The following is a 72,089-nucleotide window of genomic DNA, read 5'->3' as shown; positions in this document are numbered from 1 at the left end:
TCAGAACCACCCCTGACTGAAAAGGGAATTCTAGGATTAGAGGGATGTGTCCGTTCTACTCTACCTCCCCTTCCCCCATCAGCCTACAGCTTCTGATGAAGGGTCAATGCCAGAGCTTAGGGAACAAGAAGGTATCGACGGGTCTCCTTGACCAGCTGTCACTGGGGCAGCACTAGAAGGCTGTGGTCCAACTACCCACCCATCTTTGTTTTTAAATTAGCACCAGGCCTATAAACTTCTATCACTGTTAAGTTGCACAGCGATTCCCCCTCACATTGTCTCATGGCCTTTGCACAAGGTTCCCACTCAGACATCGTTGTCCTGAGTTCATAGTTGAGGAAAGTGAAATCTGGAGAGATAATACTTCTTTCCCAAGGATGTAGGGGAGGGGCCAAGGGTGAAAGATGGAGTGTCTTAGTCCGTTCGGGCTGCTATAACAAAATCCCACAGACTGAGTGGCTTATAAACAACAGCAATTTATTTCTCACGGTTCTGGAGGCTGGAACTCTGAGATGAAGGTGCCAGCATGGTCCAAATGTGGTCGCATTCTGGTGCGGGTCCTCTTTCTGGTTCATAGATTGCACTTTCTTGCTGTGTCCTAACATGATATAAGGAGCTAAAGGAATTCTGTGGGGTCTCTTTTATAAGGGCACTAATCCCATTAATGAGGGTTCCACTCACATGACCTAATCACTTCTCAAAGGCCCTGCCTACTAATACCATCACCTTTGCAGGGTTAAGATTTCAACAGATGAATTTTGAGTAGACACAAACATTCAGACCACAGCAGAGAGCATGAGCTCTGGAATCAGATTGCTAGCGTTATTATCCTGGGTGCTATGTTCCCTAGTTCTGTGACCATGGGCTTTTAAGTCATTGGTACTTAAAACCTCCATGCCTTATTTTATTTTTTTGTCAGCAAAATGGGAATAGTAACAGTATCTAGCTCAAACAAAACAGCAAATATAAAGGCCTCAGTACAGAACCTGGAACACAGAAAGCAGTCAGTAAACATTGGCTTTTGCTGCTGTTATTGTCAGTACTGAGAGTACAGTATTCTCCCTGGGTCACTGGCCCTGAGTAAATGTGGTTGTAGACTTAAAGATCTACATGAATCTAGTCATGAGACAGTCACTTGTCTGAGGGTGTATTGGCTGTGATCCAGTTAAGAGTATTTTTATTCTTACCCTATTTATAATAAAAAGTGGCCAGAGTTTTGCTTGGTGGTGGCTTCTCCATTATTTCTGTGGGACCACCTTATAGGTGATCTCCCCTTCTCATGTGATAGTTGAGAAACTAAACTCTCTGAATCTTAAAACACAGTTTCGTTTCACAGAGTTCCTTTCACAGAAAAGCAGAAGAATCCAGTTCTGAGAGACAGGAGCAGAATCAAGCATGTATTTAACATCTAAACCCCAACTACATGTGCTCTCTCTTTATATTCAGTCATTCAAAAGCTTGCTCTGTTATATTCTATAGGTTATGGTAGTGTGTATACATTTTACATTGACACATCCATATTACTACAGGGTTGTATCACAACACCTTGATTTCTGTGCTTCCTTATTGGGAAAGTTACAGCAGTTCCGGGGGTAATTTTGACCATTCACAATTCTCACCCATCTTTGGCACCCAGCTAACCTCTACCTAAAGGTATATACTATATTCCACTGTTTTTGAAGTGCCATTGTGCTAAGGAAAAGCCATTGCCTCTGAATTCCTGACAAGAGCAAGACAGTGTAGGACAGTTGATGGTTAGTCGTCTTATTCCACAGACGGAAAAAGAGGCCCAGAGAAAAGTTCCCCTCTCCTCCAGCCAGGATGACATAATGAGTGAGTAAAACCAAGAGAGTGCCTAGGTGAGCCGACACGAGAAGAGGGCCAGTGACTCCAACGCTCACAAATGGGATACACTGGCTGTTCATTTTCTAATGCAAATTCTAGAAGGAAACCGGGCAAGGAGGCGGGGTGAGAGAACAAATTGGATGTAATCAGAATCAGATTTAAGATAAACTGTTAATGGTTAATAGGGTCAGCTACCCAAGCAGAAGCCAGACCTGGAATTTTCCACCCTTGCTCCTTACCCAGCATTCACTAGAGACCACATGTGCATTTGTCCAAGGGACAGTAGTTCAAGGAACCAGTTCCTGGCGCTGCTGAAAGGCAAGGGAAGTAACAGGAACCACTTTCCACTCTAAAACGGGCATGCCTTTAAATGAAACACGCCAGAGTAAGGAAGGGACTCAGCTTTAAGAGAGAGATGATAATAATTACAGCAATAAACAATAATAGCCACCTGGCCCCTCATCAGCATTGCTAACAAGTATGGAGGGTTAATGGCCAGCACTAAGTAAAGGTCTTTGAATATTACACCTCATTAAATATTCACAACAATCTTTGAGATAAGCATGGTAGTAAGTCTTATTTCAGAGATGAGGAAACTGAGAATCCAAGGGGTCAAGATACTGATCTAAGATCACCCAGCTAAGAGGAGAAAGAGTTGCGCACGCGGTGCATTAGCGCTGAAGCACTGTCATGCACTTATACCAATACTCCCTTAGAATGTTTACAAATATTTTAAATTTTAATTTGATTTTATTTATTTTGTATGTGCCTCATAGGTTATAAATCACTTTCAGAGGTGAGCATTCCCATGTCAAAGAGAGGAAAAAAATAAAGAAGATTCAGATCAGTATGTAGAAGAACAGTTCCAAAGGAGTGGGGTGAAAGGGCCGAGAAGCGCATGACTTCAGCTCCAAGCCCCACATCCTTCTCCTCCCCAAACACACCCACCTCAAGAGGCAGGAAAGGAAGGGTTAGTGTGCAAAGCAGCCTCAGCTGAGGTTTCTTCAGTTAATGTCTGTCTGATATGGAGTGACTACTCCCCTGAGCTGGAGGAAAGACAGACAGAAAAGGAGGGAGCAGACAAGATCAGTTGGGCGGGGCTCCCAGACCCAGGTTCTCTGCCCAGGCTCAGCCCCTGACAAGCACCCAGCAGCCAGCCAGCTCCCTGCATGAACTGCCACAAGACAGTGAGCGCACTCTCACATTCTGAATCCACCTCCTGCCCCAAAGTTAATATAAAACCGCCTCACTTGGACATAATTGTACTTCTCCATGGAAATGAGGGATTCCATGTGAACACAGTCACGGCTGCAAAAGCTCTCTTTTTTTAAGCATCATTGACTATCAGGATATTCAAGCCCTGGAGTGGCAATGGAATCCTTGTGGGGAAAACTCAATTAAATCCGCTGCAGAATGCACACAGAACAAGGAGGAGGGAAAAGAAGAAGAGAAGGGGGGGGGAAGACATTTCTTTTGAATAATAAAGCTCCAGATTTAAAATTAGACTGTACAGTAACAGCCATAATTCCTGGAAACCCAGATGGGGAACTAAATACATAATATATCGAGAGGAATTTATTTTCACAGACTTTGAGGATGTAATACAGTTTTTGGCACTTTCACACAGCCTTGGCCAGTGTTTCTGACAAGTGGAAGAGGCTGTTAACCACCTTTTCATGGAAAACATACCTCCATCTCGAGTCAGAGGTTAAGTTATTCTCTGGCCAAAAGAAGCAATCCATCATGCTTCATTACGGGGCAGATCTCACAATGAATAGCATTTGGCAGAGATGGATAACTTAATATGACTCCATCTGGCAGCTCTGTAAACGGATCTGTCATCTCCAAGACTGGTCGAGGTGGTCAGGCGCCACTTGAGGTCCTGAACAAAATTCTGGCCCCTGCAGGGGAGAGAGGAGTGTGGCTACTGATTCACACCTGAATAACAACCGCAACACGAAAAACCACCGAGTGTCTATTTAAGCACCTACTAAGTGTCAGACTGCTGAGTACAAAGTGTGCACGTCTTTCAAGTCCTTGGTTAAATTTATTGATTTATTCTTGGCTCTACCACTTACAAATTCCTGATTGTGGGTGGGTAACAAACTCTGGCGCAGTTTCCCTGTCTATCAAAATGAGGATAACGATAACACCTACCGTAGGGCTGTGATGCACACAGAGCCCTTGAGACAGTGACAGGTGTATAGTAAATGCTTAATAAGTGCTAGCAGAGCTCCAACCAAGGTGAGGCAGTCTTCTGGGGTGCAGTGTTTAAGGGGCACTCACTTTCAGGGTCACAAATCAGTGCCTCTGTAAATGTTTTACCCTGGATGTCTCTCTTGCTTCAACCTAGTCCCTGCCCAGATCTCAGGTTCACAGATGTAGAAACGAAGCTCAGGGAAGTGAAGTAACTTGCTGGACCCCACCCCAGCCTGGTACATACAGAACCTGGACTCACAATCTGTCTGTCCCACTATATATTGTTGTTGTACCACATCACACTGCCTGAAAAGCAGTGTGCAAATGAACTGTCAAGTTCCACAGTTTGGCCCAGTGTCGAGCAAAGAAACAATCAGATCAGATGGAATTGCTGGTCTGAATAGGTGGGCTATTCCTAGGGACCCAGACAACAGTAAGAGAGGCCTCTGCTGAGTCTCTTTCAAGACCCAATTTAGGTGCTAAATAATGTAAAACTGCTTCCCCTTGAAAAGTGGCCAGAGTAATGAGAACTGCATCTCACTGGTCAGAGGAAAGAAAAAGAAGAGATACATGATTTTCTAGCAAAACCTTCCTTATCGGCTCTGTTGGGGGAAGGAAAAAAACAAGGCAAATAAATGACAAAAGCAGAGGAACCATTAATCACGCCGTTTGTTGTTGGTCTGCTGGCCCGGCTGCGGGCATGCAACTCACAGGCCACTCTTTGGCTCAAAGGAGCTACGCTCAGCCCAGCTCCAGGCAGGAGAGACAGGTGTGAGTGTGCCTGCACACCTCGGACCCTCCTTGCAGCTCTGCCACTCTTTCTCTGTGACTTTGGTTAACTGGCTAAACTCCGCTGAGTTTCCTCATCTCTAGCACAGGGCATTTCATGCACAGTCTCTGAATTCCTTTCCAGCTCCAAACTCTCCAACCCCCATGAGCACTGAATTACATGAGCCAACAGAATGCTCTGAAGTAGAATCTCCTCTTAAAGTGTCCCTCTATTGTCTGGAAAACTTTCTAGATTCTTTGTATCTGATATCTTGTCACCATTATTTTTGGTGGTTGACCAGTAAAATAAATAGACACATTTTAAATTGCTGCAGTGAGAAATTTTATACTTTCAACGTAATTTTCTGAGTGTCTGGAGTAGTGTTGGCAAGCCTTACCTGTGTAGGATGTTCCCATACTCTACAGCTTTGTCACACACATCACTTCTCTTGCCCTTACAACCTCCATTTGGCAATTGAAGAATTGAGATTAGAGTCATGTAATGGCTTCATTTGTTCATTCATCCATGCATTCCTTCATTCATCCAGCCACTCAGTAAACATTGTTGTGGGTCTTCTAGGCATCAGACTCTGTACAAGGGGCCAGAAACTCAAAAATAGATAAAATAGAGTCTATACTCTGATGGAGACAGTGTAGTGAGGACACTGAGCACAAAAATTTTGGATCTTAGTCCAGATCCCGCAATAGCTGGTCACGAGCTCTTTGACCCTGGGCAGCTTATTTTAACCTCTCTTAACCTCAAGTTACTTTTCTATAAAATGGGGATATTATCTACCAGTTGAGAGCAAGTGTGGATTAGGTGAGCTAATAATGTAAAGCACCTACCACAAGATCTGGGATACAAGCAACATAAATGGCCGCTTTTATTATGTGCTTCAAGAACATTTTGAGTTGATGGCTGGGCCCAGCATGGAGAATTGCTATTTTTGTCTGATTATTTGTTTCTTTTTGCAGAGGACAGATCTCCCATGTGCTGATGGTCTTGTGGCAGCCAAGAGATGGGAAGCAGACCGCCTGCACAGTTCCTCAACTTCACACTCCACAGTTCTCCGTAGAACTGTGCAGACCGGCTTCCAGTTCCAGGCTTGGCAATGAACCTCGGGAATACTCACCAACTCATACTTTTAAAAGGTCCCCTTCCTCCCCGAATCAGAGGAAATGCTATATCCCTTGGTCACACAACCCAAATAATCTCAGCAACTCCCAGTGTGATTCAGATACCCTGCCCAACAAACGGATGTTCCTTCTTCCCCTCCTTGTACCAAGCTCCAGGGTTAGCCCAACCTGGCCAGGAATCCCCAGCCCAACCCATGACAAGCTGCTTAGCCCCGAGAGCCAGGCCTTGAGGCAGCTCAGGGCACCAGCCTAGGGCAGTCTGGAAAAGTCATTGTGGAGGAAATCCCAGACACAAGGCACCCTGTCACCATAGCGAGGGGGACACTCACCAGAAGGGATGGCGGGCAATCCCCTCCTGCAATCTGAGCACTGTCGGCATGCAACTCGGCACAGAAGGTTTTGTCATCTAGACTGTAATAAACCCCACTTCCTGAGCTCCAAGCCCCTCTGGGCTCTACATCAACCACGCCACCAGGCCCTCCATGTCCCCTGGCTCCATCAGAGCCCAGTGCACCTGCAGCCGCCATTTGGAGGGCTCGGGTACCACCCACATGTACTAATGAAAAGTGGCCCCTGGCCACCTTGGAGGACATGGGGGGATGGGTTACAGCTAAGGCAGTGGGTCTCAACCTTGGCTGCCCTCCAGAATCCCCTGGGAGCGTTCACAGTCCTGATGACCAGGCTGCAGACCAGACCAATTAAACTAGAATCCCTGTGGGTGGGACCCAGGCATCAGTATTTTTTTTTTTTTTTAAGTTGGCCAAATGATTCCAGTGTGCAGTGAAGTTTAAGAAATAGTACTTACGCTGGGCTGGGACTCCAGAGAGCATCCCTTCCTTCCTCTTTTCTCTCTCTCTCCCTCCCTCCCTTGCTTTGTATTTTCTTCCTACCTCCCTCCCTCCCCACCTCCTTCCTTCACTATTTCCTAAAGCAGCATACTCTGCGGTTAAAGCCCAAGGTTTACAGTCAAACCATTCTCACTTTGAATTCTGGTTTTGCTGCCACTGACTGTGTGAGTCAAAGGCAAAGTACTTCACCCCTCTGAAGTTCAGCGTTCTCATTCTATAAAACGGGAAAAATAAAAGGACTCACCCCAGAGAATCCTCGTGAGGATTACATATCACAGATACATTGTTTAATATAGCACCTAGCGATTAGTATGTGCTCAATAAATGTGTGCTATTTTTCTTCTGGTTATTATTGTAATTTTCCAAGAGCTATGCTAGATGCTGAGAATACAGAAGAAACAATGCAGGTGTGATGTTCATTCTCACACAACTAACTCTCTTCCCATTCAATCCCTAGGTGGACAGTGGCTCCACATCATTGACCAGGGCAGGGAGGATAGATAGTTTTCTTTTTCTTCATTATTTAATACATTTTTTATTCTGGCAAAGTTTTTTTAAAGATATAATGTCTAAATATCCATAGATTGCAAAGAAGTGGATATTCTAAGACCTGTGACAATACAAAATATTAATGGCTATAGCCATTACATACTGAGCATCCTCAATGTGCCAGGCACAGTTCCATCACGTCACAAGCATACAGGGGCACCTGCTAGAGAAGTACGGTACTGAACAAGATTCCATCACAGGCTCACCAGCCAAGATGAGATGACGTTACTGATACTTACATTTTGCAGATGAGGACTCCGAGGCCCAGAGTGGTTAACTATTTCACCCAGGGTCACAGAGGTGGATGCAAACCCAAGTTTGTAAGCTCCACATTGCTCCGCCTTCTGAATGGACGTGGGGTGTGCTGATGAGGGGATTCTGAGTTTTGACCCGAACAAGGAGGACAAAGCAGCTCCTCTAACCTGGAGGTCTTTAGGGGAAGGACAGTGCCAAACTGGGGTGAGGGCAGGGTGTTAAGGGACCAGGAGCAGAGGAGGATAAGCATGGCCTGAAGAGGGAGGGGTTTGGGTGAACTCCCCTTCCCCAAGGAGCTGGGGAATCAGTGGAAGCCACCCAGTAGTGAATGGGCAGTGAGTCCCTTTAAAGTGTCCAGGGCAGATGGAATGTTTCCAATCCATAGAAATAGTGGCCAAGTCCAGTGATCTTGGTGTGTCTCGGTTTCTATATCTGCACCCTAAAGTTGTATCACCAAGTGTAACTTGCTGAAACTGAATAGCAAGATACAAGTGGTGAGCAAACACTTTCAAGCATTCTTTAAATGGTTTATGGCTATCAAAGAGGACTTAACTTTACAAAAGGTTCTACTACCCAAAGTCTGAACAGCAATTGGTTTGGGGGGGGAAAAGTCCTTAGGAAGCATCACTGAGGCTCCAGCCCAGGCAAGCTGGATACCCTAGGTGTTGGCACACAGACTGTAAGTTTAACTTAAATTCTGCTTTAACTCAAGGCTCTGCCACCTATGATGGTGTAATCTCTCTGGGCCTCAGCTTCCTCATTTGTAAAATGGAGCTAATAATGTACGTCCCTTGGTGGGTTGCTCTGAGGATGAAATGCTACCATACCTGTTAAACTCTGAGAATGCTACTTCCCACATACCAGACATGAGAATCAGCTGCTATTGGTAAAGGATGGCATCCTGTACTCAGGAACTGCTCTCTCTCAGCCCAGGCCTGACTGTTGGTAGATTTCCCGCTGTAGCCAAGTTCACTTTTGCTCTTCTGCCAGAGCTAGTTACATGTTATTTGTTTTGCAGGGTATTTGTTTTCCAATATTTTTACTAAGTAGGACAGCTATATCAATGAGGTCTGTTGCTTTATTGGTTGCTAATTGCTGGGGCATAATTGTTGCAATGTTATTTGGTGTTCCCATAATTCTCTGCAGCCAATCAAGGTGGCCAGTTCTCTAATTACAGCCCAGTGGATTCTCAGTCACCAGCATCCAAACACTTAGAGTGCTCAGTTTACAAGAACTCTTTTCAGCACTTTTACAAGAAAGGGCTTAACTGACCAAGGCAAGAAAGTCATGTCAGGAAATAATTTTAAAGATAATTTTGTAAGTATATATGAATATATAAAATAATAAATATTTTATAATTTTAGCAGTGTGTATATTTTTTTAAAGCAGTTTTTAAGGTCTGTCTCAACACCTTTGCACATCCAGCTCAGTCTCTAGCTGGACAAGAGTTGGGGTTTGTAATGATCATAATTCTGAAGCCCAGACAGATCTCAATAGGCCTTTGCAAACATCAGACGTTAATTGTACTCAGCCTGGTTTTGGCACTGCAAGCATTTGACTCTATTTGAAAGTTTTCTGGAACTTGCAACCCATTATGTCCTTTCTACAAGACAGGGAATCAAAATATTCAATCCACTAAAATCACTGAAGATAATGATAGCCTTAGAAGCACTTTGTATGCTGCAACATAAAAAGTGAAGCTATTATCAGTAGTAAATCCATGATCTTAATCAGATGACATCACTTCTTTCCTTCCATTTTCCTTAAAGTAAATCCACACCTTTTCTTTGACCTCTAAGGCCCTACATGTTCCAGCCCTGCCCACCAACCTCCAGCTTGCTCTCTCCCACCGGCCCCCGCTCCTTCACCCCGCCATAGCCGCCTGGCCTCCTTCCGGTTCCTCAAACACACATCATGGTTCCCAGCTCAGGGCCCTGGCCCTTGCTGTTCTTTCTGCCTACTGCTCTTCCCTCAGCCCTTCCCGTGCTGGTTCCTTCTCAACTGTAGGTCTCACCTCTGGCAATGTCTCCATAGAGAACACTTCCTGAACAGCTAGATGCCTTTCTCAAACTAAGTATCACATGAATTTTACCTTAAACCTTAAGCCTTTTACCTTTTACCTTAAACAGCCATTATCACCGCCTCATTTCATCTTGTTAGTTAATTCAATTGTCACTCTGTCCGGCATGTAAGGTTCTGTGAGGACAACCACGGTATCCCCAATATTGGTGACAAAGATGGTCCATAATAGGTACACAATGAACAGTTGTTTGACAAAGGACATGAAAGAATGAACGAATACCATTTTCTGCTCCTTTATTTCAATCGTTTTCAACCTACTTTTGCTTTATCAAATCTACATAATTATACGTAACTATAACTGCCCTATTTTGTATCATCGTAATGTTTTCTGTTATCACCACCACCACTGGCGCTCAATCAACTGCACTTATCGAACAACCACACAAGTATGTGCAGCAGTGCACCAACTGCTGTAGAGGAAAATGAAGACCCAAAGTCATCACCTCTGCTGTCAGGGAGCCTCCGATCTACCTGGTAACAGGAACAAGCAGACTCGACGTACATGTGCGCAGAGATGTAGCAGCTTACGGCAGGGATTCTTGCTTCCTCTCTGTTGTGGACTGAATTGTGAACCCCCAGATTCATATGTTGGAGTCCTAATCCCTAGGATCTCAGAATGTGACTTTTAAAGTGACCATGAAGGTTAAATGAGGTCACATGGGTGGGCCCTAATCCAATATGACTGGCATCCTCAGAAGAAGAGGTGTTTAGGACACAGAGGAAAGACCATGTGAAGGACAGGGAGAACACAGACATCTATAAGCAGAGGAGAGAGGTCTCAGAAAAAATCGACTTTACTTAACACCTTGATCTTGGACTTCCAGCCTCTAGAACTGTGAGAAAATAAATGTCTGTTGTTTAAGTCACCAGGACTGCGGTACTTTGTTGTGGCAGCCTGAGCAAACTGACACACTCTCCAATATTCATTTTCCCTTCCTTATGTAAGTAAGTGGCTGAGTGCCTGGCCACCCAGGGGACTGCATTTCCTAGCCTCACCTGCAAATACATGTCACCATGTGACTAATGAGCTACGAGCAGAAGTGCCATGTGACCTTGGCTCTACCCAACTCCCTCACCCTTTAGAGCCCACTGATCACTCAAGTTCAAGGAGGCAGCTGGTTGAGAAGTAAGGAAGGAAAAGAAGACACAAAGAGGTAGGGGTGAGGGCAGACTCCTCTGGATGGCAGTCTACACAAAGGCCTCTCCAACCAAAGCTCGTGTCTTCACAATTCCCACCTGAATTGTGTTGCGTTGCTATGCTGGCCCACGTGGAAATCCACCAAATAGTAGCTTCAAAAAAATCCTGTAAACATCTGTGGCAGGACCACAAGACATCAGCCATTTATGCTTTAGCGTTTTTAAGTTCTAGATGAGGAAGATGACTGAGGAAAGGGAGGCTTTATTGTGGAGCACGCAAGTGGGGTTGAGGTCCTCTACTGAGTTTCTGACAGTGAGTAGGTCCTCAAAAGTGGGAGAAGAGCTCAGTAAGAAAGGCAGAAGAAGAGTCAAAAGCAAACTCACCTTATTTAAAAGTTCCATTCGGGGCTAGACTTGTACTAGGATGGAGAGCAAAGACGCCCTCCAGCCTCATTCCCAGAAGGGAAATGTCGTAATTGTACACTTGATGCTACCTTTGGCTACATCACACGATAAACTGGTTTTGAGGAGCCTCCATGAAAACCTACCCACTATTTTTCACATGATACTTATGGATTCCCCCCCCCGCAAAATGCATTCTGAATTCCCAAGAATCAAACCAGATATTAGATTTTGGAACAACTTACTTGAAAGTACAGGATACTAAGCAATTTTGCCAACCAAACGGCAGAGAATGAGCCCAAGCTCAAAGAGCATATAGAGTACCAATAGTGAAGTTCACTGAGAAAACAGATTATTTCATGGATGTGGGTTTCAACAAATCCTTTGTTGTGGCACCAAACACACCCCAAGGTATGTCCTGTTTTCACGCTGTAAAGGCTGGCATTTTCTAAACGCAGACCCCTTCACTTACTCCTGTGAGCCTGCCCCAGTCATGTGTCTGGGACTCATGGGATGGTCTGGAGTTTGGGGAAAGCTTCAGGTAGAGATTCTGTCAAAGATAAATGGCCAGGCCCGGTGAGCAGCACTGAGCTGGAAGGAAACCTGGGATGCAGCGCCATGAATCAGCGAGTTCCCTCAGGAGGAGAGCCAGTCTCCTTATTACACTCACCTTGTCATCGATCGAAACCATACAGACATCAGGCCTCGCCCCACAGGCGGTCAAAGCAGCAGTTTCCAATTTATCTGCAGCAAGTTAAATCCTGGAAAATCCAAAGTACAGGGGCTCAGAGTACAGGGGTCATGAGCCACCCTTGCGTACAGCACATTGGGTGGGAAAGGGGAGGCACCTGAGTGTCTGTGTGATTCCCAACCAGGACAAGAGAGAAGTGGGTGCCCTGAGGAGCATCTCTCCTGACCACTGTGTGTAAATAGCTTACTCTGTACTGTTTAGGCAAAAATATAACACCATAATGTATATTTAGTATGATTACAATTTTATTATATCTTATATATAACTTTGATAGTACACATACCAACATGTTAATAAAAGTTACCTTTTGTTTTGCCATTATGGGCAATTTTTAGTTGCTTTTTACATAGGTTTTTATCTTTTAATTTTTCTGTGTTGTGTGCTTACTATTTTTATAACAAGTAAAAAATAAAACCTAAAAGTGAAACATGACCTTTCCTTCTACTGTGCCCCCATGTTGCTTGGCTGCCTTACTGTAAAGTGTCCTCAAGATCTGTCAATATAATGCCCTTGAAATGCAATACTCCCAAGTGTAAGGGCCACTCAAAGAGGAGAAGCCAGCCCACTGTCACAACTGCTCATGTGGAATCCTTCCTTTCTAACAGGAGCAAAACGTGACACTACCAGGTCTGCAGTTCAGTTCATGACATTTTGCCTTCCACCTCCTACAATAAACTAAAAATCTCAGTCACTCTAGGTACCATCATGCTCCATTTCACAAAACCTCCCTTCTTCTCCACCTTTGCACAGGGCATCCCTGCCAGCCCTCCTATCTGGAACCCAGAAGCTAGCTTCCCAGCTAGATTTTCCCCTGAAAGGTTTTGGTCTACACATTGGGCCAGATAATAAGATTCTTGCTTTGGCTGGGGCAATGCCTGGTGTGGCCAGTTCAGCTCAGAGAGGTTTTCTTTGCTGACTGTGGATAAATACATGACAGCACTGTGGAGCATCCCGCTTCTGTACCTAAGGTAGGCTTAATGTGCAGTTCAGGTATCCAAGTGTGGTGACACATGCACAGGAATGCAGTGTCACGAATGAAGTGTAACACCATAGCCAAAGCTGGCCACGCACACACCAAAAGGGTCTTCACCCAGGAGACACGAGAGCTTATGTAAAAAAATAATCTCTCCCTGATGCTTGTACCATTAGAACTTCTTCCCATTGAGATAAGCATCACTTTCCCCTTTTAAAGTACAATTATAATTACATGTCAACAAGTGTGGAAGAATTAAGCTGGAAAGTCTCAGCAAGGCAGTTAACCATGAACCTTAACCATTGCATCTGAGCTGAAGCATGTGATGGTGAAAAAGAGAAAACAACCAGAGAATAACTTCTGAGTAATGGGAGAGAAGCCTTCAGGCCCCATTCAGGTTGGAAGAGATCTTTTCCTTCACCTAAAATCAGTCAGGGTTATAAAAATCCCACCCCTTAAACCAGGGCAGAGCAGAACATGCCTTGTCTATTCTTTTAAAAACATTCCTAGATTCCATGCAGACTGATGGAGAGCCAGAGCCCCAGTACTTCCAGGCTTTCAAGGATTCATAAAACAGCAAATAAGCCACAGAAAGGGAAGTGAAGGAGCATCTAGGCCAGTGGATCTGAAACTTGAATTTGCATTAGAATCACCGGGAGGCTTGTTAACACAGATTCCTGGACCCAACTCCCAGAGTTTCTGATTCAGGGGGAGGAGTGGGCCTCACCTTGGTTTTGCTTGGCTTTCTAAGGAAGGACAAAGGGAGATGGAGGAAGATACTTCCTAGGCAGGTAAGAACACCAGGACCATTTCTGCCCATCAGCCATGGGAGAGCAGTTTCTCCCAGAGCAGAAGTAATCTTAGTAAGGCCATGCCACGAGGAAGAGTAGCCAGCAACCTCTTTTCTTCTCCCAAGATGGCACCATGCCGTAGCACTGCACCAGTCAGGAAAGGCTAGGTTAGGTGGCCATGACACCAAAATATCAGTGGCTTAACACAACAAAGTTTATTTTTCAATCTAGGCAGGTCTATTGCTTGGATTGGCTTATCTTTCACGCACTTGTTCAGCATTCCAGGTGGCTCTGGTCTCATGGCACCTTCACGGAGACCTCCACGATCTCTGTGACACAGGAGGAGGAAACTGGGGAAGGCTTCCACTCTCATGACACTGGACAAAGCACGTCACATGGCCATGGCTAACCTCAAGAGGGAGGGAGGTGTAACCTTCGATGTGCCCAAACATGGAGGAGAACAAGATTCACTGGTTACCACTTACAATATCTACCTTAGTGGCTCAATTATATATTTCTTCTTGATCACATTTCATCTACTCCTGGGGAGTGAAGAGTGGGAGAGAAGCCTCAAGCACTTATGATATCAGAGTGCAGGCACACCCTAATGACAGAGTGGTTAAAAGAAGGGATAAAAGATGCAAAATGTTTTGTATTTTATTATTACAATTATCCAAAAGCTAGAAACAATATTGTGATAGTTGCTATTATTTAATGATGGAAAACATAGCAGGTAATTTGTTTATGTGATAACATTTTACAGAATCATACACACACACACACACACACATACACAACACAGAATAAGTGCATATAAAAACTGGTGATTCCCAGTAAATCCAGTATTCTAGTTACCAGTATTGTACCAATAACAGTGTCCAGGTTTTAACAAGGTATTATAGTTATGTAAGATGTTAACACTGGGGGGAGCTGGATGAATGGTACACGGGGATTTTCTGCACTGTTTTTGCAACTTCTAGTAGGTCTATAATCATTTCAGAAAAAAAGTTAAAAGAAAATAGCAGAAGATTTTTCTACCCAGGTCCTTTGCCTCACATCCTCTCTACAAATATCCCACACATGAGCTGCAAGAGAAGTTGTCTAAGTAAAGTGATCTTTTGCTGGGAAAGCAGGAAATCTGATTAATGTGCTGGTGAGGCAGCTGCAGACATTCAACTGCCTGTCTGCACCTTCGGTCTCTGCAGAAACATAGATGAAATCTCGTCTTTGAAAGTTAAAATAAAAGCCAGTCAATCCCCACGTGCGCCATGCCTCACCCCCCCGCCCCCACCTTTACTGCAGGTAATAAGTGGGAGCCCAGGTGAATTGCTATGTATTTCCCTTTAAATTCTTGGGATTTCAGTGACAGACCAAGGCTCTCATCTGTCAGCAAACTGTTCCAGGCAGACCCATTACTTTACACTACAATAAAACGAAGGACATCAGGATAATCCGTCAAACAAAAGCAGCTGGGAGCATCATCTTGTACCAGAGGCTGTATTCATTTGCCCAGAACATTTAAAAATCTATGCCCCAGCTCTTCTCCCCAAAGTCCTTATTTCACCCAATAAAATAAATTTAAAGTGCATAAATGTATATTAAAAATATCTAAGCAAACACTTGCAGCTAAATAATGTTCACCCAGATGCACCTACAATTTTTTTATCGTTAGACATGTTTCCCATTCTCCCAAGTAAATATTTCACTGAAAATGCTCCCCAAGTAGTTGTTATCTCAATATTTTCACAATAGAATATTCTGTGCTCTACACATATAAATACCGTGAATAACCAGACATTTTCCCAAAGAGACCTCCGAATTCCCTTCATTTTGTAAAATGATTCTCTCATAATGCTAGCTCTGAGAGCAGACGCCAGGCTGAGCAGGGTGTGAGCTCCAAAAATCCAAGTCACTAGCTCCCAGTAATTTCTTGGAGCCTGAAACAAGATGAGTCCTTATAGAATGTGTCAGGATGTTTCGTTCAAGGGTATCACGGGATAGCGGAAGGAACTCAAATGTTGAGGCCACATAGACCCATACTTGAAGGCTGTTTCTTCCACTGTGTGGCTTTGGGCACTTCCCAACAATATTTGGTCCTCTCGCATTACTTAAGCAGAGTCCTTAAGGGGCAGGCCAGCCACGTGGCAACCCAGGGTACCCACTGTGGCTGTAAATGTCCCTGCAGAGGACTCCTCACATTCATAAAGACCCTATGGCAACTCTTGAGAGGACTGAATATCCAGTGTCCCGTTAGGCTCTAGCTGTGGAGTTACTCCACAGAACTGGTTCTCAAACTTGAGGGTGCATCAGAATTACCTTTGGAGGGGGAGGCTTATTAAAACATAGATTTCTGGGTCCCTCCCCTAGAGTTTCTGATTCAATAGACCTGAGTATTACCTGACACTGCATTTCTGGCAGGTTCCCGGGTGATACTAAGGCTGCCGCCCTGGGGACCCCACTTTGAGAACCACTGCTCTAGAATAGAGGTGTCCAAACTTTTTCTGAAATATGTTAGGCTTTGCAAGCCATACAGTTTCTGCTGCAACTACTCAACTTTATCACTGTTACATAAAGAAACCATAGATCATACATTCTACATTCCAATGAAACTTTATTTATAGACCCTGAAGTTTGAATCTCCTATAATTTCACATGTCACAAAATAGTATTCTTTTTTGTTTGTTTTTTCAACTGCTTGAAAATGCAAACACTGTTTTTAGCTCTTGGGCTATAGGAAAACAGGTGGTTGGTTGGATTTTGGCACTCGGGCTTATAGTTTGCCAAGCCCTATAACTAGAGTGCCAGGAAAATGCGATGCTTCCAGCCCCTGTTGGATAAAAATGTCTGCAGTTTTCTTTCTCCATCTGTTTCTGTGTCGAATGAGCCGCTGCGCTGGACAGCGTTCTCCCCACCAGCGCTCCCGGGGCAGCGGCAGCCTCCGCTGAATCAACACTGCCTCGGCCACTGAGGTCTTGAGAGTTTTCCCTGTTGCCCCTCACCGCCCACCACGGCCTTCTTTCAGCCTCACTTTTGCTCTTTTTATAGCTTTGCACACATTTGTCTCTGTGGCAAATTTACAGCACACATTGCTTGTCTGAACTATTTAAAGGCAAAATATTCTCGACTGTGCCATAAAGCTTTCCCATTCTGTGTGTTTTATTTCTCTGTTTGAGGACCTTTTATGAAATCAGCAGCTAGGCGGAAGGAAATCATTTGCATACTTGGCTCCATACACCTGGAATTCCTTAATTTTAGGGATTAGCAAAATGAGTCTAATAAAAAGTGGAGGCCCTCGTTAATCATCTCTGTAAAGTCCCTTCATTACCTGTTACTTGCGCCCAATCTGAGTGCCCATTTCAGGAAATGCACATTGTGCAGGTCAGTTATTACACTTTTATGAACTGATTTGGAATTTTATGTGATGCAGTTTGAGTTTTTAGTGCTCTTCAAAGTTAAAATGACTTTTCTCCCCCATCCCACTCTTAAGAGGACACCTCTCAGGGTTATCACAGAGATGGTCCAGAGGTGACAACTGTGAGAACCGTTATCATTGCACTGAGAGTGGAATCAGCGTCAATTGTTCTGTTATTTGAGATGAGGTGGGTGCAGGCCCTGCTAAACTCGCTTCCCAAGTGGAGAACAAGTATATCCTCCTCTTCTATTCTGTTCTACGCTCACTCCCCAGAGAAATCGGGATGCTTCCAAGAAGTCCTCAATCCTACTCACCCCCTCCTTATAGAATTGAGGAAAACTGCTTCAGTTGCCCCTGCTCTTAAGGAGACTCTGATTAAGGTCGGGCCTGCAATGCAGTTGCCATCGCTAGCTTTCTGCAAGGGGCAGGAAAGCACCATATATACTGATTGCCAACATGTTTCCAGTTAATTCAGGGTTCCACATGCAATTCCTTACAGAATTGGCAAAACATAAATTGGTCCCACAAAAGTAGACAGTTCCCATAATTGGAGCTTAAAACAAAATAAAACAGAACGAAAATCCTCTCTCTGAAAATTTCCCTGATTTTTTTTCAAAATATAACTACTATGTCACCCACCCCAAGAACAGAGAGACCATAGCTGCCTGAAGTCAGTAGTTGTAATCAGGATAATTCTGAAACTGAATAATGCATACTGGAATGCTGTTTACAGGAAATGAGCAATTTATTTTATTATCCAAATTTTAAACGCTTTTAATATGCCTCCCAAGAAGATGTCTGATTTGGAAAATTGCAAAAGAGAATTTAGGAGAGGACAAGGGTTACTAAAAAATGTCAGCACTGTAAAGGCCAGATAAAGAAACTTCAGAGATGGCCTGAACAAAACAGTGTATCTGCCTAAACTACCTCTATGCTGGTGACTATAAGGGACCAACATTACACTGCTTTGAGTAATAGAAAAATTGTGAGATGAAAAGTTGAAATGGAAGATTATATTCAATGGAAGTAATACATTTATTAAATTCCTTTTCTGCAATTAATGTGTGTGTGCACGTGCTCACTCAGGCACATATGTACTGACAAATATGTAAAATGTTTTTGTAAGAACCACAGAAAACACAGTAGTGAAAAGGGACTGGAGAAGGAATTTCTCTGCATCATCTTCCTTTCCAACCTGTTTACATATTCTAATTGTAGGCACATACTTTTATTTTGGGGGATCATCAGAATTTATGTGGGTGGCAAGTTTAGAATACTTTTTGTGTTTTTCTTTATATTTATCCGTATTTCTAATGAACAAATATTTTAAAGAAACATCTTTTTTTCAGGGCCTTAATAAGCCTCTTATTTGAACGTAAAGGCAGAGGTATATGGATTTTGTGCTTGTAATTAATTTTCATTCTTAGATATATTAAGTTCTCCCATATGCCCTGCATATACAAGCCTGTCAGGAACATGTTTAAAGAGGCACCAAATTAGCAGCTTGCCCAAGGCATCCATGGTTCTTAGTCCCACACTGCCCTTCAGGACTGACTTTGTGATTCAGAGGATTTCTGTTCTCATCCAATCGACCAAACCAGCTCCCCATGAAGTCGGAGAAAATAGTCAAATACCTAAGTAGGTGGATAACCAAAACCCACTCCCACCTCTAGGAGAGATGCATGGTCTCCTGGCCTCTCTTGCTGCCCATAGTAGCCACCTTTGCACTCATAAAGAGCATAGACAAAGGGCAGGAGGGACCAGTGGAGATGATTTCGTGCACTCTTTATGGGGTAGATGAGGAGCTGCCACTGAGGGATGAGTCATGGCTTGTCCCAGATAATTCAGCTGGTCAGAAAGGACTTACACTCAGGTTATCCTTCCACCACCACTAACTGCCTTAGGGAACCAGCTGGCTAGCCTCCCCCTCACTGTGTTTAGTTCATCCAACTAACTCATCACAAGTAGAAGAGAAGACAGGGTCTTGAGAAAAAAGGAGCAGGGAAGGTTGGTTTTGATGGAAGGCAAGTGTCCTAAGGATGCCACCCCTCCCCCATGGTCAGGGCATTAGGGAAGAGCCATGGTGAAAAGTGCAATGCAGGGGTGAACTGGGGGCTAAATAGATTATTTTTTTAATAAGGGGAAGGGAAATAGCATGGATAGGATGCCTACATGCGTTGGGCAATTTGCATTCATTCCCTCAAATAACTGATGGATCATCATCCCTATTTTACAAATGGTAGTAAATAACATGTTCTCAATCACACAGCTCTTGGCTGGGCTGGGTTTTAAGCCCAAGCCTGTCTGAGTCCAGAGCCCAGACTGGAAGTCTCTACATCCAACAGCCTTTCATATAAATATAAAGACTGCTGCCCAGTGACCATGCTGATGAGGAAAGAAATAGAGGGAAATACTCACTGCCTGTTTGAGAAAAAAGGGAAATTGCATTAACTGAGCATTTAATGTGCATTAAGCAATACTGTGTGTACTTAACATACGCCGTCTCATTAGATGTAAATTAGATTGGAGGTTGATATTGTGTTAGGGAGCAATCAAAGAATGGCCAACAGCTCCCATTCCAAAGGGACACGGACTCACAGGGGTAAAGGGGAGGGGAGCTTTCCAGATTACTTCATCCAACACAACTACAGTTTTGACTTGTGATGTTCTTGGCTTGGGATAAATGATAGGTAACTATGTATGAGCTTCTCAGATTGGATGCCAAGCTGATTCTCTGCTTCAGCACCATCTAGAGGATTTCTCTGGATACTCCAAGCTGATGAATCATAATTCTTGAATAATAATCATTCTTTTGGATAAATACCCAGAAGTGGGTTGCTGGATCATGTGGTAGTTCAATTTTTAATTTTTTGAAGAACCTCCATTCTGTTTCCCATGGTGACTGCACCACTTTCCATTCCCACCAACAATACTCAAGGGTGCCAATTTCTCCACATTCACCAATACTTACTGTGTTACGTTTTGTTTTGTTTTGTTTCGATAATAGCCATCCTGACAAGTGTGAGGTAATATACTTCCCCGTGGTTTTAATTTGCATTCCCCTGATGACTAGTGACTTTGAAGATTTTTCATATGTTTGTTGGCCCTTTGTATGTCTTCTTTAGAGAAATGTCTATTCTAATCCTTAGCTCATTTTTTAACCTAGGTCTTAGTTTTGGGTTTTTTTTTTTTTTTTTGATTTTGAGTTGAGGAGTTCTTTATATTTTTTGGAGATTAATTATCAGACATATGGTTTGCAAATATTTTCTCTCATTCTGTAGGTTGTTTTTTCACTCTGTTGATGGTTTCCTCTGCTCTGCAGAAGCTTTTAAATTGCAACCCCAATTCTGGGTATTTATTCAAAGGAGTTGAAATCAAGATCTCAAAGAGATATTAGCACTCTCATGTTCATTGCAGCACTGTTCACAGTAGTCATTATGAGGACACAGTCTAATGTTCAGCAACAGATGAATGAATAAAGGAAATACAGTATATCCATATAATGGAATACTATGCAACCTTAAAAAAGAAGGAAATTCTGCAATATGTAACAACATATTGCTCATATCATGCTGAGTGAAACAAGCAATCACAGAAAAACAAATACTGCATGATTTGTCTTACATGAGGTATCTAAAATAGTCAAGTTCATAGAATCAAAGAGTGGAATGATGGTCACCAAGGGCTCGGGGGAGGGATAAATGGGGAGTTACTAATCGATGGGCATAAAGTTTCAGTCAAGCAGGATGAATCAGCTCTAGAGATTTGCTGTACACATTGTACCTATAATTAACAATAATATACACATAGAAAATAGTTAAGAGGGTAGATCACATGGTAAGTGTTCTTACCACAATAAAATAAAATTTTAAAAAAGAAAGTGCTAAGTTGACTTTTGGCACTTAAGTTCTTCTTGAACTAAATAGTCGTATTCAAAATCTTCATCATCATCACCATCATTATCATCATAATCATCTAACATTTATTCAATGCCCACTATAGGCCAGACCCTACACTGAGGGCTTCATATTTTTCATCTCATTCAACGCTCTCAACATTCCTGTTAGGCAATCCTTTTTATTATCTCCTTTTTAGAGATAAAGAAACCAAGACTTAGAGCGACTAAGGAATTTGCCCCAAATCACAGGACCACTAAGTGGTAGAGCCAGGATTCAAAGCCCAGGTGTGAGTTTCTAACCACTACACCCCATTCCTTTCCAGCAACAAGGTTAGTAAAGAACCTTGGCCAAACAAATCCTTGCTATTTATATCCTATTTGTAATTTTATGAGATACAGTTTGTGGTTTTGAAGGTTCAGAAATTTAATTTTTTATTCCTCTCTTCCCCCATATCCTGCTCACCTCAAGTCAAACAAGGAAATTAATATCTACGTCCAGACCCTGCCACCCTCCCCTACTTTTTCATCTTCTTCAGCAGTCGATGAGGAAGCAACCACAGACCTGGTTGCTTATCTACACTCATATCCCATCATCCAAATTACAGAAAAAGAATGGCATGACAGTAAAATGAGGTGCCAACTCATCCCTCAGGACTCTAAGGCAACAGCCCAAGGATGAAGCAATGACACTCTACGGATGGTTTTGGTGGTTGCCACAGATGCCTGCTAGCTTTTCACAAAAGTCATCTTCTCTTCCTCCTCAGCACACAGCTAGACTGCATTATCAGCCTCACATGCAGTTGGTTCTGACTGAAGGCTGATTCTGGTCAATGGAAAGAGGGGAGAAGTGACATGTACCACTTCTGGAACTGGTACATACCCTCCCAGGGTCCCCGCCTCACCCCACAATACACTCTCTCTTCCCACTCCGCCAGCTGGAAGTCCACACACAGGGTGACTTTGAAAACCATGTGTTGAAGATGGCAGAGACACCAAATAGAAAAAAACAGCACTCCTGAATCACTTGTAGAGAAGAGTTCTCAGCTGATCAAGAATATCACTTTGGTACTTTATGTGAGTAAGAAATAAAATTTTACTATAAACTGTGCTGATTTTGGCGGTCATTGTTTAAAGCAGCTATTCTTACCCAAACCAGTGAAGTTATTGCTTGATGTTATCAATTATCTCAGTTACAACTATTAATATGTTTAGTTCAAATAACAAAACAATGCTCCTCATAGTTAGGAGTATGAGGGCCGTAGGCTAGGACTGGGATGTGGCTTAGGATGGTGACCCAGGGGCCTTCTTTTGAGATACTCTGCCCCCTCTTAGTAGTCATTTGCCCATATGCATATCACCTCATGGTCACAAGATGGCTGCTGGATCTCCACACCTCTACCTCCATACTATCCTAGGCAGGAAGAAGAAGAAGAAAGGGGAAACTAGAATGATGGTATTGATATCAGGAAAGAAAAAGCTTTCCCCAAACTTCTTGGTTTACATTTCATTGGTCATGACTGAGTCATGTGCCCACCTCAAGTGGCCAGGGGTCTGATATAGTAAATAATTGTAATGGGGCAAACTGAGGGCCTGGAAAAAGTGCCACAGTATTTTTTTATAAGGAAGATGGGGGCTAGGAAACAAACAATGTCTGTTTCAGTAATATGCGGAACTAGTATACAGGATCTTAGCCAAGAAGAATTACTAAGAGCCCTCTGCCTAGCCATTGCCTTGTCTAAAAGCCCTCATTCCTCCTCTGACCCAACATACACATTTTGATCAACTACTCCACCTCTCTCCTGCTTGAATGCTATGCCCCTCCAACATGATGCCCCCTAATACATACATACATTTTTAAGATTTCATTTCCAACTCATAATAAATTAGGATCCTACTTTGGCTTTTGATTGAAATGTGCCATGTCTTAGAGTTGGAAAAGCATGTCTGTGGGGATAAAAAGTCATCTCCCAAAGTCAAACTTGATTTTTTCCTCTCATCATCCCACTCCCCTACTGCCTTCCACCAGTTCAGCTCCTCTCTCTCTCCTCACTGGCCTCAGCTCCTGAGTGCGCTACGCCATAAACAAAAGGACAGATTCACATCTCCTGGATAGAGAGTGGCTTTGAAGGTTTGGAAGAGGACTTACTACCAAGAGTCAACAGGAAAGCATCTCTGTGTCGAAGACCCACATGCAATAAGAGGACAGAACATACCAAACTGTGTAGTGCATTTGGGAATGGAACCAGTTGTCTGTTTTTGCAGATTGTTCTGATTTTGCAAAAGAAAAGTACCTGAGTTTGAATTAGGGACAAATATTCCTAAGAATAGTCACCAATCTAACCCAACAACAAACCATCATTTTCACCAAGGATCTGAAATTTTAATCACCATACTCTCATGGACAGATTTACCACATAAGCCATTCTAGCTGAGAGGAACCTGCACGAGGCTACAAACACGAAGTGGGTAAAAATATTGCATCTGGTCTGTTGAGGGCTGCACATCAGGGTGATTGTTCAAAATGAACCAAAGCAGACGAAGGTGATCTTGTGGGACAGTGGAGGCCAGTGTCCTGAAACTGGTTTTGAATCTTACAGCCAGTATCAATAGTCGTGGGACAGGGATGCTTTATTAAATTCAGATGCTCGGTGTCTTTCTTATTTCTATTACAAATCTAAAAAAATATTGTGTTGTGTTCGAGCCCAAAGAAGTCTTGATCATTTAAGCCTCATTAGCCCCATCAACCATGGGAGGTTCATGGCTAGCGCTGTTGTGCAGGGTCAGGCCCTCTCTGGCTTTCTGGAACTGGAAGCTTGAACCTAGCAGATGTCTTTCCCTCTCTGTTCTTATTGTCCCTAAAGTGGGAATAAAAATATCTAAACTAATTTTATAAAAGATACAGTATAAAAAAATAATGTACTAATAGGGATTATTATTCAAGCCTACTGTGTGCCTGGTTTGGTGTCACCTGCCTTATATGCAATTGCAATTAATCTACACCATAACAGCCAGTTAAAATAGAAGGTTAGTGTCTTATTCCTACAGATGAGTACACCTGAGGCTCAGAGAGTGACTTGCCTGTCACATTTCTGGTATGTGACTGAGTCTGGACTGGACTTAACATCTCTTTGACTACAATGCCTAGACTAGTTCAAAGCCTTATACCAATTAAAGATGCCAGTTGATATTTAAAGATGAACTTATTAAAGGGTTTAGGAGGAAGTGTGGTATACTCTGACTGTGGTTTGTTTTAAACTTTGCCTACCAGTAAGGAAACAATGTATTCAATTCTACGAGAAACACATAAAAGATGTTGAGCTCAAAATATAGCTTAGAATATATGCCTTGGGAAGCAATCATCCAGAAACCAAAGAAACATATCCCTGTCTCCCAAACTTTACTATCATACCTGCCAGCGCGGTGAAAAGATTGTTCAGGATAGTTTTCGGAACTTGTATCAAAAGATTTGGATTTCAGAATCCTTTTTAGAGGTTTGATTTTTTTTATTCCTCTTCTGACTGATAAATGATATCAAATGTAACTACTTAATATTTAGCCTATGTCTTTCTGTCTCTCTTGAAATATAATGTTGGGAGAAGTTGGCCATCTGGTGAGGATACCTGGAGTCGCCGTGTAACTCTGTTGACTTTCTGTTTGTCCTTCCACTTTAAGTGTGTGTACTACAAGCATATAGGCATGGTTATTTATGAAGCACTTGGATGTTAAAAAAAATGTCTCTGAAGCTTGCTACTCTGGCACCATACTTACTTTGACCCAATCTGGCACATGAATGGAAAATACCTATATAGATGTTAAGGTTGAATAATATTCTGGTAGAGCTCTTAAAACAAAATGGCAGCCAAGTTTTTAAATAAGCATGCCTCTACTGGATTTTAAATAAATAAGGGTTCCAGTTATATTTGAGACATATATAGAAGCTACAGAAGTGTGTGGTTTTCCTCAACAAAGGAAACTGTAGACAAGTTGTTTGGTTTAATAGTACAATAATTTAATTAAAGTAAAAATGCTTGTCCCTTTCCCTTCTCCAGCTAGAAAAATTAGGATATGGTTAATAATAGGGAATGAAACCCACTTAACAAATCTGTAGTACACTTTCTCCTCAGGGATATATGTACTGAATTACATTTCCGCTTGCACTACTTAATTTAGGAATTAATTGAATGCAGTCAGGTAGAGAGTGTGGCTTTCTTTCCCCTGCACATGAATGTGAGTTATAGAAAACACTGGCAACAGGAAAATTACTATACAGATAAGACTCAGTCATAATATCTGTTAAAAGAACATGCATTTTTGGTAAGACCCAGGTAAAGCCTTGAAACTATACATGCCCTTTGACCTACCAATTTCACTTCTGGGAAACCATCTTAAGGAAATCATTAAGAATGTGGATACAGCTCTTGGGACCCTACAGTTGGATACAAAGAAGCCCAGGCTAAGTAACCTCCTTCAGGATGGAAAGTCATATGGTCATCCAGCTGTCACAGCCAGCCTAGCTGTTCCAGCCAATACCAACCACCAGACTTATGAGTGAAGTCATCTTAGATGTGCCAGCTAAAGTTGAGTTACTGTGACTAAAGTTATATGAGTTACCCTAGACAAGACTGACAGAAAAACACTCAACTGAGCCCAACTCAAATTGTTCATCCACAGAATCACCATTACAAACCATACTATGTAGTCTATTTCATTTGTCTTTGGAGGTGACCCTGATATCACCACATAGCTAAAGACAGTATTAACTAATTAATGGATATATATTGGAAGGAGTCAATGGAACAACCCAAGATGTAACAAATTCCATAGGTAACGACATTAGTTTGCTAGGGCTGCCATTACAAATTACCACAAACTGGGTGGCTTAAACAACAGAAATGTATTGTCTCATAATTCTGGAGGCTAGAAGTCCAAAATCAAGGTGTTGGCAGGATTGGTTCCTTGTGAGGGCCGAGAGGGCCTAATCTGTTCTAGGTCTCTCTCCTTGTCTTGTAGATGGTCATCTTCTCTCTGTGTCTCTTTACGTTGCCTTCCCTTTGTGTTTGTCTGTTTCTGTGTTTAAATTTCCTCTTTTTATAAGGATGCCAGTCATATTGGATTAGGGCCACCTTAATGTCCTCATTTTAACTTGATTACCTTTGTAAAGACCCTATCTCCAAAAAGCTCACATTCTGAGGTACTGGGGCTTAAGACTTCAATATATCATTTTGAAGGGATATAATTCAATCCATAACAGTAACTGCAACTGTAAAGGTAACTGTAAAGACATTTGTGAGCTGAATACCTTTTAGGTATAAAGGTGTAAAAGGCTGCAGCTCCAGAAAAAACAGACTTTCCGTCTCATCTGCTTGATCTTCTGTCTCCACTCCAGAAAAAATTGGGCATCTGATGCTCTTGCATCACAATTTTAGAGGGAGATTTCTCCATCAGCAAAGGAGACTGGCTTTTTTGGATCTCCCTCCCTCTCCCTCTCAGCCAATTTACCAGGCTCAAACGGCAAGGACCCTGTGGACCAGACAGTCTCCAGCATCTCAGGAAAGCTGCCTCCTGAGCCTCCCAATTCCCTCAGCAAGTGAAGGCCCTGGTGATGCTTTGGCTCATGAAGCTGGTTAGGACTCTCTTCCTCATTCACAAACACCATTTGGACCAAATGTTGGGTATAAAGGGCTCCTGGCAGTTGGTGATGAGGAGCTAACCCTGACCAACAAAGAAGTGAAACACAAGGAGAGTGTGTGTGTTTGTTTCCTCCACTATGCCCCTAAAAGTGAGAGAAGCACACCAGGGCCAATGATACATCTATTTTTAAAAAATAATTGAACAATAAGGTCATGACTTAAAAAGGAACTCGAATCTTTCTTCTTTCTCAGTAGGTACCACCGGTTCTGATCACTATATCCATTCAGCTGCCACATCTCCTTTGCAATGTAAGTACACAGAGGAGGTGACACAGATTTTCTTTGGTTTGTAAAATATTCAAGTATCTCCCAAAGCACCAAACTTCTAACCATCCCATCTGCCACCCAACAGTCACTGAATATGGGTGCCCGAAGTGCTAAAAACAAACAAACAAAAAGGGCTGATTGCACTTAATTGCAGCTTATTCCTTCTTTTCTTTAAGGTTTCAGCACTCTGAGGCCAAAGGTTTTACTAGAAAAACTATGCCAGGACTGTTCCATCTCTTACACCCTTAGACTAGACAAAGAAGGCAACAAAGATGCCATAGCATTCCACGCAGCATCTTCTAAGTGTGAGAACAAGAGAGACCTGCTGTTCTGCAGGCAAAAGGGCACAAAGGAGAACTTTAAGATCTGAAGGTCCCACCCTGTAAAAGTAAGATAAATGCTTTCTCCCACGCTGGTCCACCCTCCTAGTTAGATTTGTCCAGTTAGCGTAAGAGGATGAGTCGGATTTGGGCTATCATGGCTGCCCCAGCCAGACAGGAAGTGTTACCTGAGTGACTACTGTGTGTCAAAGAATCAGACAGGATCCCGCTACCAAAGAACTTATGGTTGCATGAATGCAGGCATAACACATGCACAAAAATAATTAGACAATAATTACATACAGATGTCCTCCCAGGTCAAGCAGAATCCAGCCCAGTGTGCAGCCGAGTATTTGTCAAAGGCTTTGAATCTGTTCTTATATTTGTTTTCTCTTAGCCTTTCTCTCTCCTGCATCTTTTCTTGAATTATTTGCTCTCTGCCAGTCAACTTCACTCCATCCCCAACAGCACTTGTTTCCTCTTTCAACTGGTACAGAGTTTACACTTCACATTTTTTTTAATAAATATTTTCCCCACATCAAAACATGACAACGCCATCCTTCCATTTGCTCAGGCCGAAGCCTTAGCATCATCCTTCTCTCCTCTTTGTGTTTTTGTCACACCCACATCAGTTCCCATGCTTTAAAAATATATCAGAATCTGAGGACTTCTCTCCTCCCCCTGTTCCTTGGCATCAAATTCTTCCCCCAACCCTGCTCATCTCGGGGTAACTGGTCTACCTACTTCCCCTGTGGCCCCACTATGACTTTCAGTTCTCTACACCAGGGAGTAGCCAGAGAGATTCAAAGTCCTTCCAGAGCTCCCACTGTTCTGTGACTGGACTCCCAGTACCTCTCTGACTTTTTGTCCTAACTCTTATGGTACAAAAGGATTTCATTCATTCAAGCAAGCAACTGAGCAGCAAGTGCAGAGATCCGGGACAGACTGCATTATTTCAGGAGGCTGGCCAGTGGAAAAGCTAACAGACAAGAGCAGGACTCCATTTGTAGAAGAGAGCAGAGATCAAAGTGGCATCTAAGCCCCAGTCTCCTTCCCCTCTCTCCTCCACTCCTCCGTATGAAAATTAAATCCTGCAGTAATCATATTCATTGTATCAATTTACATATACAGCATGTTGTCTAAGATCCCCCGAGTAAGGTAATTAACACACTCTGTTCTTCAGTTGTGTCTCCCTTTTTCCTTCCTGCTGGCGCTGAAGCAGGCAGCATCTTTCCTGTGGCTGGGAGCATGTCTCCACTCTTTTTGAGGTGTGTAATGGATGGTTCTTGGGCCCTTGGCTGATGTCACCAATATCTTGCCTGATACACTCACAGGTCCCTCCTTCAGCCCCCATCCCCTATGTTTTAATGGAGAAACCTCTACTATTAAAACTCTCCTGTTTTTTTTCTCAGTATTCTCAGCAGGAGAGGATGTATGTCTTTTCAAGAACAGGCGAATAAATTGTTGGTTCTTGTCCACACACTTCTGTATGGCAAATCATCCAAGCTGAAGGGATGGGTGAGAGTGCAAGGGGGTGATGCGAACAGGTGAGAGTGAGACTCTTGTGTGAAAATTAAACTGAGTCAAAAAAACCCCTAAATAAAATGTAACACGTATCCAGTGAAATACAATAACAAAACACAACAAAGCAGCTTACAGAGCACTTCCACAGACACACACCAGTTTTATTCCTACATCCCCATGTAGTAGAACAAGAATTGCTCCCCCACGTAGGAGTTAAGACATGTAAACTTGACAATGGCTACACAGGTACTCCGATGCTGAGCTGTATTCTGGGACATATTTTGAAAGCTGATTTTGCCTTAAATATATCTATCAAAATTATACATACTAAATTTCCAAGATTTTAAAATCAGCCTTTGTTTTCCCACTTTTAGCATTTCTGAAATTGGAATGTACCCACAATTGATGTGTATATTTAATCTGGCAGTGTTTCTTTCTTCCTTTTTTTTTCTTGAAAGGCTAGTGTTGAATCAATGGTGTGTCTTACAGTCAGGGACATTTTAGCACCAAGAAAATAGGGAGCACACACTCACGTAAATGTGAGGATGGGGAGTATACTCGCCTCTCTGGGTTTATCCATTCTTTAGCTCCTCTTTGCTATTAAATGCACACCACTGCAGCCCTGAAGTGCTGGGACAGCCTCGCCCAGACTGTACTAGGCAGCTTGCAGTCTTCAAGGAGAGCTACATGCCTCCACGATCAATTGCTTATTCTTTTTTTTTTGCGATACACGGGCCTCTCACTGTTGTGGCCTCTCCCGTTGTGGAGCACAGGCTCTGGACGTGCAGGCTCAGTGGCCATGGCTCACAGGCCCAGCCGCTCCGCGGCATGTGGGATCTTCCTGGACCGGGGCATGAACCTGTGTCCCCTGCATCGGCAGGCGGGCTCTCAACCACTGCGCCACCAGGGAAGCCCCCTCAATTACTTATTCTTAAGGAAAAAGTCCCTACAAGCTCTAAGCATTGCCAAGAAGTCCGTACTATTGCTGCTGTTGCTAGATCCCCAGAGGCACAGCAGAGACCCTGTGGGGAGTTCAAACCCTCGGTGGCCCCTACCCATCTCGGAGGACCTGAGTGAACACTTGCCCCACCTTCTTTTGTGCTGCAGTTCCTGTTAGTGACAACAAGGCCAGGAACTAAATGTACGCAAGACAGGGCCACACTCTGCAAGTGAAGAAAATGCCTCATGGTTCAAGCAGTATTTCTTTACAAATTCCTTCATTTCACCTCCCTGAATTTTACGCTGAATTTTGTCAGTTTATAAATTTGCACTACAGCTTGGCACTGGGAAGAGGGGGGTGGATAATCAAACCTACAGGCGTTTTACACACAGACACTGAAAAATAAAGACCATTAGCAAAAAGTATAATTAAATTAAAATGCCAACTTGCCATAGAAGCTCAGTAAATGGGAAATATATCAAACTGTGATAATACAAATGGGCTATTTCTCAAGGTGTGAGGATGTCAATGGAATAAACTCTGATAATTTGCTGACTTTTTATGCTGAAAGTAGAGTGATAGCTTAAAAATATATTACCACAATAACATACCTAACTGTGTAGTATGTGTATAACTGTTTAACCATGTTAGCGCCACAAATCTGGGAGCACCAAGGGCTGGGAGACACACAAAAGTCACTTAAAACAAAATTTCTCCTTTTGGGTGAGTTGACCAGCTCCCAAATCCCAGCAGAAGTCTTTATTAGTCACCGGGTGTACTTTTTTAGATCCATTCAGCCTGATTTATTTTGAATGTGTGTTTGCCAGTTAAGCTTAACACATCCAGTTAACGATAGCTGAATATTCTCTAAAAGCTATCTCATAATGAGGCCACAGTTCTTTGTAGAATATTGAAAATTACTTTTGGCATGCAAGTTCGTTTTGTTAATTCCTCTTTTAGTGCACAAATAACCTCTGAAAACCTGCTTCTAGGTGTTTATGTGTCAGGACAGTATCAAAAATTATTCAATTGCCAAGTCACATGTCAACACTTCAGTGTACAAAGCCTCTGAGAACCCCGATTCTCACTACTCTGCTGCCCTCTAGTGGGCAGCTGCTAAATCCTCGCACTCATTTTGATGTATTTATTTCAACCGAAGCATGCAATGTCAGGCACTCCTATTTGCATCTCACCATGAAGGTAAGTGGCACTTTAGAAGTGGTAAAATATAAACAGGAAAACAGGAACCCGACTGAAACCCCTTGGAGGAACACTTAACAAAGGTGAGGCTGTCAAATATTTTCTAAGAACCTATCCATTTAAAAACAGTCACCTGTGGCTACAGCCATGCCTTAGGAACAAAAGATGGCAGCTTCCCCCATGCTCAAGTGATGGGATGAATAGACTATCTGCCCTCAGGAAGTTTAGAAGTGGCTCAGTCTCTCTCTCTCCTAGAGTCACAGGGCACAGACCAGAATGTCAGAGAGAGAAAAGACATTTAAAGTTCACCAACGCTTAGAGTCAGACAGAGAAAGACAAGTACCGTATGATATCACTTTTATGTGGAATCTAAAAAACACAACAAACTAGTGAATATAACAAAAAAAGAAGCAGACTCACAGATATACAGAATGAACTAATGTTTACCAGTGCAGAGGGGAGGGGCAATATCAGGATGGGGGAGTGGGAGGTACAAACTATTGGGTGTAGGACAGGCTCAAGGATGTACTGTACAACACAGGGAACACAGTCAATATTTTGTAATAACTGTAAATGGAAAGTAATGCTTAAAATTGTGTAAAAAAATTTTTTTAAATACAATAAAAACTAAAAAACAAAAAGTTCACCCACCCTAATGCTTCTCACACTGGATGACCTCAAGCAACATAAAAGCAATATTCAAATTCTTAGCTGAATTAGAGAAAAATCACTACATAAATAAAAGCGCACTTGGTAGGCAGTTATGACAATCACATATAGTTGACAAGCCATTTTATTCCCATAATCACCTGATGAGAAGGCAGAAGCCCAGAGAGGACAGAGAACTTGCCAGGAGTCCACAGCTAATAGCTGGCAAAGCTGTAAGCAGAACCCAGGTCTCTGTGATCCACAGCCCAGGGCTCTCCCTGGCACTTATTTTCCCACTAGAATAGCAGCAGGTCTTGAACACATTTTCATAATCAGTTGCAATGGACATAATGAGTAACCTGACAACTGAGAGCCAAATTATGGAAATGTGTGAATTCATTGCTTTTTAGAAATAAATTAGAGCGGATCTACATTTATTCCTATAACAAAATCACTCTTACGTGCAATCCATGTGGTAGAAAAAGTGGTGGAGATACAGCTGTGAAGAATTGTCTGTGTTAGGAATACAAATCTCAGTCCATAAACCCAAATGAGCGAGAAATATTAGTTTATTTTTTTAACTGTTTCTGTATAGACCCTATCTCACCAAGTGGTATAAACTTCATTTCAGTTGAGACTGGGCTGCTGTGCCCTCTCAACTTACCTGGACAGAAGGTAGCAGCAGGAAGGCTTAGGGAGGGGTGGGACACAGCCCTGGTCCTCAGTGTTGTCCTTTATTCAAGCCAGTACCCAGTGAGACTTCCTCACCCCAGTCTGGGGCTCCGTTCACAGTCCCAAGGCCTGCCAGTTCCGTCAGCTCCCTGAGCTTAAACCCAGAGGACTCTGAGTGCCTGGGAAGCATTCTCCTGCTTCCTACCACAGACTGATGTGTCTGCCCAGACATTTCATGCAGTTATGCCCACTCTATACACTTCGGCCTCCCCAGTCTACCTGCAAAGGAGCACAACTCTCTTTTGCTCTCAGATCTCCTAATCCATGTGGCGTTTCCATCGTCACCACCCCTACCCTACACCCCACTTATCCCAGGACCTGCTTTATGTGACAAAGAACAGGGTTGTTGATCAAAGACCCACGAACAGCCAATTTACCTCATTCATTAATTCAATCAGTCTCTGTTGAACTGAGGATACCCCAGTGAACAAGGCTGACCAGGTGTCTGCCCATGGGGCTCCCAACCAACAGACAATGATGCCATTAAACAAGTAAAATGCATGCAAAATGATCTCGGGGGCGAGTGGGGAGAGGGATGAGGGGCAATGAGGAGGGACGTGATTGCAGGTTGGGGGCGTGAGCAGAGGTTTGCATAAATGTCCAGGCAGGGACATGTTTCCTAATCCTGGAGTCTACAATCTCTGCTAGAGCTGACCACCTATTCTTCCAAATAGCAAAAACAAAACACCATCCATTTGTGTGTTGGCCATTTTAGGAGCCATGAAAACAAAATTCTTAAATGATAGGTTACAGGGGCTCCTATGAGGTACAGCAGAAAAACAGCTAATATTCCAAAATATTATGATGGTACACATACATCCTGGGTGGGCTTTGGGAGGCATGTTCCTTGTGAGCAAGTCATCTGTCATGTGTGCTGAGGAGGGGAAAGTAAGGCTGAGACCGTGGTCCTAGAGCCCTCCTTGATGTTTATTCCCAGCCTCTGGAGAGCAGAGACCCCCATCCCAGTCACTGGAGACCCCTCGCCCTCTCACCAGCCCAGGCCTCTGGCTTGGCACCTTTTGCCCCCAGCAAGCACCCACCATGAGGCTGAAGGAAGTGACTGCACCACACCAATGTAGGTGATCATCTGTATAGCACTCCTGGCTCAGAAAAGAACTCTCGTCTTGACTCATCAATGGCTTTGGGGAAAGAGACATCATTTCCCCACATTAATCCCTAGCCCAAGTATATAATGTAAATATAATGACAGGGGCTCAGATAACATAAACAGGTGAAGTGAGCTGGGTGGGGTAGGCACGGTTCTTCACTTTCCCAAAGAAATATCTTCTCTCCAATATTTTTTTACTTCTTCTCTCTTGTTGCCTCATTATTATTCTGCTTTTTATAGGAACAAGGGAAAAATAAAAATGTACTTTCCTCTTTACTACTAGCCTGAATAAGCATCACAATAAATGGCAACTTGTTCTATGCCTCAGAGGCAGGAAAACAATAGGGTGCGGAGGGGACCTGATGAATTGGAGAGCACATGCCCCATCTAAAGAGAGAGAAGCTAAAGCCAGTTTTCCCTTCATGGGAATATAGACATAGTGATGCCAAACCTTATGATTTTTCAAGAGAAGTTGGAACCTAACTCTTCTTGTGAAATATCCTGATATTTAAATATTTGCAATTAATTCATACTATTTTAAAACTTTATGCAGGAAATATGGGACACATCTTTGGACCAGATTCAGGGCATAAACCAGCAATTTGGAACCAGAATTTTAATCATACGTTCCCTCACTTCTGGGTAGAGCCCAGAAACCCTGGCCTATAAGTCCAGAGATCTGCACTAAAGGCTTCATCCAAAAATAACTCTGTGTAAATGTGGGCAAGTTGCCATCCCTCCCTGATCTTTTGCTTTCTTCTCGGAACAAGGAGAGAATTAGATGAGACCAAATTTGTTCTTATATACACAATCTTTAGAATTTAAACGGCTATAACAAATAGACCCTAAAATGTACACGGCTAAAAAAAAGATAGAAGCTTCTTTCTCACTCACCCTACAATCCAGGGTGGGACAGCTGGCAGCTTTCTTCCATACTGTGATTCAGAGACTGTCCCTCTTATGTGTGGGCCATTTCCTAGCTTTGCTATTGTCTGCATCTTGCTGTGCTAAGGGAAGAGGTATTATGGAGAAAGTGTATAGCTGCTTCTTAAAAGTTATGCCTGAAATCAGTACATATTATTTGTACATATATTCTGTTGGTGAGAACTAGTCACAGAGCCACACGTGGATGCAAAGTGAGTGGTGACTACATTGTGAAAGTGGATAACTGTTTTAGTGGACATCTAGTATTACTCTTTGCTAGCTTCAAGCAAAATGTTGCATATGAGTCCAATATATAAAACAGTTAGACATGGAGTTGCACTAGTTGAAGCCAGAATATAGAATTCCTAAACTCCATGATGATGATTGTATCACTACTCAAAACATTTCCCCCTGTTCCTGGAGAAAGAATATCCTTCCTTGTTGCACTGATGTCAGGCTTGGCCATATTACTTGCTTTTGGCCAGTGAGTGTAGGCAGAAGTGACAGGTACTATTGCCAAGCAAAAGCTATAAAAGCCATTGTCTACCTCTCTTTTCCCTCTGAAATGGGCCAAGCATGTCTTAAATAAGAGCTTCTCCTTCAGCAGGTTCTAGAATGAAGAAAATATGAAGTAAAACCAGAGTTGATCCTTGATGATCATGTCACATGAGTGAAAAATATGCCTTTACTGTTGTAAGCCATTAAGATTTGGGGGTCATTTGTTACTGCAGCACAACTTGGCCTAAGCTGACAAATACACTCACATCTTCTTGCCTCACTAGGAGCCTAGAAGCATAACTCCTAGAATTCAGCAACACAGAATCTGAAGAAGCACTGGAATAAATCACTGCTGAGATCCCTCAAAGTCCTAGCATTCTGTGATTCTAAGTCTCCAGATGGCTGGGCTTCTATATGAGTGATATTTGTACCCCCAGTGCCTGACAGTGTGCCAGGTACACTTGTAGATGCTCAGTACATTTGCTGAGTGTGTAACAAGTTATTTTGACAACCTTTTGTAACATGAATTAGTATAATTGATGGCTCTTCCCACAAGTTATTTCCTCTGCCTTGAATACCTTTCCCTTCCTCCTCCACCTGGTGGAATCCATGCTTCAAATCTCACTCAGATGTTCCCTTCCCTATGACAGCTTCACACTTGATCTAGAATAAGTGTGTCCCATCTTGGATTCCACTAACTCAGAAATTTCCCTAGGCCCTTTCATGTCATATTCCTTTGGAAGCAATGCTTGGTTTAGTGATCTTCATACTTTCAGTTCCTAGAACGTTCCCTGATTAAGTGCTCAAAATGTGCTTATTAAGCAAATGAATGAATGCGATAGTTCCAATTAATCATAACATAAAAACAAAGAACAATTTGCTGTCCGATGTGCATCTTAAAATGTAACCTTCATAGGCTTCCCTGGTGGCGCAGTGGTTGAGAATCTGCCTGCTAATGCAGGGGACACGGGTTCGAGCCCTGGTCTGGGAAGATCCCACATGCCGCGGAGCAACTAGGCCCGTGAGCCACAACTACTGAGCCTGCTCGTCTGGAGCCTGTGCTCCGCAACAAGAGATGCCGCGATAGTGAGAGGCCCGCACACCGCAATGAAGAGTGGCCCCCGCTTGCCACAACTAGAGAAAGCCCTTGCACAGAAACGAAGACCCAACACAGCCAAAGGAAAATTAAATAAATAAAAGAAATGCATTTCCATTAAAAAAAATGTAACCTTCAAAAACAAAACAAAACAAACAAAAAATGTAACCTTCATGTGATTTGAAGACTGTAATTTAGGAAAGGTAACATCTTTTGCCTGAGACAAATGATCTTTCTCAATAACCTGACACTGCATCATACTACCGAGAATATATATATGTATGTATATACATATACTGTATATTATTATTTTATATTAATAATATAATTATATTAATTATGAAATTATAGCATTTGCTATGTCTTCCCTCAGGCTAAACACTGCCCTTCTAGTCATCTTTAAACAGGTGTGCTTGAAGAAACTTCTCTGGGAGGAAAAGTATTCCCAGTCATTTATACTTTAGTATAAATTAGTTACTTAGTTCAGGATTATGCTTCCCTTACTATATACATCTATATGAATATACACACACATATACATGCACACACACACATGGGGATATATATATACACTATATATCACATATATGCTATGTATTTATTTAAATCTTCAGTTCCAAAAACTTTTGCCTTTTCAAAAATGATGTATTCCTGAGACTTTTCTCCTAAAATTATGTTTCAGTTTGGACTTGTATGCCATGTTGAACACCGTGCTGTGGGATCTGGGTCTGTCTTTATCATCTACTGACAGAGAATGCTGGCCAAGTCAGTCAAACTCCCTTAGCCCCCATTTCCTCAAAATGAAATAATGGATGTTTCACAAATGGTACTTCAGTCCACACATATTAGTTATTATTAAGAAGGAGGAGAATGGATAATGACAGATGGATATAAAGTATAGCATGAAACAGAGTGTCTGGAGCCTTCTCCTTAAATTACACCCACCTGCGTGAACTAAAAGAATATACCCTGCAAGGCAGGTCAGAAACTAAGGTAATGAAAGGCTCCAGACTCCCATTTATAAGCCAAAGCACCGTTTCTCCTATAACTAGATCACCAGGAATCTTCTTGTCTTCTTCTTAGTCAACTTTACCAGCTTTAATTTGGAGGCTCAGTGAAACACTTTCAGGGCCTCAGGTTGATACCTGAAACTCCAGCTCCCTCCATAATTTAACGTGTTAAATGGCAAGGACTGTAATGCCAGGACAACAAAAACAGAGGGGAACAAAGCAAAGCTGGCATTCCAAAATAAACCAACCCTGCATATCAGGAACAAGAACATTCTCTTCTAACTAAAGAGATTGACGGATCCTTTCTCCCCATCCAGCAGGAACGGAAATGATGACTCTTCCCCCAAACATAGCGACTATATGCTCGACTTGAAAGGATAAAACAAAGAATCTTGTTGCCTCCCCAAAATTACCAGCATTACGAATGGGACTGACACCTTTCATCTTCTCAGTCACAAAAGCTGGCTTCTGAGGAATGGCCTCTGGGGATGACAGGATGGCTGGGGTGTGCTGGGGGCCATTCACTGTGAAACAGCTGTTTCTCAGGTTTGCTGGAAGGAAATTTTAATCAGGGTCAGAATGAAATTAGTTTGTATAGGCTTAGGCCTAGGCTTGTCCTGTTGGACAACAGAAAGGCAGAGGAGGTAAAATAGAATACAGAATATGGTACTGTAAAACCGTCTTTTGGCACAATTTATGTGAAAATTTTAAACTCAGCTGGTGCCAGATTTTTCAATGTATTTGCCATTTCCGCTATTTAAAAAATAATAGAAAAACCAAAGCCTTATCCAAATCTCTAATATCATCATCCTAGGGGAAGATTTTTGGTGACACTCAGAAGGAGAAAGCAACAAGAATGATTATTAAGTCAGGCATCACAGCCTGGGCTGTGGCAGGCTCTGGAACTCACGTGGAGGCTCTAGAAGGATGCCTGGCCCAGGGCATTATTTGGAGAGATGCCCCACATTGAGCAAATGAGAAGGACCACTAACGAGGCCATCAGATCTAGTATCTGGGACGCATGATCCCAGCCCACCTGCACACCAAGAACATCAGCTCATTACCGAGCTTCTCTGAGCGCCACAGGAACACGTGGTCCAGGCCATGGGAAATCCTCAATGACAGATGCAACTGTACTTGGCACAAAGCCATGGCATTATTCACATGCCATTTCTCTGGGCCTCCACCAAGCCTCCATGTAGAACAGGGGTCACTGAACAGAAATTGTTGGCCCTGCCCAAGAAAAATCACAGAAGGCCCCATGGAGCAGGTAGGAAAAGGAATGGAAGCATAGGATGGGAAGGAAAATGGAAAGGGAGAGGGAAAAATTACTTCTATACCCAGACTTCTCCCCCACAATTGGCATTACTATCAATTTCCAATAGGAATTCCAAATAACTCCCCATTCTCAGTAAGAATTTTCAGTCTTCACTCACTGGTTCATCTTAGCTTCTCCTCACACCCAAAGACAAACTTCGAAGCATTAAACTTTCAGCACCAGAAGAAATCACAGGACAAAGGTTATAAACTGACAGACAACCCATAAGACAAATTCAGCCCTTCAGAGGTAGTTTCCTTGGTCTGCGCTTTCATTCCTTGTTTCTTTTTTTATTTCTAATTTGAAATTCTTTAAGCACTTCTTACCACCCCAGTTTGCCCCCATTCCTACCTGGCCCACTCTGCTCCTTGATATTACTCACCCAAAGGCATCTGAGAGGGCCACCCTGCCTTAGGGAGGGCACCCACAGACCTTCTTCCCCCGCAATCTTCCTTTCACCAGATAAATAAACCAAACTACTCAGGAAAAAATGAATCACAGAGTATAACCCTGGCAATCTCTGCTCGCTGAGGAGAGCTGGTGCTTGCTTTGACATCTTGAAAAGGAGATCATAAGTCCCCGTGGCCTTCAGAGGAAATGCTCTGAGTTTATGAACTTATGATTTTATAGATATATGAAGAATCCTTTTGTTGGAATGATTTCAATAAAAGTGAGGCTGATGTTAGCTAAAGAGAGTGGGGTGATGCAGAATGTCTCAGAGCTTGCCATCTGGAGTCTCATTTTTGCAGGGCTATATACTCACCTGTCACCACCCTATCCCAAGAAAAAGACCCTCCAAGTTAATCATCCCTGAGTGGCTCATTTTAGTTTATTGAGTACCGAGCCAAGTTCCTTGAGAGACAAATCCCAATCCCAACGGAATGGTTCTCTAATGCTGTGATTTACAGCAAGATGGCATGCCAGAAGAGGAGAGAATTTGGACCTAGAGATCCCCCTCCCTCCTTAAACCATATGCTGAAGACAGGCAATGACTCTAGGACACAAACCAGTGGGGTTATCTTTTCCCCTATGACATCAAATTTTACAACCCAGTCTGAAGGATCACTTTATTTCTAGAAACAGATACTCACTCAAGCTGGCTTTGGCAATAAGGAATTTATTAGAAGGATGCAGGAAAGTTTTGTGAAACCTATCTGTGGAAATACAGCTGGTCCTTATGGGAACTGGAAACTTACCAGCCAGCTCTTCTTTTTGCCTCCTTATTTTGGGAACAACTTGACCTCTCATTTCTGCTTCTCTCTGAAAGCCCATTCCATTCTCCCTGTAGACTCTTCCTTTTTGAGACCCTTTTTTCTGCTCCTCCAAACCTCTGCAAGTTTTATTCAGATGTTCCTCCTTGTGATCCTAGCTCCACATGGCCTTATCGTTCCAAGGGCAATATCAACCAGCTGTGTTTTCCCTGCCACTCAGATTTTTGAGGGAGGCTGATTGGCTCAGCTTAGGTCAGGTGACCATCCAGTCACTCAGCTTTGGTAAAGGTCAAATGGAACAAAGAAAGTTGCTCAGACCTAATCGAGGACTATGATGAACATTCTGAAGAGAGGGACAGCACAAGCCCTTGTCCCTGTCCTCCCAGTCTCACAAGGTTGGAGCTAGAACGTGTCACTCTGGCACAGGAACTGGACAGGAGTTTGGGGACAACAAGCTTCAGCAATTCTCCAGGAGGAGCTCCGCAGATGCATTCCTCCAGAGGGAACTTCTTCCATCATTCCCCATCCTACTGGGGAAAACTGCTCTGGGATGAATTATTTCAAATTCCCAAGGGCATAAAAGGGTCTCCTATGCTTCCATTTCTTAAGCTACAAGAGGCATATCTCAGCTCAACTGAAGGAAATGCAAGGTAGCAGTGGAAGGTGCCTGTGAAAGAGGCCCATCCCCAAACCTCCAAGATGGGGCTAGATGGAAAGGAGGTGCCCTCCTACCTCTCTCCTTCCCTCCCTCCCTTTCTCCTTCATGTGTCTATCAAGTCACACACCTCTTTAGCATGTCATCCGAGCTACAGAAGGATTTTACATCTCAGCACACTTGCATCACCTGGCCCAGCCTGGCTCCATGCCTTGCTGGATGAGGCAGCTGCCTAGAGGGTACAAGCCAGTAGTGCCCCTTCCCCTAAACGCCTTCCCACCTGCCCTGCTGAGGTGCCAGAGCTCCACTCTCCAGCCACACGTCATGACCAATGTCCAAGCTACCCAGAGCAGGGTAAACATAAGGTAAATGTAATGTGACAGGACATGAAACACGATTTCACAAGAAATCAGCTACATAAATTATGAAACATAAGTCAAAATTCTATTTGCTCCCTGCAAACTTTATATCAAAATAGAAATGAAAATCAGAGAACTCATGGAATGATCTACTTCGGTCATGGCATAATATAAATCTCTAATGGTAAAGGGTGGAGCACCATAAGGTGTGTGTGCACATGTGTGCATGTCGGAGGGGGAAGGGTGTGATGTGGTCAGGCTACTGCCTGAAATTCTGTCTCCCTTGGGCTGAAACATCAAAAGTAAGATTTTGGTTCTGACACACACAACGTACAATTTTTCAAGACTTTCAATTTCTAGAGTAGGTAATTCCATTTACTGAAGGTAAGATCAGTTTCAGTTTTCACATTTGCTATTCTGGGGCTAACATACCTTATTCCCACGTCAATGTTCTATTTTCTTTCCCTCTCAGGATGATGGTGATCTCAGCTGTGAGTCCAAAACCACTCTGCTGAGAGTGCTGCACAAAACAAACAGTCAGGGTTGAGATTTTAGGGAGCTCTGGGAAATGCTAATGCAATTCCTCGGCACCTGTTGCCTTCACCTTACCATCAACCGAGAACTCAGTCATGGACTGCCATCAGGGGATTTTATTAGTTTGAGTTGTGACCCACGTGGCAGCCTTGCTACAGCCCAGCTTACCCAGGGCCAAAGACACTCATCAAAGAGGCTTTTGAAATGCAAATACCATGAGAGAAAGAGAAAGAGACTGTGGCGATCTGGTTCCTGGCTACCTCACTAGCTCCAACCCTCACTGAGCCCTCATCCCCATGCTCCAGTTTATGGCCTCCTAATTCTCAAACCACCAAACTCCCTCCTGTGACCATCACCTCCGTCCATCTGAAATACTCCTTCCCTTTCCTTCCACCCTTCAGTTCACAACTACTTCTCTTTCAGATTTCAACTCAATAGTGACTTCCTCATTGAAGGATTCCCTAACTTTAAAAAAAATGTTGGGGGGACTCTTTTATTTCCTTTTTTTAGCTTTACTGAGCTATAATTGACAAATAAAATTGTAAGATATTTAAAGCATACATCATGGAGATTTTATATACATATACATTGTGAAAGGAGTCCCATCATCTAGTTAATTAACACATCTATCACCTCACATATTTAACATTTTTTTGTTGGTTGAGAACATTTAAGTTCTACTCTCTTAGCTTATTTCAATTACACAATACAGTGTTATCAACTATAGGCACCACGTTATATATTAGATATGTAGATAATGTTAAGTATAGACCTTATTCACCTTATAGCTGAAAGTTTGTACCCTTTTACCAACCTCTCCCTTTTCCCCCCACCCCTAGACCCTGGGAACCACTTTCTATTCTCTGTTTCTATGGGTTTGGCTTTTTATTTAGATTCCACATATAAGTGTTACCATGCAGTATTTGACTTTGTCTGGCTTATTTCATTTAGCATAATGCCCTCAAGGTCCATCCACGTTGTCACAAATGGCAATATTTCCTTCTTTCTTATGGTTACACGATACTCCATTGTATATGTGTGTGTGCGTGTGTGTGTGTGTATATATATATATATATATATATATATATATATATATACACACACACACACACATGCACACACACCACATCTTGTTTATCCATTCATCTGCTGAAAGACATTTAGGTTGTTTTCATATCTTGGCTACTGTGAATAATGCTGCAATGAACATGGGAGTGCAAATAATCTCTTCAATATCCTGTTTTCATTTCCTTTGGACATATACCCAGAAGTGGGATTGCTGGATCATACGGTAGCCCTATTTTTAACTTTTTGAGGAACCTCCACACTGTTCTCCACAGTGGCTGCACCACTTTACATTCCCACCAACAGTGCACAAGAGTTCCCTTTTCTCCACGTCCTCCCCAACACTTGCTCTATTGTCTTTTTGGGGACAGCCATATTCTAACAGGTGTGAGATGATATCTCATTGTGGCATTGATTTGCATTTTCCTGATGATTGGTGACGTTCATCACCTTTTCGTGTACCTGTTGGCCATTTGTCTTCTTTGGGAATATGTTTATTCAGTTCCTCTGCCCATTTTTTAATCAGATTGTTTTTCTTTACTATTAAGTTGTGTCAGCTCTTTATATATTTTGAATGTTAACCCCTTATCAGACATACGATTTACAAATATTTTCTCCCATTATGTAGGTTGCCTTTTCATTTTCTTGAAGTGCAGAAGCTTTTTAATTTGATATAGTCCCACTTAATTATTTTTGTCTGCTTTTGGTGTCAAATCAAAAATATCATTGCCAAGGCAGATGTCAAGGAGGTTACCCCTTACATTTTCTTCTAGAAGTTTTACAATTTCAGATCTTAAATTTAAGTATTTAATCCAGTGTAAATTGATTTTTGTGTATGGTATAAGATAGGAGTATAGTTTCATTTTTTTGCATATGGTTATCCAGTTTTCCCAACACCATTTATCGGCTTCTTTGTCATAATTAGTTGATCATATATGTATGGGGTTTTTATTTGGGGGAGTTCTCTCTATCCTGTTTTATTGATCCATGTGTCTGTTTTTAATGCCAAAACCATACTGTTTTGATCACTATAGCTTTGTAGTATAGTTTGAAATCAGGAAGTGTGATGCTTCCAGCTTTATTCTTCTTTCTCAATATTGCTTTGGATTTTTAGGGTCTTTTGTGTTTACAAAAATACAAATTTTAGGATTGTTTTTTCTATTTATGTAAAAAAATGCCATTGGAATTTTGATAGAAATTTCATTAAATCTGTAGATCACTTTGGGTAGTAGGGACATTTTAACAGTATTAATTCTTCCAATCCACTAACATGGAAAATCTATTTTTCTAAATATAATAAAAAATTTATTTGTGCTTTCTCCAATTTCTTTCATCAACATATTCTAATTTTCAACCTACAGATCTTCCTCCCCCTTGTTTAAATTTATTTCTAATTATTTTATTCTTTTTGATGCAATTACAACTGAGATTATTTCCTTAATTTCTCATTCTGTTAGTTTTTTGTTAGTGTATAGAAATGCAAGAATTTTGTACATTGAGTTCGTATCCTAAAACTTTACAGAAATTTTTATTAGTTCCAACAGTTTTTTGGTGGAGTCTTTAGGGTTTTCTAGACATAATATCATGTCTCTACAAATAGAGATACTTCTACTTCTTCCTTTCCAATTTGGATGCATTTCATTTCTTTTCTTTGCCTAACTGCCCTGGTTAGAACTCGCAGTACTATGTTGAATAAAAGTGGCAAGAGTGGGCATCTTAGTCTAGTTTCTGATCTTAGAGAAAAATTTTTCAGCTTTTTACCATTGAATATGAAATTAACTGTGGCTTGTCATATATGGCCTTTATTATATCGAGGTACATTTCCTCTATACCCAGTTTCTTGAGAGTTTTTATCATGAATGGATGTTGAATTTTGTCAAATGCTTTTAAAAAATCCATTGTGATGATTTTTATCCTTCATTTTGTTAATGTTGTACATCACATTTATTGATTTGTGGAAGTTGAGTCATCCCTGTATCCCTGAAATAAATCCCACTTCATGGTGTATAATCTTTTAAATGTACTGTTGAATTTGATTTGCTAATATTTTGTTGAGCAATTTTGTGTGTGTGTGTGTATGTTCATCAGTGATATTGGCAAGTAATTTTCTTTTCTTTTCTTTTTTTTTTTTTTTGTAGTGTCTTTGTCTGACTTAGGTGTCAGGGTAATGCTGGCCTTAAATATGAGTTTGGAAATGTTCCCTCCTCTTCTATTTTTTAGTAGAATTTGAGGAGAATTGGTATTAGTTTCTTCTTTAAATGTCTGGTAGAATTTACCAGTAAAGCCATCTGCTCCAGGATTTTTCTTTGTTGAGGGATTTTTGATTACTGATTCATCCCTTTACTAGTAAATGGTCTGTTCAGATTTTCTATTTCTCCATTTAAGTACTGTTTTGTTCTCATACTGTCTTTCTTTTTCTTTTTTAATTGAGGTATAATTAAATTAAATATTATATTAGTTTCAGGTGTGCAGCATAGTGTTTCAGTATCTTTATAGATTATATTCCATTAAAAGTTATCACAAGGGCCTCCCTGGTGGCGCAGTGGTTGAGAGTCCGCCTGCCGATGCAGGGGATACGGGTTCGTGCCCCGGTCTGGGAGGATCCCATATGCCGCGGAGCGGCTGGGCCCGTGAGCCATGGCCGCTGGGCCTGCGCATCCGGAGCCTGTGCTCCACAACGGGAGAGGCCACAACAGTGAGAGGCCCGCAAACCGCAAAAAAAGAAAAAAAAAAAAGTTATCACAAAATAATGGCTATATTTCCCTGTGCTGTGCAATATATCCTTGTTGCTTATCTATTTTATACATAGTAGTTTGTATCTCTTAGTCTTATACCCCTATCTTGACCCTTGACCCTTCTTTCTCCCACTGCTAACCACTAGTTTGCTTTCTATACCTGTGACCCTGTGTCTGTTTTGCTGTATACATTCGTTTTATTTTTTAGATTTCATATATAATTAATATCACGTAGTATTTGTCTTTCTCTGTGTGACTTATTTCACTGAGCATAATATTCTCTAGGTCCATCCACATTGCTGAAAATGGCAGAACTTCATTCTTTTTTACAGTTGAGCAATATTCCATTATAGATAGATAGATAAATGATAGACAGACACAGATATAGATCTCACATCTCACATCTTATCCATTTGTCTGTTAATGGACACTTGAGTTGCTTCCATAGCTTGGCTATTGTAAATAATGCTGCTATGAATATTAGGGTGCATATATCTTTTCAAAATAGTGTTTTCTTTTTTTTCTGGATATACACCCAAGAGTGGAATTGCTGAATCATATTGTAGTTTTATTTTTAGTTTTTTTGAGGAAACTCCATACTATTTTCCATAATGGCTGCACCTTTACATAGCTACCAACAGTGTAAAAAGGTTCCCCTTTCTCCACATCCTTGCCAACATTTCTTATTTGTAGACTTTTTGATGATAGCCATTCTGACAGGTGTGAGGTGATATCTCATTGTTTTGATTTGCAATTCTATAATAATTAGTGATGTTGAGCATCTTTTCATGTGCCCATTAGCCATCTATATGTCTTCTTTAGATAAATGTCTATTTAGGTCTCCTGCCCATTTTTAATTGTTTTTTTTTATATATATTGAGTTGTATGAGCTCTTTATATGTTTTGGACATTAACCCTTTTCAGTCATTTCACTTGCAAATATTTTCTCCCATTCAGTAGGTTGTCTTTTAATTTTGTCAATGATTTCCTTTTCTGTGCAAATGCTTTTGTGTTTCGTTAGGTCCCATTTGCTTATTTTTGCTTTTATTTCTTTTGCCTTAGGAGACAGATCCAAAAACATACTGCTACTACTTATGTCAAAGAGTGTTTTGCCTATGTGCTCTTTTAGCAGTTTTATAGTTTCAGGTCTTGCATTTAGGTCTTCAATCCATTTTGAGCAACCTTAACCATGAAGTCAGTGATGACTCCAAAAACTTAGATGGTGGCTGCAATGGACCAAATATTTGTGTGCCCCCAATATTCATTATATTGAAACCCTAATCCCAATGTGATGGTATTTGGAGGTGTGGCCTTTGGGAGGTAATTAGGTCATGAGAATGGAGCCCTCATGAATGTGATTTGCCTCTTTATAAGAAGAGGCCAGAGAGCTAGTTAGCCGCCCTCTTTCCATCATGTGAGGACACAGCAGGAAGATGAGCAACTGCAAACTGGGAAGAGAGCTCTTTCAGAACCTGATCAAGTTGGCACTTGTGATCTTAGGTTTCCAGCCTCCAGAATAGTAAGAGGTAAATATCTGTTGTTAATAAGCCACACAGTCTATGGTACTTTGTTATAGCAGCCCAAACTAAGACAGTAGCTGCATCTTTAAGGGTTTTACAGGGGGTGGTAAATTAGGCTCGTAGGCCAAATCTGTCCTGCTGAGAGTTTTTGTACAGCTTGCAAGGCCACAGTGGCTTTTACATTTTTAAATGATTGAGAAAAAATCAAAAGGATAATAATATTTCATGACACATGAAAATTTGATGAAATTTAGATTTTAGTGTCCATAAATACAATTTTATTGAAACACAGCCATGCCCATTCATTTACACAATTATTTTCTGTGGCTGTGAAAGTTAAGTAGTTTGATAGGCCCACAAAGCCTAAAATATTTACTCACTGGCCCTTTAGAGAAGAAGTTTGCCAACCCTTGGGTTTAGGGTAGCCAGATAAAATATAGGATGCCCAGTTAAATTTTTATGTCAGACAAACGACAAATGATTTTTAGTATGTCTCAAATATTGCTTGGAACATGCATACTAAAACATATTCTTCGTTCATTTGAGATTCAACATTAACTGGGAATTCTGTATTTTTATTTGCAAACCTGATAATCCTACCTGGGCTAGAATATGGTTATTTGCTCATAGTAAAGACCTATCAAGATCTCACTGATGGAGAAGAGCAAGAGGTACTGATGAAAAATCTACCATGGAGAATTCTAGCCCCTTCAAATCAAATGTTTTGTGAATATTTTGGACATCATGACTTTGAATTTGAACTCAGTTCAAAGGCACTTGGAGTGAAAAGACCAGTTTAAATAATTACTGGAGAAAAGGTTTAAATTTTATTGTACTAATGTTTAAGAAGATGCCTATGTTGAATAATCCCCCAATATGAATGAAGCATTCTTGCTTTTAGATTAAAATATTAGGGATACGTTCTCAGTACATGTTTTTAAGTATGTAATCTTGTAATCTTATTATTCATTTTCAATACTTTTCCTAGTTAATTTTGTACTTTTAAAATAGGAATCAGCATCCAGGAACAAAAATCCAATTTATGACATTTACATAGGGAATAACAGGGTATACTTAAAAGGGTTTGACTCTCAAGTAGCCTCTAGGAATATATTAAACCACAGTTAAGGGTCTGAAAAACCAACTTTGGCTTCTTCTCCATTTTCCTGAGAGCCAGCCCTACACTTGCCTGAAGAGGCTGAAAAGAAATGTTCCCTTCAGCCGAACATGAGTAGGCCTATGTAAGATACAGGTAAGTTCTCCATTACCGTCTGGGCCCTGGGCCGTTAATATTTGATGCACTCCTCATCATCTCTGTTTGTGTAATTTGTCAATGCCCAACAGGTCCTCTGCCAGCCATGCATTATAACTATTTTCAAAATATGTCATTGTCAGCCCTTGGCACACTCATTACTTATTAAGATAAGAGGCCGAATGAGGCAAGCAGGAGGTGGCTTGCTTACTTAAACACACTTGACTTAACTGCAGGGGAATCAAGCAATCTAGAGGGTCACAGATGGAAGGGCTTGGAGGGCCCTATCCCCTCTTCACTAAGCAGATGAAGAAACTGAGGCCCAGAGATGGGAAGGGACTTTGTCAACATCACACAGACATTTTGTACCAGAGCTAGAAATACAGCTCAAGTTTCTTAAGCTCTTGGTCCTTCCCACCCCGACCATCACTAGCACATTCTCCTATGTGCACAAACTTGAAAAAAAGGACAGATATCATCTCTCTGAATAGCAGAATCATCCACAGGGACAACTGAAACACTGTTTTCTAGGTATGGAATGTATACCACTCAAGATGATTTAAGATGTCAGATAACTACACTTTTTAAAGTTTAAATGATATACTTATTTTTAATGCATTACAAAACACACAACAAACTTATGATCTGGAGGCAATGTGCACCAAACTCATGAATTGGTAGATATTACTGCTTAGGTCAAAGCTAAGTCATAAATAGGGATTTGATTTAAAACCACTTTGAATATAGTTATTACCCAAACCATGTTTTCAATTACATAAACGTGTATCTTTTTTTATTACTACTTTTCATAATCAACTTTGGTATTTTAAAGATAGGAATTAGCATTCAGGAAGCAAAATTAAAAGTCACACTCACAATAACACAGGGGTTTACAGACATAGCAAGAATAATAAAGATGGGGCTTCCCTGGTGGCACAGTGGTTGAGAGTCCGCCTGCCAATGCAGGGGACACGGGTTCATGCCCTGGTCCGGGAAGATCCCACATGCTGCAGAGCAGTTGGGCCCATGAGCCATGGCTGCTGAGCCTGCGTGTCCGGAGCCTGTGCTCCGCAACGGGAGAGGCCACAACAGTGAGAGGCCCGCGTACCGCAAAAAAAAAAAAAAAAAAAAAAGAATAATAAAGATGATATTTGAAGGACCAATGTCTAGGGGAACCCTAAGTTATAACAGCTAATGAAAACATATTCATATAAGTTTTAGTCATAGTTTAAAATACATAATCTAATAGTTATAATACCTAAGCAATCTATCATACATACAAAAATGGAAAGATTTAGAATATATATTACTAAAATGGTCCATGTTTGGCTCCAATGCCTCAGTTTCTGGTTTAATTCTCCATCTGATGTCCCAGCACCTACATTCTCTCACTCATTCCCTGTGACATAGCTTATTCTTAAGAAATGCAAACGAAAGTGTTCCATCTCTTGTCTGGCGTCGCTTGAGAATGACCTGGAAGGGCATGACTTTGCCACATCCATCTGAAGCAAAAGAAGACATGGGAGGAGGTGGAGGAGATAGGTGTGGCTACCCCGATACTTCACGGGAAGCCTGTGGAAGGGATGGGGTGACCCACTTGGGTGTCAGGTTTGGGGCTGCCACCTTCAGGGGCTATGGACCCAAGGGGGCACTGCAGTGGGAACATGGATAGTAGAGAATGTGTACATGGCCTACACGTGTGGCTAAGCTCATAGGTCTGCCGTGGACTGCTGGTAGCCCAGAGCTGTCATATACCTGATGTGAGTCATTCAAAATCAGGATGTCAGCACCATTCTGCATGCAGGATCTCACACGATCCTATGAAAACAAATACTGTGCCAGCGGTGGGAGCAGTCAGCTTCCAGGCCACCTTCCTAGAAGCAAGGACATGTGATTGACCCCACATGTGGAGCTCAGCAAATAGAGGGTCAGACAGTGCCTCGAAACAGAGGAACCCGGACTGGGCCCATGTGAATCCCCACTTGGCTCTGCTACCCTGCCAGAAGAGTCTCAGGCACAGGTGGGGTACTTAGAAAATTTCCAACATGGCGTCCCAAAGCAATTGGGCCCCTAAAGGCAAGGCTAGGGCAAAGGCCTGCTTGCCCATCTCTAAGATTTTAGGGCTGTTGGAACAGGTTAGAGAGGCCTTCCTCTGAGCCTCTCCTGGCATCTTAGAGCAGCGCTGGCACTCAGGGGAAAGAAGTTCACTGCGTGTCCTGGGTACGGACAGGAGGCCAAAATACTCCAAACTACTCCTAACGTCTACTCTCTGATAACAGCAAAACAGCACTCAGAGGCCAAAAGGGCACCACTGGCCCTGCTCTGGCTGCCTGCTGGGGTCAGGGGCAAGGCAGGGCTCTGAGCAGTGATGGAGAGGAGTCTGCCGGGAGCCAGGGTATCTGCTGGCAGGCATTGGATCGTGGTAATATGACGATACCAGGGCTGGTCAGGAAGGGACATTAACCCCCGGCCAGTCTGGGGGACCAGTGATTTCCTGCAAAGGCAGGCTGATGGGAGGTCCTGCTGTGCCAGAGGCTAGCCCTGGGTGGTGAGGGAGACCACCGAGGCCACAGAAAGCAGGCTCTGCCCTCGAGCAGGGTGGACTGCCTGCCCTTTAAGTTACCAGTCTGATGAAGAAGGAGCAGATTCTCATCCTTTAGGAAGTCCAAGTCAGATGGGAGTGGTGGGAAGAGGAGGGAGGGACAAAGTTAACAGCAGCAACAACCACAATAATAGACCAATGGGGTAGTGGGGGAGGGGAGGACGGTTTACCCATACCTAACTGTATTTATTGAGCGCTTATTATGTGACAGCTGCTGTGATAAGCACCTTTACATGACTCCCTTCATTTCATTCCCCTAACACCCCAAGAGGTGCTATCATTAGCCCCATTTTACAGAGGAGGAAACTGAGCTCAGAGAATTTCAGTAACTTCCTCAAGTCAGACGGCTAATAAATGATGCAGTCAGAACTAGAACGCAGCTTTGTCTGTTTCTTCTTTTTGCTTTTGCTTTTTTAAAATTGAGGTATAATTGACATAAGGTTATATTCATTTCAGCTGTTCAATGTAGTGATTCTATATTTGTATATATTGCAAAATGATCACAACAGTAAGTCCAGTTAACATCTATCGCCGTACAAATTTCTTTTCTCTTGATGAGAACTTTCAAGATCCACTCTGCTAGCTACTTTCAAATATGCAATACAGTATTATTAACTATAGTCAAGATGATGTACATTACATCCCATGACTTATTCATGTTATAACTGGAAATCTGTACCTTTGACCCCCTAACCCATTTCGCCCATTCTCCACACTAGGCAACCACCAATCTGTTCTTTATATCCATGAGCTCAGTTTTGTGTGTGTGTATGTGTGTGTGTAATTCCACATATAAGTGAGATCATCAGGTACTTACCTTTTTCTGACTGACTTATTTCACTTAGCATAATGCCCTTGAAGTCCATCCATGTTGTCACAAATGGCAAGATTTCCAGCCTTTTTATGGCTGAATAATATTCCATTGTATACATATACACCACATCTCCTTTATCCATTCAAGTTAAGTTGCCTCATGGTCAGTCTGAGCATGATACCAGGTTTTTAAAAAGTATCAGTCTGACAGCATAAATATACTGAAAGGCAACTTCATTCTTTATTGAAGTCTCATTAAGAGATAACAAAGAATTGCACTCATATATTTATAAAACTTACAAAGTTCTTTTGCAATCTCTCACAAAAGAGCAGCTGCCCTCAATCTCATCCTTCTCCCTCCAAAATCCCAACTCTCTCAAAATTCACCTCTATCTCCTCTCTTCTCCTCCCCCCTACTTCCTCTCCACTTCTCTCATTCCCCCTCCTCCTTCCCTCCCTCTGTTTTCCTCTCCCTCCCTCCCTCCCTCCGTTTTTCTCTCCCTCCCTCCCTCCCTCCTTCCCTCCCTCTTACACTTCTCTCTTCCCACCCCATACACAGTATCTACTAAAAGAACCCAGACTGGCTTACTTCTTCAGTTCTCTGTCTTACCTATAACCACAAACATCATAAGAAGGGTCAGGCACTGGGCAAGCTAAGAGACCTCTTCTCAGAAGGCCAAGGAGCGGGGGCAGGGGGGAGGGGGCAGTGAATATATACATATTATTACATGTGATCCCTGCCTCCCTGACTAGGGAATTTGCCCTAGACTGTTGTGAACATCATTGAGATTATGCTACCAAACACTCTATAGCTAGAGGGGTATTTATTATCCTTTTCCCCCAGATGATGACTTTCCAGCACACTGTTTGCCAAAGAATCATGTGTTTTATTTTAATTGTTACATACTTCAATTTGCATTTAGGGAAAAAAGAGAAAAAAATAACTATCAGGGAGGAAAATTACTATGTTGGGGAGAAGAAACAACTTTTCCTCTACCATCTTAGTTTCCTATTCTAGAGGCCTGTGAATTAAACTGATAAAAGACAGACTAATAGGAGAAAAAAATCACAGAACTAGAAAAAAATTTTCACAATTTGTATGGAAACACAAAAGACCCCAAATAGCTTGAGAAAGAAAAACGGAGCTGGAGGAATCAGGCTCCCTGACTTCAGACTATGCTACAAAGCTACAGCAATCAAGACAGTATGGTACAGGCACAAAAACAGAAATATAGATCAATGGAACAGGATAGAAAGTCCAGAGATAAACCCACACACACATGGTCACCTTATCTTTGATAAAGGAGGCAAGAATATACAATGGAGAAAAGACAGCCTCTTCAATAAGTGGTGCTGGGAAAACTGGACAGCTACATGTAAAAGAAGGAAATCAGAACACTCCCTAACATCATACACAAAAATAAACTCAAAATGGATTAAAGACCTAAATGTAAGGCCAGACACTATCAAACTCTGAGAGGAAAACATAGGCAGAACATTCTATGACATAAATCACAGCAAGATCCTTTTTGACCCACCTCCTAGAGAAATGGAAATCAAAACAAAAATAAACAAATGGGATCTAATGAAACTTCAAAGCCTTTGCACAGCAAAGGAAACCATAAACAAGACCAAAAGACAACCCTCAGAATGGGAGAAAATATTTGCCAATGAAGCAACTGACAAAGGATTAATCTCCAAAATTTATAAGCAGTACATGCAGCTCAATGTCAAAAAAACAAACAACCCAACCCAAAAATGGGCAGAAGACCTAAACAGACATTTCCCCAAAGAAGATATACAGATTGCCAACAAACACATGAAAGAATGCTCAACATCATTAATCATTAGAGAAATGCAAATCAAAACCACAATGAGGTATCATCTCACACTGGTCAGAATGGCCATCATCAAAAAATCTACAAACAATAAATGCTGGAGAGGCTGTGGAGAAAATGGAACCCTCTTGCACTGTTGGTGGGAATGTAAATTGATACAGCCACTATGGAGAACAGTATGGAGGTTCCTTAAAAAACTAAAAATAGAACTACCATATGACTCAGCAATCCCACTAGTGGGCATATACCCTGAGAAAACCATAATTCAAAAAGAGTCATGTACCAAAATGGTCATTGCAGCTCTATTTACAATAGCCAGGACATGGAAGCAACCCAAGTGTCCATCAACAGATGAATGGATAAAGAAGATGTGGCACATATATACAATGGAATATTACTCAGCCATAAAAATAAATGAAATTGAGTTATTTGTAGTGAGGTGGATGGACCTAGAGTCTGTCATACAGAGTGAAGTAAGTCAGAAAGAGAAAAACAAATACTGTATGCTAATATATATGGAATCTAAAAAAAAACAATGGTCATGAAGAACCTAGGGGCAAGACGGGAATAAAGACACAGACCTACTAGAGAATGGACTTGAGGATACGGGGAGGGGGAAGGGTAAGCTGGGACAAAGCAAGAGAGTGGCATGGACATATATTCACTACCAAATGTAAAATAAATAGCTAGTGGGAAGCAGCCGCATAGCATAGGGAGATCAGCTCGGTGCTTTGTGACCACCTAGAGGGGTAGGATAGGGAGGGAGGGAGGGAGGAAGGGAGATGCAAGAAGGAAGAGATATGGGGACATATGTATATGTATAACTGAATCACTTTGTTATAAAGTAGAAACTAACACACCATTGTAAAGCAATTATACTCCAATAAAGATGTTTTAAAAAATAAAATAAAATAGAATAGAATTCAGAAATGTGGAAATCCAAAACAAAAAAAAAAGGAGAAAAAAGTTAATTTACACATGCAACATGTATACACACAGGAGTGCTCAGTGATGAATAACTCAAAGAGGTGGTTAAAATTTGGAGATTTATACCTAACTTAGTAGGGGAAAGGAAGCAGAGAGAAAAGGCTCCTATGGGAAGAACAGACAGGTTTCTTTAGGAAAGAAATGGGATTTTAGGAAAACAAACAAGATATAAGAAAGTCTGTATGGGCTTAAAAATAGTACTACCATATGATCCAGAAATTCCATTTCTGGGTATTTATCCAAAGAAAACAAAAACACTTACCCGTAAAGATATATGCACCCCCATGTTTACTGCAGCATTACTTACAATAGCTAAGATATGGAAGCAACCTAAGTGTTCCTCAATGGATGAATGGATGAAGAAAATGTGATATATATACATATACACCACACATGATATATATAATGAAATATTATTCAGCCATAACTTTTGCCATTTGTGACAACATGGCTGGACCCAGAGGGCATTATGCTAAGTAAAATACGTCAGACAGAGAAAGACAAATATCGTATGATCTCATTTACATATGGAATCTAAAATCAAAACAAAAGACAAAAGCCAAACAAAAAAAAATTAGCTCATTCATACAGAGAACAGATTGGTGGTTGTCAGAGGTGGGGGCAGGGGGATGGAGGTGGGGGGTGGTGAACATGGGGAAAGAGGATTAAAGAGTACAAACTTCCAGCTATAAAATAAATGTCATGGGGATGTGATGTACAGCATGGGGACTACAGTTAACAACACTGTATTGTATATTTGAAAGTTGCTAAGAGAGTAGGTATTGAAAATTCTCACCACAAGAAAAAAATGTGTAACTATATATGGTGATGGATGTTAACTAGACTTATTGTGGAAATCATCTTGCAATATATGTATGTGTATACATATATATACACATACATACATATAATCATTATGCTATACACTTGAAAGCAATATAACGTTAAGCACCGTTATATCTCGATAAAAAGGAAGAAAGTTTCTGACAATGTTTGTCTTTATAGGTATGAGCGGTCTGTCTCCTTTAGGGCCATAAAACTCGCGCAGAGAAGAGATTTGGGGTAGGTTTTATTTGTATTCTCCGTTTTGGGAGTAGATCCACCCCAAAGATGGTTTTTATGGCAGATTTATGTCCCAGAAGTTGCTGCTTTTAGTCAGATAAGGGAAGCTCCAAGAAGGCTTCTTTCTGCATCTGTTGAATCTCAAATGTCATCACTTTAAAATAATCTTAACTCTGGGGTTTCTAGTGGGTACCCAAAACTACATCAAGAGATACAGAAAAAGATGTGTCAACTTATCCATTTTAAAAGAAATGTTAAGTAAATTACAGAACAAGGTTACAGGGATGCCAAAATCATGATACTGGTTCATAAGTTACCAAGTGAGGGATGTCATTCCCAGCCTGTGACAATCTGAGTTAATGTCTTGATTCACAGCTAGGGCTGCACCTGAGAGAGAAATCTGAGCTGTCCCTCCCTTGCTTTAAGAGGGGGGAAAGGCAAACACGTGGCTTCTCCCTGGCCAAGAGACTATCTAGAGCGCCTCTTTTCAGATCCTACCCATCTTGCAAGCCTTCCGTGCCCCCCACTCCCTGAACTACTATAGCACTTATTTGCTTGTACAGATTATCTGGCACTTAACCTCAGATTATTTAATTCCCCACAGGTACAGATCTATTTTCCACTTAGATAGCAAGCTCCTGGGACAATATCCAGGCTTTATTTTTTGTGCCATCTCCCACTGCACCTAATCTAATACACATTCTCCATACAAATTTATCGATAGAATAGTTTTAGAAGGCCTGTCAAACAGAAGCTGGGCTGGATGTTTTGGGGGTAGAATCTGCTATGTCTAAGCCAATCACAACTGGGTGATTATAAGTGGAAAAGCCAGAATTCACCACAAGATTCTTTGGAGAGATCTCAGTAGTAATGGAACTCAAAACATCTTCCTTTTCTTTCCAGGTAATTACTGAAGTGTTATCTCCTCTTTGATAAAATACAGATAGTGATCTTGGCTGTGGGCTTAATTAGGAAGCTCTCCAAATATTTCATGTTATCCAGGGCTGCCATGTTATGCTTCTACACTGTGTCACCACTGCTGGGTATAAGAACAATGCTGTGGGCTTCAACCTCCCTCTTGATGGTAACATCTTGGTTTTATCATCAAAAGAATATAGAGATTGTTCATTCATTAATTCTTAAGATCACAACTTCCTTTTAAATATAACTATGCTGTCACTGCCCAAGATTTCTAAGTTTCTTCTTTTCTTTTTTCTTTCACCACTTCTGGAGATTTTGCTGACAAGTTCACAATTTCTTAAACACAAAGGCCATAGCAATAGGACTTCAAAGTCATCATAAAACAAATTAAAAAACCACAGATACTGAAAGTTTTTATCTTACTCTGGTTTATCCGGAAAATTGATTGTTTTCCAGGCAATAGGAAAAGTCTTCATCTTTGATTGAAGACACTGTCTTTATTTACCCTGTACATTTTTGGAAAAAGTGGCAAGGCTTTATAATTGACCTAATTCTTCATAAATACCTTTCAGGCAAAACTCAGGAGTACTAATCAAATACCAAGCACCCTATTAGTTGAAATTTAGAGAAAAAGGTAAAATTACATATATTGATGAGAGATATCATTGGAAAAGCCACCCTCTGTGACAGGATTTTTTTTTTTTTTTTTTGCGGTACGCGGGCCTCTCACTGTTGTGGCCTCTCTCCCGTTGCGGAGCACAGGCTCTGGACGCACAGGCTCAGCGGCCATGGCTCACGGGCCCAGCCACTCCATGGCATGTGGGATCTTCCCAGACCGGGGCACGAACCCGTGTCCCCTGCATCAGCAGGTGGACTCTCAACCACTGCACCACCCGGGAAGCCCTCTGTGACTGGATTTTAATCATCTGTTTTCAGATCTGAATTTTCCCATCCTGCTCCAGCACATCTAAGAAGGCATTCCTAGCAAGCTGCACTACCTCTTATTTTTGTAGGTCTTTGTATTTTCTAAAGGACTTCCACATGTGTTACAATGTTCATGCCTTATGTAAGGTGACCAAAGTCCTGGTTTGCCAAGGACTGTCCCAGTTTTGGCACTGAACGTCTTGTGTCCCGGGAAACCCTTTAGTCCTGTGCAAAACAGGACAGTTGGTCACTGTAGCATAGCAACTCAATGAGTTAGGGAGGGAAGGGCTTATGTGCATTTAACAGATAAAGAAAATGAAGTGAAGTTGCATAACTCCCCCAAGGTCACAGACCATCTTCTTATTTTACTACAGTTCTCTCTCTGTTGAAATCTACGCCATTAATCTTCTTTATGGGCTCCCAGCTTCTCATGGGCAGGGATCTTACCTTGCTCATCTCTGAGTCTCTACCCCTACAACAGTTCCTGGCTCTGAGGAGTTGCCCCACAATTAAAATATTGGATATAATGGTGTTTACTGCCTTTCTAAGGCCTATAGTATAACTGACTCAGATCAACACCAAACACTCCAGGAACAATGCAGATGAAGGGAAAAGTTGTCAACCCAATCAGGACATCATTTTATCTCTCCTACCAGAGGGCTCCATTGCCCAGCTGCTGCACTTCCATAAGATTTATCATCAGTCTCTTCCAGATTTTTAACTCTCCATGTTAAATGTGTCAAATCCAGTCATCTCTGTCTTCTGAATCTCTCTCATTTCACATCCACATCTCCATCCCTAGTGCTGAAGCTCTGATCCAGTTCCTCATTGCTCATACTTCATTTCTCCCTGTTGTTTTATTTTTCTTTTTTATCCCATATACATCCTAGACTCACCTTCCTAAATTGTCCCTCCCTTGTGTCACTTTCCTACTCATGGATTTACAATGGCTCCCAATTGGTTAACAAGTTGAAATTCCCTTCTTGTCATGCAAGTTCCCTAAACCCCACCCCCCCAATCTACTTGATCTTATTTCCCACTCTTTCGGAAGTAAGCCCTCCATTTAAACGAAGACTCTCTCTCTCAATATTCTGAGCTTCAAATTTCTGTGAAGCATTTGGCAGACACTGGGAAATATAGATACAAGACAAGAAAGAGTAGGAAGCTGATCCCACATACTTGGGGAGACTGGTTTCTGAGTAATAGGTGCTTGATGTCAATGGAGTAGAAAAGGTCACCCAAGCAGAGTCTCTAAACCATAGCTCACACAGAGGTGGCCTTTGTCCTGAATTCTATTTTTTTCAGTCCCCATAATAATTTATTTTACATTGAAGTAGTTTTCAATATTTCAAAATATAGTCTTAATAGAAAAACCAGATTTCCAGCTTCTCTTGAAAAGCTTTTCGATCCAGCCATCTGTGGCTTCTCTTTCCACCTGGCAACAATTAACTGGACTTGGGATGTTCTTTAAATGAGATAGACAGTTACTAATTACCCCCCCTTTACCCCATTATCTTATTTACATGCCCCCTACAGGCTTCTTACTTTGTGATTCTTTGTGTAAAGAAAATGGAAGGGAGAAAAAGAGCAGAGAGAGAAAAGAAAGAAAAAGAGAAGGGAAGAGAGAGGAAAAGAGAGAACGGGAAAAGTAAAAGTAAAAGGAAGTGAAGACCCAAGAAAGGTAAGGAACATGGGCTTTACAGCAACATGAGGGCCAGTCCCTCTGCAGCTGTAGAGACGATGGGCCCCATCATAGTCCCACTCACACCACAAAGAAATACTGCAGAAAGTCTAGAACATGGAATGAATCAGATACTTTAGTTGGGGCTGGAGTGAAACTCCACTGAAGAAGAAAAAGAAAGATTGCATCCATGATGACACTGAAACACATGGTCAAAGACTGAGTAGCTATGAAATGTCCCCACTGGCCCTGTCATCAGAGCCCATCTGAAATACACACCTCACCTTGCCTTCGTCTGTCCCCACCAGGTGAACACTTACACCTGTTAGGCATCGATCTGCATATCAGTCTGTGCCACCAACAGTGCTCTCTGCCCTTTATTCCAGTCAGCTCCCTCAGTGTCAAAACTGAGACTTTCACATGGGCCTGTCCCTTTGCCATATGCTGGTCTGCCGTGACCACAGACAGAAAATCAGATCTTCTCAGACAAGGGTAAAAATCAGATCTGCAATGAGAAATATTGCACCCTCCAGTGTCCACTGAGATGTCTCCCCTGATTATATTGCTAATGTCTCTTTCTGTGAGGTGGCCTTCAGAGCATCATGGCTGCTATAGTCACATCCACATATCGACGGAATATTTTAAGAAGCTCATATCCTTCATACCTAGGCTTTCTGCGATGTCTCAGGCTGATTGGAAGTTTTAGAAGAGAAGCAAGAGGGCAAGAGATTTTGACTACAGAATGTACAGGTGCAACTATGTTATCAACTAAGGCTATGATATCAGACAAGCCAAGAGTTAAGACATAAAATAAATCCTGCTTCAAGATAAAGAGGAAGGGCACCTGGGCTCTCTAACTCGTGTTCTCAGCACTAGGCCTTCATTAAATAAATCTCAACGAAATGATGGATTGGAGGGGTAGAACTGCAAACTAAATATGCTACCTACTGTTTAAGAGATAAACAGAGTTTTCAGCACCTTTTTTTATCCTCTAGGTTTTATAGTTTCTCATTACTGACAGTCTCTGACAAGCGTTCTTATTAGCCTAAGAGGGATAATTCTGACAAACAAGTAAATATTATTTGATACTTTTGGGCTGTTTGCCTAAAATCTGGGTTCACTGATCGGCTCCCGCGCTTAGATGGGAAACACTGACTGTTGTAATCTACATGTAATAGGCATTATGAGATTTAAGAAAAATAGCTCAGGCTGCAGTTGAGTCAGTTTAGGACAGATCATTATAAAATTCCATTATCACCGCTACAAGTTGGACTATTTGTCATCACAGAAGAGATGACAAGCTCAGAAATACTACATTTGTTATTATCAGATGATAAATGATATTCCATTAAAGCTGCAATACATCATTGGCAAAGCTGCAAAGAAGATATCAAACCTATCAGGACTTGACTTATAATTTAATTTTCAAAAGCTGTCAACTAAAATTCCAAAGGCTAAGCATTTTCATTTTTAAAGTTCATCTTATTTATTTTCCTCATCTGTTAGTCTAATTTCAGTGATATGGCAAAAATAACTGATTATATGCAATGTATGATTCTCCTCTTTTGATTAGGTAATATATCAGGTGTCACTTAGGTATTAAAAATTAAATGACACATAATAAAATAAGAGAATCCCATAAAACACACCTTATTTTGATTTACTCACATTTTGAAATATAACAGTAAAGCACAGGTCAATATTTGTTAAAGACACACACATGCCACCAGAAAGCATATTTACCCGTTACTGAGCGTTCTTTCATGCCATCTATAGGAAAGCTGAACATGCTTTTACATTTGGTGTTTATAAAATCTTCCCACGGGCCTCCCTGGTGGCGCAGTGGTTGAGAGTCCGCCTGCCGATGCAGGGGATACGGGTTCGTGCCCCGGTCTGGGAGGATCCCATATGCCGCGGAGCGGCTGGGCCCGTGAGCCATGGCCGCTGGGCCTGCGCATCCGGAGCCTGTGCTCCGCAACGGGAGAGGCCACAACAGTGAGAGGCCCGCATACCGCAAAAAGAAAAAAAAAAAAAAAAAAAATCTTCCCACAGTTGAACAACTATTCTTTAGCTCAGTTCTATAAATCATAATCACATATTCCTTCTATACATGCAAGTGCTCATACTTTCCCTGTTATTATCATCGTTACCAACATTAAGCACTCAAGTGCTGACTGGCGTAATAACAACAGCTCTTACCAGTTTCTTTCGGTGCAAGCATAAAGACACATCCTTTCAATTTATGTATGTCTTCCTCACAATCAGACTAGCAAACGTATCAGAAAATGTTTGTGGACAGCCTGATACTAACTACATGAGCAGAATCAGCAAATTTGAGAACTGGAGGGCAAATTCTAAATCATTTGAAGGCTCAAAAAAGAGAAGAAATTTGCCCAAAGTCACACAGCAAGTGAGTAAAAATGATAGGGGAAGAAGCCATGATCCTCAGTGCCTATTCTCATTTCTTTGATATAACACTGTGCTGATTGACAGAGTATTATGAGAAATGTGACTTAATACTCAGGATTTGGCCAAGGGTCTAGCTTAAAGTTCTGTTAGCAGAATGGACTTAACAATGGATGCACAGATGGTACAGTGTGTGAATGGATGGATGGATAGATGAGTAATTGCCTAGTTCTCTAATCCTCCACTCGGAAGCCTAGTTCATGTAAATAAAACCTCTGGAGTCCAACCCAATCTCATCTTTTGCAAATGCAGAATGTAAGATGCTTCCCATTACTGTGCTGGGTCTCTCTCAGATCTTATAGAGCATTTCCAGGTACCCTAACGAGGCAAAGGGGTCTCTTTGCCTGACACTGAGCTGATCACAGTTATATATCTTCAGGCAGCACAGGAAAGCAAAAGAGCTGGTGCTTGTAGGCACTTTCCCCAATTCACAGATAGTGATGCAAACACCTGTCTAACTAGTAAGGCTGCAGTTATATCTCACTGTGAGCCATTGGGGGATACCACACCTCTGCGAGACACAGTACAGTACAGGCAAAATGAGAAAAATAAGGGTAATAGAGGGAGTTTTCCAAAAACCAAATGACTTAAATTCAAAGGACTCTTTTTCTTTTTTTAAAAAATTGTGGTGAAATACACATAACATAAAATTTACCATTTTAACCTTTTTTTTTTTTTTTTTGTGGTACGCGGGCCTCTCACTGTTGTGGCCTCTCCTGTTGCAGAACACAGGCTCCAGATGCGTAGGCTCAGTGGCCATGGCTCACGGGCCCAGCCGCTCCGCGGCATGTGGGATCCTCCCGGACCGGGGCACGAACCCGTGTCCCCTGCATCGGCAGGCAGACTCTCAACCACTGCGCCACTAGGGAAGCCCCATTTTAACCATTTTTAAGTGTACAGTTCAGTGGCATTAATTACATTTGCAATGCTGTACAACCACCACTACTATCTATATCAAAAAGTTTGCATCGGGCTTCCCTGGTGGCGCAGTGGTTGAGAGTCCGCCTGCCAATGCAGGGCACACGGGTTCGAGTCCTGGTCTGGGAAGATCCCACATGCCACGGAGCAGCTGGCCCCATGAGCCACAATTACTGAGCCTGCGCGTCTGGAGCCTGTGCTCTGCAACAAGAGAGGCCGCGATAGTGAGAGGCCCACGCACCGCGATGAGGAGTGGCCCCCACTTGCCACAACTAGAGAAAGCCCTCGCACAGAAACGAAGACCCAACACAGCCATAAATAAATAAAAATAAATAAATAAATAATAATTAAAAAAAAAAAAAGTTTGCATCACCTCCAAACAGAAACTCTGCACCCATTAAGCAATAACTCTCTATTTCTCCCTCTCTCTAGCCTCTGGTAATCTCTAATCTACTTTCTGGCTCTATGAATTTACCTATTCTAGATATTTTATATAAGTGAAATCATACAATGTTTGTCCTTTTGTGCAAAAAACCATCTTTTTAACTATAAAAGAGATATATATTTGTTGCAATATATGAATTTATAATAAAATGTAAGTGTCCCAAACTTGCCTTGCCCCTCTCCACATTTTCATGCCCCATATGTAATCACTGACGACAGTCTAGTTTATCCCTCCAGTCTAGCTTTTCTAGTCATGAACACTTAAATTTCATAATGATTTCTAGAACAGACCCAGAGTCTGTTATTTCACCTCCCTAAGCCTCAATTTCTGCATTAGTAAAATGGCATTGATAACAATACCACTCTTCCACAATTGTGAGCTTGAAAGGAGATAAGGGTTTTAAAAGCACTTAGCGCAGTGCTAGATAAACAGTAATAACTCATTAAATGGGAGCTATATATAATATGGGGCTTCGGTTTTTAAAAGCAAAAATGTGATCACATTATTCATGTTGTTCTACAACTTGCCTTCTTAAATTCATTTCTCATTAGTGCACACACACCTACCTCATCCTTTCTTAACTGCTGCATAATATTAAAGGACTACAGTTTGTTCTCAAATTACATCATTCTGATATTTTATTTTGTATTATGAAATTAATGAAGGTTGTCATTCTGGAGCCAGCACTGTTCTCAGGTGGGTCAACACAATTTCCAGGATTCTAATAATAATAATAGCAAGAAGAAGATGAATCATTTAATGAACTCCAACTGTATTCTAGGCATTGTGTCGGTGGTTTTGTAAACCTTATTTCTGGTCCTCATTCCACTCTTCTGACTATGCTGAAAATAATCTCAAGTGTAGATGGTCCTGTGTGGGTGGATGGTGACTACAAACTGGCAGGTGATTCTTGGCATTCTGGAGAGCTCACCCATGCAACAGTGATTCACTGGGCCATGGATCAGTCTTTGATTATACCTACCAATCTTGGTTTGCTCATTTTCTCTTGTCAAATTTTGGTCCAAGGAGCAGAGAAGAGAGGATGGAGGGAAGACACCCAGTGAATGGGGACTTGGAGATAATTCATTTCTTTCTTTAACACTAACCTTAACCTTCTAGTTTCAGGGGTGAAGTTGAGAAGCAGAATTTTTTTCTTTTTAAATGAGCAGGATTTTACCTAGACACAAGCAAACAGAAATATAGATGAAATGTTCACACGCTTTACAACCGTCTGCTTTTAAGTTTAATTAGGTCCAATGTGTTTATTTTTTCTTTTATTTCCTTTACTTTAGGAGAGGGATCCAAAAAAAAATATTGCTGTGATTTATGTCAGAGTGTTCTGCCTATGTTTTCCTTTAGGAGTTTTATAGTATTTGGTCTTACATTTAGGTCTTTAATCCATTTTGAGTTTATTTTTGTATATGCTGTTAGAGAATGTTCTAATTTCATTCTTTTACATGTAGCTGTCCGGTTTTTCCAGCACCACTTATTGAAGAGACTGTCTTTTCTCCACTGTATATTCTTGCTTCTTTAGTCATAGATTAATTGACCATAAATGTGTGGGTTTCTTTCTGGGCTCTCTATCCTGTTCCATTGATCTATGTGTCTGTTTTTGTGCCAGTACCATACTGTTTTGATTACTGTAGCTTTATCACATAGTTTGAAGTCAAGGAGCATGACTCCTTCCACTCTGTTCTTCCTTCTCAACATTGTTTTGGCTATTCGGGGTCTTTTGTGTTTCCATACAAATTTTAAAATTATTTTTTCTAGTGCTGTGAAAAATGCCATTGGTATTTTGATAGGGATTTCACTGAATCTGTAGATTTCCTTGGGTAGTATGGTCATTTTGATAATATTGATTCTTCCAATCCAAGAACATGGTATATCTCTCCATCTATTTGTGTCATCCTCAATTTCTTTCATCAGCATCTTATAGTTTTCTGAGTACAGGTCTTTTGCCTCCTTAGGTAGCACAGCAAAGGAAACCAACAACAAAATGAAAAGAAACTAAGTGGGAGAAAATACTTGCAAATGATATGACTGATAAAGGATTACTATCCAACATATATAAATAGCTCATAAAACTCAACATCAAAAAATCAAACAACCCAATTAAAAGCTGAGCAGAGGGCTTCCCTGGTGGCGCAGTGGTTGAGAGTCCACCTGCCGATGCAGGGGACACGGGTTCGTGCCCCAGTCCGGGAAGATCCCACATGCCACGGAGAGGCTGGGCCTGTGAGCCATGGCCGCTGAGCTTGCACGTCCGGAGCCTGTGCTCCTCAACAGGAGAGGCCACAGCAGTGAGAGGCCCATGTACCGCAAAAAAAAAAAAAAAAAAAAAAAAAGCTGAGCAAAAGAACTGAGTAGACATTTTTCCCAAAAGGAAATGCAGATGGCCAACAGGCACATGAAAAGATGCTCAACATCACTAATCACCAGGGAAATGCAAATCAAAACCACAATGAGATATCACCTTACACCTGTCAGAATGGCTATCACTGAAAAGACCACAAATAACAAATGTTGGCAAGTATGTGGAGAAAAGGGAACCCTCCTACACTGTGGTAGGAATGTAAATTGGTGCAGCTACTGTGGAAAAGAGTATGGAAGTTTCTCAAAAAACTAAAAATAGAACTACCATATGACCCAACAGTTCCACTCCTGGGTATAGATCTGAAAAAAACAAAAACACTAACTTGAAAAGATACATACACCCCAATGTTCATAGCAGCATTATTTACAACTGCCAAGCACCAAGATACAGAAGCCACCTAAGTGTCCATCAACAGATGAATAGATAAAGAAGTTGTGATATATGTGTGTGTATGTGTGTGTGTGTGTGTACACACACACACACACACACACACATACATACACAATGTGATACTACTCAGCCATAAAAAAGAATGAAATTTTGCCATTTGGAGGACATTATGCTAAGCGAAATAAGTCAGACAGAGAAAGACAAATACTGTATGATATCACTTATATGTGGAGTCTAAAAAATACAACAATCTAATGAAAAAAAGAAGCAGACTCATAAATGTAGAGAACAAACTAGTGGCTATCAGTGGTGGATGGCAATAAAGAGATGGGGGAGTGGGTAGTACAAATTATTGGGTGTAAGACAGGCTATAAGGATGCATTGTACAACACTGGGATATAGCCAACATATTGTAATAACTATAAATGGAGTGCAACCTTTAAAACTGTATAAAAATTTAAAACATAAATTAAAAAAAAGAATGATCACACCCCGCCCCCCCACCTGCCCAATAACCATCTGCTAGCTTCCCAATCTCTAGTGTGGAAGGAGGGGCATGTCCCTGTTCAGAGGAAAGTTCATGTTATAGTTCTCCAGCACTTTAAGCAAGAAGCTGCTCATGTTGCTTATAAAGAAATTGGAACAGGGACGGCCCAAGAGCCCACAGGGTCCCAAGGAGACTGGGGCCTGCTGTTCTGTTTAGGCAGGGGGAGGAAAAGCACATCTACCATAAAACCTTGGCAATTAGGAGTGACTCCCTGCCCTGTTGTCCTACTGCCCCAGAGAGCAGGCTGTCAGATTAGTAAGTAAGCTGAGCGTTGTCCTGACTACTGTTAAAAATAGTTACACATTCCGGGACTGAGCTGTCCCTATTCAAGTAACTCACCAGTCCTTATAAAAAATACAGAAGAATAAAAGCCAATTACCTTCTTACTTTTCAAACAGTAAATATTGAATTTACATGTTGCTATCTAAATTCAAACTCCTGACATATAATTCGGTTGCGTCAACCAGCTTTATATTTAAAGTGTATAGGTCTCAACTACTTTCAGTGAACAAAGACACTCTCATTACACAGTGACATTTTCCTGGAGTAGCCCAGGCCCTAGGAAAAGGAATTTTCCCAGAGCCTCTTGTCAAGAGTTGAGTGTTTTATTGCCTGGAATTCCATTTATCTTCTTATCTTTTAAAAATTCTTCCCAGTCTGCCCAGCCATATTTAAGTCCCACTAACTCCATCTTCCCTACATCTACTCCAACCCACTGATTTCTTCTTTTGCTTAATTCCTGCAAGTGCCATATTCTGAGCAACATCGCTTGGGGCATTTACCCTTTCCTTCATCGGTATTGTTTTGTTGGACTGTTAAGTGCCTTGGAAATAATGACAGTTTATCGTTTTCCTTCCATATCCATTACAAGTCCCAGAATAATCCTGAGTGTACAGACTGAGCTCAGCAAATACCTGGGGCTGTCATCCAGATTCAATAATAACAGAAAAATCTCCACTTGGAAGAAGAAAAACAAGGTCCACTTTCCTTTTCTTATTAATCCAATCATAAAATCCTTGGGCAAATGCTTTGTTTCTACATAGGAAACAGTCAGGTGTTGGAATCTCAAGGAAAGATATCCTTTATTTGGCATTTCACTGGGTTGGTCTCAATTCTTACAACCTATGACTTGAAATGGGCCAGGTTAGTAATATTAAATATTTGCAAGGTTAGTAAATATTTACAAGTTTAAATATGACCTCCAAGTAGAGCCTCTTGTAAAGAGCAAACTCAGAAGCTGATAAACTTCGCATGAGAAAACTGAAGCAGAGAGAGACATGGTCTGTATAAAGCAGTCTTTACTAAATGTAGTTGGAGTTTTTTGTAAAAGAAAAGGTTTTGGTGGTCAAATAAGGCTTGGGAAACCATGATTAATTGAAGTTATTTGTGTTTCTCCATTGCAAGATTTCTCAATACCTTTAATATGCTTATACCCTCCAAGAGAGGAAGTTAACATGTAGCATTTCCAGTTCTCCACCTGAACCCTCTCTCCATGGAGTATCTCTGGGTCTAGAATTCCCCATGTCATATTTCTGGACCTCTGCTCAACAGTCACTTACCTGGTATGAAGCCCTCCATTGAGACCTTTTAACCAAGCACATGGCTACGTGATTTCCATCAAGACAGTAGAAATACTGGTTCTCATTCACTCCACCCCCATCACCTGCCTATGCAGAATCCTCTATTACAATAAAAATAGTGCGTTCAGGAGACCTCTCTTCGGCTAAAGTAACTCTTCTACTAAGCCTGATTATTTCACAGATTGATCATGTAATGTCATAACAAAGCCTATTCCTCAATCATCATTACACATAGTAAATATGTTATTATACAATAATCCAGCCAGCAAATAACACAGGTGGTTAGGCTTGCCAAAAATGAAACTCTTGTTCTCAGAGCCCAGATACAGATTACCCAAGTACAGAATGGAGGAGGGGGTGGTTAGTAATTGACAGCAAAACAAACAGAAAAAGCCGAAAGTTTCCCACTGAGTTTAAGGTAAAATGTGTTACTATGATATTGCTAAAAACAAACACAAAACTATGACTTTAGGCTGAATTAACACAAGTACATGTGCAGAAGTTACAAAACTTTCCCAGTTATTATATATATTATATATATAATATATTATGTTATATATTAAATATAATAAAAGTTAAATAACTTTTTTCTACCCTTTCCAGAGGGTCTGGTATAAGTTTTACACTGGATCCTAAACACATTCCTGAAGAGGCCGATGTGCTGAAAATGTGCATTCAGACCCTGTTCTGTCAGCTTTCCCCCACCTCCTGTGTTCCCCAGATCACAGCTGATTTCTCCCAGGTTCTGTCCCAGCTCTGAGATCTTTGAAGGATATATGACATACTGCTTTTACCGGCCTGTCACAATGTCATACAGTCATGACCTCAAGGAAGTCTCTTCACATCTCTGAGCCCTGGTTTGGAACTCTGTGTACTGAGGACATTGAATTAGATGGGCTCAGCTGAGGTCCTCCCTGATCTGACATGTCACAGTTTTATCAATGCATATGAATCAGAGCTGGAGGAGAGCTTAGAAATACTTTGGCTAAAACATTTTAACTCAAGGAATCCCTCATTGAAAAACAGACATTTTAAAAATTCAATCTCAGTTATTAACATTGGAGTACAGATTAGTTCTTTGGGTAGAAAACAGGGATTCGAAGAATTAAAACATATTCAGGGGAGTATTTAAAAGGCAGAATGGAAGGGACAGATCTGAGAGGGATGGCTCTGGCCCTTACACCTGCAAGAATGGCTATCTAGGGTGACATGGGGTGAATGGGAGTCCATGCCCACCACACAGCCCCCTTGGAGCAGTAGCCAGCACATCTTCTCTAGATTCCAATCTGCTAAGTTGGAATTCAAGTGGGTGGAGACCATACTGGAAAACTGAAGCACTGGAAAAATACTAGACTGGGTGTCAAGCACCTGGGCTCCCCTCCCAGGCCCACCACTGGTTGCTGTGTGCCCTTTAAACTACCTGTAAACTACCTTTAAACTCCTTATTCCAGGTATTCCAATCTAGATGAGCTCAGGGCATTCAAGGCATTCAAATGAATTTGAATGAAGTTGGTCCCAGCAATGGTCAGATCTCTCCAATGTGCCTGAGAGCAATGGGATAGAAAAAGTGGCATTGCCAAGGGCTTTTCTGCCTCCCAACAGCCACGGGCACCTTCTCCAATGATCATTTCTCCTCTGGCTGAGTTCCGTCACGGGGTGCCACTGTGGCTTGTGTTCACTCCGGTTGTTCTTTCTGGGCCTCAGTTTCCCTAGCTGGACTCTCTTTATTAGCTGTCCCTTCTACCTCAGCAAACACTGGGCTCCACTCCCAGCCAATGCAGCTGAGCGGTCAGGGTCCTGCCCATTCCCAGGGACCTACCCAGGAGCTGACACACAGACAGTTTCCAAACACACCTGCCACCTACAGATCCCAAAGGGCCTTCCTGGGAACAACACTCTAATCAATGAGGAGAAAGAGCTGGTGGAGGATGCACTCAGTTTCCTGGCCCCTGAGGGTCCCCTCAAAGAGGTTTCTCAGAGAGTCCCCAGTGGGATTGAGCCTACTGATCCACAGGAAACTCCCCCTTTAACATGATTTTGATTGGCCTTTTCCCCTTCCCTGTCATGTGTCCTCACTCTCTCACCATGATTCTTCCTGGGATCATCCTCCCAAAATGTAACTTGTACCTAAATCCTTGTCTGGGGGAGACTTTTAGAAGGACCACAGGATAAATCACCCATTAAATTTGATGTCTGCCATTTTGGATCCTGCTGGGTTCAGCCCATGGCTAAGTCCCCTTTCATAGGTCTTGGAAGGGAAAACAATGGCAGGGCCAGAGTGGAAGTTCCTGTGAAAACCATAGCCCTGAGCACCATGCTCATATCACCCCATCCCATGCATTCATCTCTGTCTTCTTTTTCAAATTTGATTTTAAATATTTACAGCATCATACATCTTCCCCACTAGATATTACTAATGAACTGTTATTGTCTGCAAAACCTACCAGATGAGTGATGGCCAACTTAAAAAGAGCATCAATGTTTTATTCGTAAAATAGAAGCTGGGAACAGAAAATGCTTATGCGTTTTTAGGCCTTTCATCATTATTTTTATTGATCCTCTAGTAGAGAGGAGACACTCTGGCAATCAGCAGACAGAACTGGAGATCCAACATGGCATCAGTAAAAACTTTTATAAATGTTTATATCTGTTTATATCTGTTTTATAATGTTTATATAATATTTATATATCTGTTTATATAATGTTTATATCTGTTTAAATCCATAGGTAGGGCAAATTTCAAGAAAATGTAAATTTTCCACCCATAAATTTCAAGAAAGAAGTGGAATGTGAAATGTCTCATTGACAAAGAAGGAACTCTATATATTGGCCTGTCCTGCCAGAGAGAAGACTGTGCCTCTCTCCCAGGTATTACTTTGTATTTCTGGGTTAAGGTGAAAAAAAAAATCAGAGACCCTGGTAGGCACTAACTAGCTAGAGTTGGCCTGAATTCCATCCCACATCTGCCCTGACTTTCCTCTCTTCCTGATTGCTCACAATTGTGACCCCCATTTTGAGGCTCCTGTTCTGACTCTGGTGAGCAGTCCGGCTGAGGGTGCCTAATGGGGACTGGATCCTGGGAGCCACACAGATCGGAGTTCAAAGCTCAGCTGGCCTTATCAGCTGTGTCACCTGGGGCATACTAGTTGCCCTCTCTGAATCTCAGTTTCTTTAACTTTTAGGTGGAGATAGAATACCTACCTATCTACTTTGCAAGTCCTCAGTATCTGTGGCTCTTTCTGTCCAGTATGCTGGAAAGGAACCCACCAGTCTCTACTAGCTAACTCTCTCTGGTTATGGATGGACTTATGCTTTTAAGTTTTTTACCTTTGCCAAATGAATCTCCTTATTCCAGGTATTCCAATCTAGATGAGCTCAGGGCACTCAAGGCATTCAAATGAATTAAAAAGCTCTTACCCCATGGATTTAAGGCTTTTGCCAGCAACAGTTCCCTTCTAGGGTGACAAGGGGTGACTGGGAGTCCATGCCCACCACACAGCCCCCTTGGAGCAGTAGCCAGCACATCTTCTCTAGATTCCAATCTGCTAAGTTGGAATTCAAGTGGGTGGAGACCATACTGGAAAACTGAAGCATTGGAAAAATACTAGACTGGGTGTCAAGCACCTGGGCTCCCCTCCCAGGCCCACCACTGGTGGCTGTGTGCCCTTAAGATAATATATAGCTCAGGGTCTTTAAGAGTATAAACCTGAGGTCTAGAAGTCTTGGGTTTGAAACTTGGCTGTACCATTCTCTTACCTGTGACTTGGGGAAAATGGCTTATCCTCTCTGGGCCTTATTTTACTTACCTTTAAACCAGCAGTTTGAGGCTGTTTTAGGTGCCCAGTGAGGTTGGTGCATGGGAAGTATTTAGCATAGGACCAGACTCACAGGAAGTGTTCAGATGTTATTCTTCCTCAAGTGTTGGTTCCTCCTCTGTAAAGTAAGATGATGGCCTCTTGCCCTGCCTATCTCACAGGCCTATAGAGAAACTCTTCATAGGATGGCTATGAAATCATTTTGCAGTCTCAAAGCATGTTGTTCTCGGGCTTCCCTGGTGGCGCAGTGGTTGAGAATCTGCCTGCCAATGCAGGGGACACAGGTTCGAGCCCTGGTCTGGGAAGATCCCACATGCCACGGAGCAACTAGGCCCGTGACCCACAAACTACTGAGCCTGCACGTCTGGAGTCCGTGCTCCGCAACGAGAGGCCGCGACAGTGAGAGGCCCACACACCGTGATGAAGAGTGGCCCCTGCTCGCCGCAACTAGAGAAAGCCCTCGCACAGAAACGAAGACCCAATGCACCCCAAAAATAAATTAATTAATTAATTAAAAAAAAAAAAGCATGTTGTTCTCCCAGTTCTGTACCAGATTCTGCATGACCTAACTGAAAGGTTATACTTCAAATTGGCATTGTCCAATCACAACAAGGAAAGAACATGTGTATGTGGTTCCATTTAACCATGTCCTAGCTGAAGTTGTTGCTTGAGTCACAGAAACTGATCACTCAACCCCTGCCCTCATAGGGAGCTGATATCTCTCTATTCTCCTATTCTGCTGTAATTTCCTGAAACAAGAGGCCCAGCTCTTTCCAGAGGGGAATGTCTTCAGCTAAAACTTGGGCACAGCAAAGCAGAAATGAGGCCCAGAGGCATTCTGGGAAAGGGGCATTCCTCTGCTGGGATGGGGGTAGGAAAGGGAGGTGGGTGATTTTCCTACAGTCACTGTGCCCTTCCTTCCAGGTTAGGCTGATTATAAGGCAGATCAGACTCAGTCATCAAGCTTGGCAGTATGGGTGACAGAATAAGAATAATTTAATGCCTTCTCCATGAGGGATGAAAGCTCTTACACAGACCGTTCACAGTCACTATGCAGAATCCATCTGGCTGAG

This window comes from Mesoplodon mirus (assembly GCF_964341445.2).
Source record: "Mesoplodon mirus genome assembly, chromosome: 19".
Classification (NCBI taxonomy): domain Eukaryota; kingdom Metazoa; phylum Chordata; class Mammalia; order Artiodactyla; family Ziphiidae; genus Mesoplodon; species Mesoplodon mirus.
Note: the sequence above shows the minus strand (reverse complement) of the source record.